The sequence below is a fragment of the Triticum urartu genome, chromosome 5A, assembly GCF_056163025.1.
Source record: "Triticum urartu cultivar PI428250 chromosome 5A, HENAU_Tu73, whole genome shotgun sequence".
NCBI lineage: Eukaryota > Viridiplantae > Streptophyta > Magnoliopsida > Poales > Poaceae > Triticum > Triticum urartu.
The window spans coordinates 245377925-245449095 of NC_141877.1; the positions used below are offsets into that span (position 1 = coordinate 245377925).

Below are 71171 nucleotides of genomic sequence, written 5' to 3' on the forward strand. Positions count from 1 at the left end.
TTGCTAAAATTTATCATGCAACTCCTGATTCGTCATGTTCTCCCAGTCAGTCTCGTCGGCTTGTGATCCTGCCATGGTTAGCAACAATAGAAAACACACAAGAATATGATCCTACAGAATACTAACAAGAGGTGGTGGTGGCGGGTGTCACAAATCCGTCAAGCAAATCTCAAATTCTTACCAGTTCTTACCCAGCAGCAGGCGGTGATCGGCAACCGTTGTAGTCAAAACTCTCAAAAGCTTGGATAGAGCGATTGCCAGGGAGAGTCAAACGCACGACGTAGAGGTATGTGGAGCTGGGAAGGCTTATAGTATGGTAGCAAAAAGGGTCAGCAATAATCAATTCAGAGATGCAAAGTTGAATAAACGCTCAACGACGGTACTGTGCTGGTCCTAGGCTAGACCGTGCTAGAGACGCGAGCCTAGAACACTAACAAAATCACGGCGCTGCACGTAAATAAGGGAAAAGCACACTCTGGAACTTTTTTTTTTCGCTTTTTTTTGCGCTCCTCTTTTTTTTTGCGCTCCTCTTTTTTTTTTGCGAAAAATCACTATAATGGCGAGTGTCTCAAAACTCTTCCCTCGTCAAACTGATAGGATGGGCACGAAAAAAAAATTTCCACTTTTTTTTTCGGAAATCAGGGCAGCGACGACGAAAAAGTGCGACAAAAAATCACTATGATGGCACGTGACTCAAAAGACTCAGAAAAGCCTAAAAATAGGATAGGGAAAAAATATTTTTGCCCGTGAAAATTTTGGCCTAAAAACTGCCCGGGGGTCTCCAGACTCTCTTTTTTTTGTCCGAGACCTACGCAGGCACGGAAACACGAATCGGAATTGAGATTGATCTCAAGAACAAACCTAATATGAGAAGAACTCGGATTGGTGGTGGATATATGGTAGTGGTATATGCCAGCGGTGGTGGTATATGGTAGCGGTGTTGGTATATGGATAGAGATTGATGGTGGTATATGGATACGGATTGGTAGTGGTATATGGATAAGGATTCAGAGCGGTGGCGGATAAGCAAAAGTGATAGATGGGCGATGATGATGGTGCGGCGGCGGCGTGACAACTTATGACCAGAACTCGAAACTCTAAAAGACTAGACTCTAAGACCAGCAACTTGACACGACGATGCAACCGCAAATTCAACAAAGCAAAAACCCTAAAAAGATTATGCAAAGGCTCAGATTGGTTCGGATATGATGAACTAACCCTAATTTTTTTGTGTGGCTTTTTCGTGGACTGTAGGTATGAAGAACAGACTCGATCTAATCTACGAAAAACTGTAAAATCTCACCGAGCAACCTAGAAATCTGATACCACTTGATAGAGGCAAAGGTGTCCCGATGTTTCGATGAGATGGTGGCTATCGTTTTCTGTGGGAGTCGACCTTGACGATCCGACTACGAACGTGCGAGACGTCGCGCCTTAGCAATCGCTAAACCAACTTCCGAGGGGTTATTGACCACGCCGGAGCACGATCAACCTGACCACGAGGGCCTGTTTCCTGCGAGCAAACGAAGAACAAGCAAGAAACTGAGATTGCAATCTGGATATTGCGAATATAAGATGAAAGCTTTATTGATCAAGGTGGGGTTCTGTGACGTCTTGGTCTGGTCGTTGGACACAAACGAAGTACGCGAAGTTGCAGCTATGGCGAACTTTTAATCTAAACAAAACCCAAAATCTAAACGACGCCCTAAGGGCTGTATATATGGAGGAAGAGAGGGGAATTTCGTGGCCCTTGAGGGTGGGGTCCGAATCCAACCCTAACTCTTGTTTCCCCACACATACGGACTCTAAAAATAGCCTATACTTAAGTATTTCGAAATTACATGGGCCTGGCCCATTAATAAGGTGACGCAGCACCTAGAATAGCCTATGGACGAATATTATGAAGTGGCATCTTGTATATTTCGTCCATGGCTTCATGCACTCCTTATGGCGGCTTCAAAGTCCTGAAATCATCAGTTGTAATTCCGTTCTTGATCCCCTTGCGCATGCCATCAACTTCATGCGTGTTCTTGCTCCAATGTTCATCCTTCTCCAAGCTAGGCCCTTCATTTGAAAGCAAAACAAATGTATCCAATTTAGGCAGCATCATAATCTCATGAACATTAGAATCATTACCAAGAAACGAAAGTACCTGGTAATTTAATTGGCGTGCGCGAGCTCTAGTAATTGGTCCAGTATATGTAACAGTAGGGGCTGTGGGTGTAACAATGGTATTGATGTCCTCATCATTATTACACATGAAGAACACGGTGGATAGGATTCTGATCATGAGACGCAATACATGGCTGCTGAAGATGCTGACAGGTATGAATGTTTGGTTACTCAACGTGTTTTGAGTGTGCAGGTTATACAAGCTGAGCAAAATCAAAGGCATAATTTGTTCCATACAAAGGGAGTTGTGAACGAACGTTCTTTTCGCGTCATCATAGATGGAGGGAGCTGCAATAACTTGGCTAGCATGTAGATGGTGGAGAAGCTATCTCTCACCACAAGACCACATCCACATCCTTACTACATCCAATGGTTCAACAACAACGGCAAGGTTAAGGTAACACGTACTGTTCGTGTGCATTTTAGTATCTCTACATATGCTGATATTGTTGATTGTGATGTGGTACCTATGCAAGCATGTTCCTTATTACTTGGTAGACCATGGCAATTTGATAAAAATTCTGTACACCATGGTAGAAACAATCAGTATACTCTTGTTCATAAGGATAAAAATATTACTTTGCTTCCTATGACGCCTGATTCCATTTTGAAAGATGATATTAATAGAGCTAATAAAGCAAAACAGGAGAAAAATAAGAGTGAAAATCAGATTGTGGCAAAAGAATTTGAGCAACAAATGAAGCCTAATAATAAACCATCTAGTGTTGTTTCTGAAATTAAATTGAAAAGTGCATGTTTACTTGCCACCAAATCTAATATTGATGATCTAGATTTTAGCAAATCTGTTCGCTATGTTTTTGTGTGCAAAGAGGCATTATTTTCATTCGAGGACGTGCCTTCCTCTTTACCTCCTGCTGTCACTAACATTTTGCAGGAGTTCGCTGACGTCTTTCCACAAGACGTGCCACCAGGATTACCACCTATTAGAGGAATTGAGGATCAAATTGACTTAATTCCCGGTGCATCATTACCCAACCGTGCACCATACCGTACCAATCCAGAGGAGACGAAGGAGATTATGCGTCAAGTACAAGAACTACTCGACAAAGGTTATATACGCGAATCCCTTAGTCCTTGTGTTGTTCCCATCATTTTAGTGCCGAAAAAGGATGGTATGTCGCGTATGTGTGTTGATTGTAGAGGCATTAATAATATTACTATTCGTTATCGTCATCCTATTCCTAGGCTAGATGATATGCTTGATGAATTGAGTGGCTCTACAATATTCTCCAAAGTTGATTTGTGTAGTGGATACCATCAAATTCTTATGAAATTGGGAGATGAATGGAAAACAACATTTAAAACTAAGTTTGGATTATATGAGTGGTTAGTCATGCCTTTTGGGTTAACTAATGCACCTAGTACTTTCATGAGATTAATGAACGAAGTTTTACGTGCTTTCATTGGACGATTTGTGGTAGTTTACTTTGATGACATATTGATTTATAGCAAATCTTTGTAGGAACATTTGGAACATTTACGTGCTGTTTTTATTGCTCTACGGGATGCACGTTTGTTTGGTAACCTTGGAAAGTGCACCTTTTGCACCGACCGAGTATCTTTTCTTGGCTATGTTGTTACTCCACATGGAATTGAAGCTATTGAGAGTTGGCTGCAGCCCAAAACGGTCACACAAGTGAGGAGTTTCCTTGGCCTCGCTGGATTCTATAGGCGTTTTGTGAGAGATTTCAGCACCATTGCTGCACCTCTCAACGAGCTTACAAAGAAGGATGTGCCTTTTGTTTGGGGTACCGCACAGGAAGAATCCTTCACGGTATTGAAAGATAAGTTGACACATGCTCCTTTACTCCAACTTCCTGATTTTAATAAGACTTTTGAGCTTGAATGTGATGCTAGTGGAATTGGATTAGGAGGTGTGTTATTACAAGCTGACAAACCTGTTGCATACTTTTTTGAAAAATTGAGTGGGCCTAGTTTGAACTATTCTACTTATGATAAAGAATTATATGCTCTTGTTCGGACCTTAGAAACATGGCAACATTATTTATGGCCAAAGGAATTTGTTATACATTCTGATCATGAATCTTTGAAACACATTAAAAGTCAAGCAAAACTGAACCATAGACATGCTAAATGGGTTGAATTCATTGAGACTTTCCCTTATGTCATTAAACACAAGACGGGTAAAGAAAATGTTGTTGCTGATGCATTGTCTCATCGTTATACTATGCTTTCACCACTTGACTTTAAAATATTTGGTTTGGAGACCATCAAAGATCAATATGTGCATGATGCTGAATTTAAAGATGTATTGCAGAATTGTAGGGAAGGGGGAATTTGGAACAAGTTCATTCTTAACGATGGATTTGTGTTTCGTGCTAACAAGCTATGCATTCCAGCTAGCTCCGTTCGTCTTTTGTTGTTGCAGGAGGCGCATGGAGGAGGATTAATGGGACACTTTGGCGTCAAGAAGACGGAGGATATACTTGCTACACATTTCTTTTGGCCAAAGATGAGACGGGATGTTGAGCGTTTTGTTGCTCGCTGCACTACATGTCAAAAAGCTAAGTCATGACTCAATCCTCATGGTTTATATATGTCTTTGCCTGTACCTAGTGTTCCTTGGCAGGATATATCTATGGACTTTGTTTTAGGTTTACCTCGATCAAAGAAAGGGAGGGATAGCATATTTGTTGTTGTGGATAGGTTCTCGAAAATGGCACACTTTATACCATGTCATAAAAGCGATGATGCTGTTAATGTTGCTGATTTGTTCTTTCGTGAAATTATTCGCTTGCATGGTGTGCCAAATACTATTGTTTCAGATGGTGATACTAAATTTCTTAGCCACTTTTGGAGATGTTTATGGGCTAAGTTGGGGACTAAACTGCTTTTTAGTACTACTTGTCACCCCAAACTGATGGACAAACTGAAGTAGTCAATAGAATATTGTCTACTATGCTTAGGGATGTTTTGAAGAATAACAAGAAAATGTGGGAAGAATGCTTGCCTCATATTGAATTTGCTTATAATCATTCATTGCATTCTACTACTAAGATGTGCCACTTTGAAATTGTGTATGGTTTCCTACCTCGTGCACCTATTGATTTGTTGCCTCTTCCATCTTCGGAGAAGGTTAATTTTGATGCTAAAGAACGTGTTGAATTGATTTTAAAAATGCATGAGTTAACTAAGGAAAACATTGAGCGTATGAATGCTAAATATAAACTTGCTGGAGATAAGGGTAGAAAACATGTTGTGTTTGCACCTGGAGATCTTATTTGGTTACATTTGCGTAAGGATAGATTTCCTAATTTGTGCAAATCAAAGCTAATGCCACGTGCTGATGGTCCTTTTAAGGTGTTAGAGAAAATAAATGATAATGCATATAAACTTGAGCTGCCTGCAGATTTTGGGGTTAGTCCCACTTTTAACATTGCAGATTTGAAGCCTTATTTGGGTGAGGACGATGAACTTTCGTCGAGGACGACTTCATTTCAAGAAGGGGAGGATGATGAGGACATCAATACCATTGTTACACCCACAGCCCCTGCTGCTATACATACTGGACCAATTACTAGAGCTCGTGCACGCCAATTGAATTATTAGGTACTTTCGTTTCTTGGTAACGATTCTAATGTTCATGAGAATATGATGCTTCCTAAATTGGATACATTTGTTTTGCTTACAAATGAAGGGCCTAGCTTGGACAAGAAAGATGAACCTTGGAGCAAGTTCAAGCATGGAGATGATGGCATGTGCAAGGGGATCAAGAACGGAGTTACAAGTGATGATTTCAGGACTTTGAAGCCACCATAAGGAGTGCATGAAGCCTTGGACGAAATATACAAGATGGCACTTCTTAAATTCGTCCAGAGGCTATTTTAGGTGCTGCGTCACCTTATTATTGGGCCGGGCCCATGTATTTTCGAAATACTTAAGTATAAGTAGTTTTTAGAGTATGTGTGTGTGGGAAAAAAGAGTTAGGGTTGGTTTCGAACCCCTCCTCCAAGGGCCACGAAATCCCCCCTCTTCCTCCATATATACAGCCCTTAGGGCATCGTTTAGACTTTGTGTTTTGTTTAGATTAAAAGTTTTCCATAGCTGCAACTTCGCGTACTTCGTTTGTGTCCAGCGACCAGACCAAGACGTCACAGAACCCCACCTTGATCAATAAAGCTTTCATCTTATATTCGCAATATCCAGATTGCAATCTTGGTTTCTTGCTTGTTCTTCGTTTGCTCGCAGGAAACAGGCCCTCGTGGTCAGGTTGATCGTGCTCCGGCGTGGTCAATAACCCCTTGGAGTTGGTTTAGAGATTGCTAAGGCGCGGCGTCCTCGCACGTTCGTAGTCGGATCGTTAAAGTCGACTTCCTCTAAAACGATAGCCACCATCTCATCGAAAGACGGGACACCTTTGCCTCTATCATGGGTACCGGAGGTGGGCCGAGGAGGGCACAACCCACCAGGGCGTGCCTGGGCTCCCTGGCGCGCCCAGGTGGGTTGTGCCCACCTGGTGGGCCCCCTCTGGTAGTTTTTCACTCCATTTCTTATTTATTCCATAAAAATTCCTCGTGAAGTTTTAGCTCATTTGCAGTTGTGCAAAATAGGTAGCCCGACGTAGCCTTTTCAGGTCCAGATTTCCAGCTGCCGGAATTCTCCCTCCTTGTGTGAACCTTGCATATTATGAGATAAAAGGCATTAGAATTACTCCAAAAAGCATTATTATGAATAAAAACATTATAAATAACAGTAGGTAAACATGATGCAAAATGGACGTATCAACTCCCCCAAGCTTAGAGCCCGCTTGTCCTCAAGCGAAAACCAAAATCAAAAAACATGGTCACATGCTTAGAGAGAGAGGTGTCGATAAAAACAAAATACGGACATAGAAGCATCATGTAAATTATTATAACAGCAACAAACTTTAACATAAAACTTTTATCATATAACCTTTATCATAGACTTCTCATGAATAAGTAACAAATCATCCCAATCATCGAAGTATAAAGCATAAACTCTATTGGAAACCAACAAACTATGTTCTCAGTCAACTTTGCAACTACAATTCATCATATTTTCAGTAAGGGTCACGTATCGGAGCCTTTAGGCAAGTCCACATACTCAACCTTCACTCATTGCTTGCAACGCTGCCTCCTCGTCGGGGACCCTCCTTCACGCTGCTCGGCCTCGTCTATCCAGGCAGCTAATCCACACCCAACCCCCATCCTCCTCCTCCTTCCACATCCCACGTGCCCCGACCGCCAGTGTGACACCTTCCACCCAAATCACCGACCCCTCCACCAAATAAGCGCCGCCCTAAGTCATGGTGCACGCAGTATAACCAGGAGCTCAAGGAGCATTTGGCAGTGGAGAAGCAAACCACGGCCGCACACGCGGATGAGATCGTGATGGCTACCATTCATGCCGACCCCCGGATCTTGGAGGAGCACCTCGCCGTCGAGGCCGCCGTCGATGCCTCGCGCGTCGACACCGTGACACGGTTGGCTACTTTAAACGACAGTTCATGGCGTTTTCTCGAGGCCACCCTCGGTGCCTTCGATGAAGACTACCAGGTGTTTTCTCAGCGTGCACGTGCTTACCTCAACTTGAGAGCCAGCAGGTTGGTGCCCGGAGCGGCTCAGGCAACTCACCACTATGACAAGGGCACCCACGATGCGGAGGCCTCGCCCTCTTCCATGTCCAAGGAGCCAATCATCATTGATATCTCCGACAATGAGGAGTAGCTTGTCTTATTAGCTCACTATAAGGACCCATGTTCAGTTTCGCTAGCTACTGCTTTCCTTAACAAATTCTAGTGAATTGTGCTATCTACTTTTACCATGCAATATATTGCTCTAGTGTATATGTTCTATATGTTGTGCAATGTGGTGCTCACTTATTAACTGTTTGGTTAATTAGTTGTCATGTTCAGTTAACTGTTTGGTTCAATTCTACAAATGTGATGTTCAATTCTTCAGGGTGCAATTTTGTATTGTCTTCCATGTGGGAAATAAATTGAATTTTTCTGTACAAAATACATGAGAAATAAATACAATTGCTATATTTCCAAGTTGTCAAGCATGCCCTAGCAAAGCAGCAGGAAGAACTTGAAGCTGTCAAGACAACCCTCGTAGAGCAGCAGCAATAACTTGAATCTGTCAAGAAGGCCCTGCCAGTGCACAAGGATGAACTTGAAGGTTTCGAACTAGCCCTCGTAGCCTACAATGAAGAAGTTGTAATGCCCTATTAGACTAAGTAAAGCTGTCATCAAGGCAATTCGAGAGCAGCAGGTTGCAGCTGATACTAACAAGTGTCATATTTTGTTGTGCGATACTTTGTCCCATGGTGCTTAATGATAATGTCGCCAATTGTGCGATACTTTGTCCTATAGAGAAAATAATGAAATTTGTTCCATTTTGGCAGCAAATTTAAGTATAAAACAAATTATCAGAGTCTACAAACTAAGACAGATATGGATACCATCACTAGCGTATGGACCCACATGTAAGCATCCACGTTGCCCACCTATGGTCCCACATGTAAGTAGCCACGTTAGCAATTTATGGCCCATTAGTCAGCGGTGTTGGCATGTCAAAACTAACGCCCAATTTATTACTGACGGGCACCGTCGGTGATAAAACCTCGACATGGCCCAGCTGTAAGGTACCACATCAGCAAATTATGGGCCCGTATGTCAGAAATGTTGACTGGTCAAACATGGTTGGTCGGTTGTTAGTTCGGATGTATTGTCACCAAAAACTACGATGAGGGATGATTGTTAGTATACGGTGACAGTTTTAGTGACATTTTTTGCCCATCGCAAAAGACCGGTTCAGCGATGTTTTTGGGTTCGACACCTGAGATACGATCTTGCAAGACGAAACAAGTGGTACTGTCAAGAATTTATTTTCCATGACGATGCTTTGGTGATGGTGGGGGCTATGGACGGAAAACGTCACGGGGGTATTTTCGGCGATGAAAAAGGGTTATATGTGACACAAGTGAAACGTCATAAAAATAGAGCAAATTTTGTAGTGGATAGGCTTCACCAAGACAATTGTGAAGAGCAAACATTTGATGATAAACACTTTCATGAAATGTAAGTTTCTTGGGGGATATGACATGACGATCATCAAGAAATCCATGGACGGAATAAATGGTAAGACCATTTGGACATTTTATCTTGCGTCCAACAAGATTTTTTAGGTCTACAGCACTGTCTTCGGAATCCAATGCATATTGGCTGGAGACTTGACCCTGCAAGAGAAATTAGTTCTTCTTAAACACCCACATCCGAAGGGGTGGCTTATAAGCAATGAGTCTAAGTGCAGCATCTGAGAATTTTGCCTTTGAAGCCCTAACAAATAGCTTCACAGGGGGGTAGAATACTCAAATGAATATCCAGAGAAATTCTTCGATTTGTGAACATATTGGTCCAAAGAATGATGCTCATATTCATGAGCTTGATCATTGTTACCCTCAAAACATAGGTGTTAGCACAACTATATGAGGTCCTCTATCTGTATGAAGACTTTGGGCCATATGAAGCCTTTGCTCTGGGTTTGTCTTCTTCCCTGGTGGTGTCATGATGACATTCATGGGAAGCTTTTCCAGAAGACTTTTAGGTACCCAGATCTTCTTCATAGGAGACCCATTCCTGCATTTAGTTCTAATAAACATGGCAAACACTTCACCATTCTGATTTTTTGAATAGTTTATAGTTCGAGTCAAATGACTAATCACTGACGATAGGGTTAACACAGTTATAGCCAGATAATGTGGATGGATCCACTGGTGGTCCCTTTGCAGCAACCCATGTAGTTTTGGGGTACTGCTCAAGCTTCTAGTAGGAGCCATCAACATTCATGTTTCTCTCGAAACCAGTGCCATCCTTTTTAGGATTCCTGTTCAAGCTCTGCTTCTTGAGGACATCGCTAAGGGTTTGATGCCCTTTGAGAGTTTTGTACATTCCCGTCTCTAGCAATGTCTTCAACCTGTCATTCTCATCAGTAATAGTGGCAGTTTCCTCAAATGAGGGGTTAGTGACCACAAATATAGTTGAAGATATTGCAGCTTCGAAAGCATTTGAACATTCAACGGAAGAATTAGTGTTATCATGCTCAAGGCATTTCAAGCAAGGTGGCACAAACTCATCCTGGGCGGGTACTAATCTGTTGAGCAAGTAGTGAATCATTTTCAGTTCGAAGATCATCATGAGACACTCTCAGTTTCTCTAGATCTTGCTTCCTTTGAAGGATCATAGGAAAGCTTCTCATGATCTGCAGAGAGGGTATCATGATGACTTAGAAGTTTGTCATACTTAACTTGAAGACTTTTTATGTCTTCAATTAAGGATTGACTTCGATTCATTTCCACGTCCAACAGATCATCGCTTTTGTCTAGCAGAATTTGAATCTTTTTCCATATCAATTTGTTGCTTAGTTGCAATTTTATCAATTATCTTATAGTTGGGTTTGGATTCACATTCAGAGTCATCTTCACTTGAGGTGTCAAAGTAGGCAGCGCAGGATGTTACCCTTGCGCCTCTTGCCGTGAGGCAATAGGCAGGAGTAGACTCGCCGTCGTCGTTGGCTTTAGTGTCAGTGATGTAGCCATTGTCTTCATTGCTGAAGATGGACTTGGCGACGAATGCAGAAGCTAGAGCCAAGCTTGCCGTGCCTAAATTAGACTCCTCCTCTGACTCCTCCACCACTTCTTCGGAAGAAGACTCCTCCTCTGAATCCATTTCCTTGCCGATTAATACACGAGATTTGTTGGAGGAACTCTTCTTGTGCGATAAAGAATTTGAGTATTTCTTCTTCTTCTTCTTCTTCTTCTTCTTTTTCTTCTTCTTTGATTCCTTTTCCCAGAGAGGACATTCAACCATGTAGTGGCATGGCTTCTTGCATTTGTGGCAAGTTCTCTTCTTGTAGTCATGAGTAGAAGTCGCTGCCTTCTTTGAGTCATACGTTGAAGACCTTCCGGAGCGATTTTTCTTGGAGAACTTCTTCACCAGCATTGCAATTTCTCTGCCAATGTCTTCAGGGCCACCGAAACCGTGGTCAGATTCTTCAGACGAAGAGACATCCTTTGCCTTCATAGCACGAGCACGTCCATAGCTAGGACCATAGATATCTCTCTTCTCAAATAGCTTGAATTCATGAGCATTGAGCCTCTCATGAATATCGGTGGGATCCAATTGCTTGAAATTAGGACACTCTTGTATCATTAGAGATAAGGTGTCAAACGAATTGTCAAGAGACCTCAATAGCTTCTTTACAACTTTATGCTTTGTGATGTTAGTGGCGCCAAGAGCATGAAGCTAATTGGTGATGTCAGTGAGACGATCAGAAGTGAGTCGAACATTTTCATTGTCGAGCCTCTTGAAGCGATTGAAGAGATTGCGAAGAACATCAATTCGAGAGTCCCTTTGAGATGAGACGCCTTCATTGACCTTGGAGAGCTAGTCCCAGACCAACTTCATGGATTCCAGAGCACTCACACGACTATAGTGCCCTTTGGTCAGATGACCATAGATGATGTTCTTGGCGGTTGAATCCAATTGAGCAAACCTCTTCACATCAGCAGTGATGACTCCTTCACCAATTTTGGGAACACCAGTCCTAACGACCTACCAGAGGAGGTTGTCGATGGCTTAAGGATGCATGCGCATCTTATTCTTCCAGTAGGGTAATCAGTGCCATCGAAGACGGGGCATGCACCGGAGACCTTAATTATCCCTGTAGTCAACATAGCTAAAACTCTAGGTGGTTAAACTGAACCACACAATAGGGTAATCAATTCCATCTTACTATGATACCAATTGAAAGTGCTAGTTATCGACTAGAGGGGGGAGGGGGTGAATAGACAATTTTATGATTGTCTTCGAAACATGCAATGTCTTTGAAGACGCGAAAGCAAAAAGTAACTAGGCAGGATAAGGCAAAATATAAACTACACTAGGCATCCTGGCATATCAACACGGTTGAAGTGAGAAGCGAAGATAGACAAAAAACTAGATAACACGTAACAGTATAAACAGTTAATGTGAAGACAAAGATGTAATCAAAGAGATTTTCTTCACACAATGTCTTCAAACAGAGTGAGCAAGCAAAGGCTTCACGAAACTAAACAATAAGTAAAGGGTTGGAGTGACAGTTGTACGTCTGGTTAGGAGGCTGGGATTGAACTCAGAAGACCTAGTCTTCACCTTATTCCCCTTGAGCTAAGATCATTGTAGACCTCGCCCAATCACTTGGTCAAGTCTTCAAGCTAGACTTCCAAACCTTCACAGACTTCGTTCACCGACAATCCACAATACCTCTTGGATGCTTAGAACACGATGCCTAACTGGCTGGAAGATCACAGTCTTCAAGTGTAACAAGTCTTCGGTTCACGAAGAATATAAAGGTGTAAGTGCCGCTCAATCACTTTTGGCTTTGGGTGTTTGGGTTTTTCCTAGTAGGAATTCTCTCTCAAAGGCTTGGAGGTGGGTTACTCTCAAACGACAAAAGTCGTGCAATAACCTGGAGTAGCCATCAAATTATGGTGGAGGGGGTGGGCTATTTATATCCAGGAGGCAACCCGACATGATATGACCGAACTGACCCTGGGTCAGTGGCTAACCGACATGTGTCCAATGGTCAGAGTTCAAACGCATGCGACAACTTGACTTGGGCTACAAGCAAAGATGACTCGACCAACTCTAGAAGAGGTTTTCTCTCATTGTCTTCACTAGAAGACATATGATTTTAGGTTGAGCATCATGTAAGTTTCTGACTTTGTTTGCCTCGACCCCACTTAATAGTACGGTGGTTCATTTGACTCAAGAAAGAAGAAAATGAAACTACTAAAAGACTATGTCTTTGCGCTCCATTGTCTTCAAGCGAAAGTCTTCACGTTCCACCATTATCTTCAATGTCTTCACACATTTTTAGGGATCATCTTTGATGTGTAAACTGAATCTCCAGGGACTTCTACCCGCGTTCTCCCGTGAATCTCACAAACACATTAGTCCCTTAAGCAAGTTTGACGTCAATACTCCGAAACTAACAAAAGGTGGCACTAGATGCACTTATATGATTTACAAAGATTTGGACAAAATATACAATATGCCACTACATAACTTCCGTCCAGAGCCATCTACATGTGTTGCCCCGTCTTATTTTTTGGCCAGAGCCATATATTTTGGAAATATCATGTCACAGGCAGTTTGAGTCCTTATGAGTGGGGGAAACCAACTTACGATAGATCTTGGCCTCACCTCTCAAGGATGAATGTAATCCGCCTTTATCCTCCCGCCCCGTAAATACAACCCTTAAGACATCGTTTAGATTTATGTTTAGTTTAGTTAGAAGTTAACATAGTTTCATCAATAATAATCATCTTTATTACTTCCTCTGATTCAAAATAAGTGTTTCGGCTTTGAACTAAGTTTAGTTCAACCTTAGTTCAAAACTGCGACACTTATTATGGATAGATGAGAGTAGCAAATATTTGCAATTCTTGGCTCTTGCTTGTTCGTAGATTGCTTGCAATATTCGACCTTCCTAATCAGCTTGATCATACTCTAGCGTGGGTTTAGCAATTGATAAGGCGCAACATCATCACACGTTTGTGGGATCATCAAGGGGCTTCATGAAAATCAATAGCTATCCTCTCACTAAAAAAATGGGGATACCTTTGCCCTATTAAGTGCCATCTTGCAGGCCTTGGGCCAAGGATGAGGTGGCCGTCTGGCCCGCCGGGGCAGTAGTGAGGAGGTAGCAGGGCCGTAATAGAAAAGCCCCTTTCTGCAGATAATGGGCCAAGTAGTCAAGACTCAAGAGAAAGCATAATTTGCTGGGCTGTTAGCTAATCCGCTCCCCGCTGCATCTCGAGGGAGCAACTAGTTAACGAGCGCTCCTTCGGGAGCCTCGCAACGATCAGTCGCTCTTAGCCATTCGTCATGTGTCGCGCTCTGGACGCTCCCTTTGGATTTTGTTTTTTTATTTTTCCACACGCGTTTTTGGCTTTTTAAACGGTTTTTTCCGGGTTTTTTTCAACGTTTTGGTTTTCCCCCGGTCTTCCTTAGCTTTTCGATAAAAAAATCTGAATTTTTTTTGTGCGAAAAAACGCATTTTTTATTATTTTCCTTTCGCGAAAGTCACGGTTTTTCTTCCGCGAGAGGCACGGTTGTGCTTTACCGAGAGTCACGGCCGTACCTTTCAGAAACGAAAAAAAACACGTTTTCTATTTTTTTCTTTTGCGAGTCACAGTTTTGCTTCCGCAAGAGGCACAGTTGTGCTTTTGCGAGAGTCACGGCCGTGCCTCTCGGAAAAAAAAACAAAACACGTTTTCTGTTTTTTTTCTTTCGTGAGAGTCACGGTTTTGCTTCCGCGAGAGGCACGGTTGTGCTTTCGCGAAAATCACGGCCGTGTCTCTAGAAAAGGGAAAACAAAACGCGTTTTCTGTTTCTTTTTCTTTCGTGAGAGTCACGGTTTTGCTTTCGCGAGAGACACAGTTGTACTTTCACGAGAGTCATGGCTGTGCCTCTAGGAAAGGGAAAAAATACACGTTTTCTGTTTTTTTTCTTTCGCGAGAGTTACGGTTTTGCTTTCGCGAGAGGCACGGTTGTGCCTTTGCGAGAGTCACGGTCGTGCCTCTCGGAAACGAAAAAAAAACGTGTTTTCTGTTTTTTTGCTTCCACGAGAGTCACGGTTTTGTTTTCACGAGAGGCACGGTTGTGATTTCACGAGAGGCACGGGCGTGCCTCTTTCGGAAGGGGAAAAAAACCGTGCTCCCGGTTCGGTTTATTCGCCTGGTTTTTTTTGTCCGGTTTTTTCGTGAAAAAAAGTTTGTTAAAACTTATCAACATGAGATTTAGTTTTGAAAATCTGAACGCAAGGAATTCAACGGTGAAAACGGTTCGAGATTTGGACGCACGGTTTAAGATAAAACGATTTCGGCATCTCGACCTCTTCGCTCACACACGGACACAGCGCATGGCTTCGCGCGTGGGCCTCCTCCTCGCTCCCTCCTCCCTCGCCCGAAACCCACCTCGTGCTCGCCTCCCTTATCCCCTGCCTTCCCACCACCTTGGCCGCCCCACCTACCGCCGATTCGCCTCCTCCGCGCCGCTGCGCTCCTCCCTCTGGTGGCCCCGCCAAGCGCCACCCCTCTTTGCCGCCCGCGCCATGTCAGGGTCCGCCGGTAGCCCCCCGTACGCCGCCGAGCTTGCAGCCGCCAAGAAGGCCGTCGCCCTTGCCGCCCGCCTATGCCAGGTGCCCCTTTTCGTATCTCACATCCGCTCCTTGCTGTGTTGAGGTCCGTGGGGGGCGCCGCTCGGCGGAAACCGTGTTGCCGCTACGCGCTACTGCCGCCGGCTGCTCAGCCCTTGCGACGAAAGAGGGGTGGGGAGCGTTGCTGATTCATGGGTAGCATGCACGAGTGTCACACCCCGATCTGGATCGAGGGGCGTCCAGAGTAGGCAGAAAGGGGAAAGGGGAAAGGGGGACGAGGATGGCGTGAGGAAGGGGGGTGAGCGAGAGAGAAAGTGAGGTGAGGGAATTTAGTTCACTAAACAACAGCCTGTTCAATACATCACCCGACGTGGGTTAAGTACCCATCGACCTGGCCCTTGGTCACACACGCGCCTACAGCTGGCTCACGCACACACGCGCCTACAGCTGGCTCACGCACACACGCTACACTTGGCTATGTCAACTGGCGGTCACTCGGTGGTGCCGTGCACAACCGTAGTGACATTCTCCCCTCCTTGAGAATGAACCCCCTCCTTCATGGCTTCGTTCTCCCAAATAGTTGCTTGAGGATAGCGCCGGCGAAGTACGTCGTAGTCCTCCCAGGTAGTAGAAGACGGTGGAACCGTGTCCCAAGCCACTTGAAGCTGAATCACCGGTGCATTGCCCTTCTTCGTCATCCTTCTGTCCAAGATTTCCATTGGCAATGTTTCTTCAGTCGACAGATCGGTAATGACAGGTAGTTCAGAAAACACTGGGCTGTAGTTGGGTGTGAAAGGTTTCAACTGCGAGGCGTGAAACACTGGGTGGATTTTGCTGTCAGCAGGAAGATCCAACTTGTACGCCGAGGGTCCGATGTTGGCGATGACGGAGAAAGGGCCAAAGAACTTGAATGCCAGCTTCGGACAGGGACAACTTGCTACCAATTTTTGCACATATGGCTGAAGCTTCAGAAGAACTTGATCCCCGACTTGAAACACCTGCTCGGTCCGGTTCCTGTCAGCAAACTTCTTGTGCTTGCTCTGCGCCCGTGTCAGGTGAGCGCGCAAGTTCTCTTGATGCAGCGACCAATCCCACTGCTTGCCGTCCGGCAAGGTTGGTTGGGATGCCGGCCAGGTGGCCATGCTCCCCTCGTTGGCTTCTACCCCATACAACGCCTTGAAGGGAGAGCAGCCCAGTGAGGAGTGAAATGAGGAATTGTACCAGAATTCAGCAGAGGGAAGCCATCGTCGCCATTGCCGGGGGGTGTCGTGAACAGCGCAACGCAAGTACATTTCCATGCACTGGTTGACGCGTTCACTTTGTCCATTTGTCTGGGGGTGGTAGGCGGTGGAGTAGAGGAGCTTGGTGCCCGCGCTGGCCAGCAGCTCGCGCCAGAGCGCGCTTGTGAAGACCTTGTCGAGTTCGCTGACAATAGATGCTGGGATGCTGTGGAGCTTGACGACGTTGTCCCAGAACACGCGCGCCAGCTGTGTTGCCGTGAACGGGTGCCGCAGGGGCACGAAGTGGGCAAATTTTGTGAAGCGGTCGACCACCACCATGATTGCATCATACCCCTCTGACTTGGGTAATCCTTCAACAAAATCCATGGTCAGGTCTTGCCAAGGTGCTGTTGGGATTGGCAGTGGTGCCAATTTGCCCGCTGGCTTGCACAGTTCATGCTTGGCTTGCCGGCAGACTTGGCATTGCCGCACGAAGTCGTCGACATCCTGTTTCATACCCCCTCCACTCGAATGCTTTCTTGATGCGGTGGTAGGTGGCCGCGGCGCCGGAGTGGCCGCCCACGGCGCTGTCATGCATTTGCACTGATTAACTTGGTGCGCAGAGCTATGTTGGCGCCAATCCACAGCCGCCCCTGGCGACGGATGAGCCTGCGGTACAACTCATACTCCTTGTCATCTAGGCTGTGCAACGCGAGTTGTTGTAGTCGCTCCTGCGCGTCCGGATCGGTGGCGTAGGAATTAGCCACCTCCTGGATCCACGCGGGCTGACACAGCGACAACGCGTTGGCGCTGAAGTGGCCGCCCACGCGGGAGAGCGCGTCGGCTGCGCCGTTGTCGATGCCGCGCTTGTACTGAAACTTGAACTGCAGGCCGACGAGTTTCGACATCGCGCGGCGCTGGACGTCGGTCACCAGCTGCTGATCGCCCAACGTGCACAAGCTTTTGTGGTCGGTGACGATGGTGAACGGCCCGCGTTGCAGATAAGAGCGCCACTTGTCCACGGCCATCATTACCGCCAGAAATTCCTTCCTCATAAGTTGAAAGCTTCTGGTTCTTCACTCCCAGCGCCTTGCTGTAGTAGGCAATGGGGTGGCCGTCTTGCACCAGCACCACACCAATGCCCGTGTCGCACGCGTCCGTCTCAATTGAGAAGGGCTTGTCGAAGTCGGGGAAGGCGAGCACCGGCGTGGTCACCATCGCCGCCTTGAGCGTGCCGAACGCGCGTTGCGCGGACTCGGGCCACTTGAAGCCTTTCTTGGTGAGCTGCTGCGCGAGTGGCTTGGCGATGATCCCGTAGTGCGGCAGGAACTTGCGGTAGTAGCCGGTGAGCCCAAGGAACGCGCGAAGCTCAGTGGCGTTGGTCGGAGTAGGCCACTGTGCCATGGCGCCGGTCTTCTCGGAGTCTGTTGAGACGCCTTGACATGGCCGAGATAGTCAATGTGGTCTTGTGCAAATGAACACTTCGACATCTTGGCGTAGAGCTGGTGCTCGCGGAGCAAGCTCAGGACGAGGTGAAGGTGCTCTAGGTGCTCTTCCAATGTCTCACTGAAAACAAGAATGTCGTCAATGAAGATGATGACAAACTTACGTGTATACTTGGCGACGATGCATTCATCAAGCACTGGAAGGTTGCAGGGGCATTCGTCAGGCCGAACGACATGACGCGGAACTGGAAGTGGCCATGGTGGGTTTTGAATGCAGTCTTGTGTTCGTCCTCCTCGCGCATGCGAATCTGATGATAGCCTACGCGCAAGTCAAGCTTGGAGAAGAATGCCGCGCCGGCCAGTTCATCAAGTAGTTCGTCCATGATCGGCAAAGGAAATTTGTTCTTCACAGTGACGTTGTTGAGACGTCTGTAATCCACGCAGAAGTGCCACGTCCCGTCCTTCTTCTTCACCAGCAGCACGGGTGCAGCGTACGGGCTGACGGAGTGGGTGATCACCCCGACGTCGAGCATCTCTTTCACTTGCCGCTCGATTTTGTCCTTCTGCAGTGGCGAGTAACGATACGGCCTGGTGTTGGTGGGTTGAGCTCCTTCCTCCCAGGTGACCGCGTGATCGTACTGCCTATGAGGGGGTAGGCCCGTAGGCGTGGCGAAGACATCGGCAAACTCGTCCAAGAGATCGCTGATTGGTGTCAGGGACGGCTTGCGCGAACGAGGCGGTGGTGGCTGCATCTCCACCATGGTCATCGCCAAATGTCGTTGCCGGTGATGAGCTTGCACAATTCAGCCGGTTGGATGGCGGCAAGAGTAGTTGTGGACTTGGGTCAAACACCTTGCAACGTGACCCTCTCGCCGTCATGGACAAAGGAGATGCACTGGTCCTGCCAGTGGCACGTCATCGGGCTATGCTTGGCGAGCCAGTCCATGCCGAGGATGCCGTCGTACGCGCCGGTGTCGAGCTTGTACATGGGCGTGGAGAACGTGTGCCCTTGCATCCACCACTTCAGCTCTGGAACTTGCCACGAACAGGTGAGGCGATCGCCGTTTGCCACCTGCATGTCCAGCGTTGCGATCTCCTGCGTGGTAGCGCCGATGCGTTCCATGAAGGATTTGTTGACGAAGTTGTGGGTGCTTCTGGAGTCCAACAGCAACAACATGACCTGGTTGCCCACAAGTGCTCGGAGGCGGATGGTACTTGGCGCCTCGGAGCCGTCCAGTGCGTGCGCGGAGATGGTGCAGCACTCCGGTGGAGGAATTGCCGGGTCTGGGGCGTCGAGTAAGTCAAGCGCGTGCACGGCGTCGTCGGTGAGCACTTCCCCGTACGCGCCGACTTGAATTGTGAGTAGCTGGGCCTGCGGATTGCAGCGGTGCTCCCGGCTGTACCGATCGCCGCACTTGAAGCAGAGCCCATTGGCGCGGCGAAATTCCTTGAGTTGGCGCTCGCGCTCGTAGTCGTCGGGCTGTTGTCGTGGCGCGGCGCCCGGGCGCGCTGGAGGAGGGCGGCCTTGCGGTTGTGGTCGTGGCCGCGTGCGTGGCGCGTTCAACTCCTCCTGGATGCGCGTGAGGATTGACGCGCGCGTGATGCTTGTGGGGGCTTGAAGACGCACGGCCGCGCACAGTTCATCCTTGAGTCCCAACAGGAACTGCGTGATGAAGAACTTGGCGGAGAGCGAGGGATTGAGCGCCAGTAAATGGTACATGTGGCTGTCGAACACCTGGCGGTACTCGCTGACGGTGCCGCTCTGTCGGAGTTGAAGAAGCTTGTGCATCTCCAGCTCGAACTCGTTGGCGCTGAACTCCTCGATTATTGCTGCGCAGAACGCCTCCCATTCCAGGCCATCATGTGTTTGACAAAATGCTTGCAGCCAGTGAGCGGCCTGGCCCTCGATGTACAACGTCGCCATGGTCACCCAGCTGGACGCCGGCACGCGGTAGAGGTCGAAGTAGGCGCGGCAGCGATCTAACCAGAGGTACGGGGCAGTGCCGTCGAAACGCGGGAACTCGTGCTTGGGTGGCTTGATGTAGTTGTTGTGGTGTTGGTGGTGGTGTGGTTCGTTCTGCTGCTGGAGCAGAACTTGGAGCAGAGGCGGACGCTGATCTGCGAGGCGGGGAGACGACGGCGGTCCCTGTTGTTGTTGGTGCGCCGGTGGAGGACGAAGAGGAGGCGGCGGGGGTGGAGGTGGTGACGGGTTGAGGACGGTGGCCGATCCCGATCCGCGCGGTGACGGCGATCTCTCGAGCGCCTTGCGCGTCTCGTCAACGTCGGCTTGGGTGAGATCCACCTGTTTAGACAACGCCAGCAGATCTTGCGAAACCTGCGCGTTGAAGGCGGCCTGCACTTCGAGTCGCTTGTCGTTGTCGATCTTCTGCTCGTCGAGGCGGGCGAGGACTGTCTCCATGAGGGCCTTGAGCGTGCTGGTGTTGTCGTCCATGGTGGACAGCAGCTGCCGCGTCTGAACCGAAGGTTTGGACGGCGCCGTTGCTCCTCTCCGAGCCGATCCAACCCCGCCGGGGATTTTGGGCGAAGCCGGAGCAGATCGCACCCGCGACGGTGGATGTTACAGATCAAGGCCAAGAGGATTCGTGGGGCAGCGGAGAAAATTTTTGCGGCAGGATTCGGTGGCTCTGATGACCAAATGTCACACCTCGATCTGGATCAAGGGGCGTCCAGAGTAGGCAGAAAGGGGAAAGGGGGACGAGGATGGCGTGAGGAAGGGGGTGAGCGAGAGAGAAAGTGAGGTGAGGGAATTTAGTTTACTAAACAACAGCCTGTTCAATACATCACCCGACGTGGGTTAAGTACCCATCGACCTGGCCCTTGGTCACACACGCGCCTACAGCTGGCTCACGCACACATGCTACACTTGGCTATGCCAACTGGCGGTCACTCGGTGGTGCCGTGCACAACTGTAGTGACAACGAGCGACCATTTTATTCCATTTCTTTGCATCGCGAATTACACTTTCAAGACGATATCGTATATCAACTCTTACAATACGAGCAGTGTAATCTCTGTGAGGGTACATCATCTCTTACAGTATAGTACTCGTAAAAATCTTCTACTGTATATTCGAAGCCTGTTAGCGTAGGTAGTCTTAATTATGATAATCACCTTTCCTTACTATCTGGAGCTAGAGATCTTTGAGTTTGTTGATTGCATTGCTTGCTTCGCTCTTCAGATTCTTGATGCATTCCTGCAGCTGGAATTTATTGCTTTTGCTCCATGTCTTCCTTCTTCAGACTGTACAGCAGGAAATTCTGCAATCAGATATTCAGTCCAAGGCGGATAAAAGTCCTGTGACAGTAGCTGACTATGGTACATGCCCACTTTGTAACTCTTTACCTCTAAGTGCTTGTGTTTGCTGCTTAATGCTTAATAATTAGTGCCCGTACTTAACCATAATTCAAGTTACTCCAGAAGTCCTCTATCATTTCTTGCTTTAACTTATATGGAGATGTTAAGATTTCTTAATGATAAGGTTTCTTACACCGAGATGATAAGATTTCTTAAAGACCATTCAGAATTGTATGCTCGTCAATCGGTTAAGACTAATACATGAAACTTGTTCTTCCTCTCAACTTCCTCACTTGTTAATTTTCTTTTCGTACATGTAGGATCTCAAGTATTGGTAAGTCTTGCGTTAAATATGGAAGTAACTTCTGGTTCATTTTCTATGGTGGCCGAAGAGGTAATTCACTTGTGTTGCTATTGAGTTATTCTGTGTTTAATAGTACATAAGTATTTTACGGTTAAGTGGTTGTATGTACATAGGACTCAGAAGACTTGAGAAAGGATAGCGCTGAAGAAATTCTGGAACATATTACTGATCTTGTAAATGAAACTCTCGCTGAGAATGGTTCATACAACATTACTTTATCTAAGGAAGGTATCCTCTCTGCAATTGATACTGGGAAGTCTGAAGGAGGTCCATCTGGCCGACATTGGGTTCTGGATCCAATTGATGGGACTAAAGGGTGAGCTATGGTAACTGCAACCTGCAGGTGTCACAATCTGCTAATGCGAGAAATGCATTTTTTTCCCCACCATATACTCTACTAGTTATTACAAGTGCGTTCTTGCTCACCAAAACCAGTATTGCTGATTTGCTGTCCGTGTTCCTAATCATTAGTTATTCAAGGTAGCAGGCACCACTGCCTTCTTTCAAATGACTTGAGTTCCTGACCTATGGTTCTTAAGTTCTTCACACAGAATGAATTATTTTACCAATTATCTTATTTAATAATTTATCAGTGTTTCTTAGATCTGATTTATGCCTCGCTCAAGTATATTGGTGCATCTCATATGGCATGGACAAACATGCGATGATGTGCCATTTTTGTATAACTGGTTTAGTGAAGCATGCTACTGTATGGATATGTTAAGCAAAATATCAATTCTCTCTTGGCATTTATGCTGATATTACGTTGATGAACATTTTGCCCTTCCTATATTAAATAGAAAAGGTCAATAAGGTAGTGTTTTATCTATTACATTGTCTTTTCAATTAAGAAACCATAAGCATGATAGGCGTTACACATAAAGCAGAAGAATTTCATGAAGTTAAACTCATGCAAGCAATATTACAGCAAAGGGAAAACTAAATGTAGATTCAAGGGTGGATTCTTGAGGTTAGGGTTTAGGTACTTGTGCATTTTGAGAAAATTTTCAAATTAATCATGGATGTGCATCTTGTAAAAAAAATTCACCTGCGAAAATTCATGCAAATATATGATAAAAAGTCAAGAAAGAAAAGTGTTGCAATTATACTATTCAAAAAATAAGTTTCTTTCTTTTTCTTTTTGCGCAGGGTATGCTTTTTAATAATGTTCCATGTTTTTGTAGGTCCTCATATTATGACATGATGCACATCTATGATTTGTTTTTGAAAATTTAAGCTGCAGAAGTGGGTAAACCTAAAATCAAGCACACACCCTTCATGTACAACAAATTGATAATTTGACTCTACAATTGAAGGGTTGCCCTTGATCTTCCATGGCACAAACAATTTGGTAGAAATGACATTACCATCTGACGCAATGAGATGGAATGATCATCTTACACAATGACAAGCAGTAGAAGTGCCAATATTACTTCAAAATTTTTGTGAACCAGTTCTTAGTAAACTGTATTCTGTTCCCTTTTCTGAGATAGCTCGTGAAGTGCTAAAAACTGATCAGCTAACTGGCTAGATTGAATGCCCTTTCTTTCATGTCCCATATTTTAGCTAAAACATTCTAACCTGATCAATCGTGGACAGTACTTACCATTGTTTGAAAAGAAAGACATTCTGGCCATTTGATGATGGATTTTTCCTGCTGAAAAACAATGATATGCAATGCAGCACCTCTTGTTACTATCTTTGTCTATAATACATTTTGACCATTTTTGTGTTGTTTTAATAACTTGATTCAGTTTCTTGAGAGGAGGCCAATATGCAATCGCACTGGCACTGCTTGATGAGGGCAAAGTTGTTTTGGGCGTGTTGGGATGTCCAAATCTTCCTTTGACATCAATAAGCAACCTCAATGGTAGCTCATCAGGAGATCAAACGGGGGCCCTCTTTTCAGCTACAATTGGTTGTGGTGCTGAAGTAGAGTCATTAGAGGGCTCTCCACCACAAAAGGTTATTACCATTTTCTAGCTCTTTTATTTTGATTTGAAATAGTTAAGCCTATTTCTACCTATGTGAGATATTTTGTTTTTATTATTGACTCGCTTCTGGTTAACTTTCATTATAGATTAGTGTTTGTACCATCGACAATCCAGTGAATGCCTCGTTTTTTGAATCCTATGAAGGAGCACACACAATGCATGATTTAACTGGCTCTATAGCGGAGGTTTGATCTTGACTAGTCTTTGCTTAGGCTATATCCGTTTTAGTAGAAACTAATTCCGTGTTTGAGTGCTACCAGAAACTTGGTGTCCAAGCTCCTCCAGTCAGAATAGATAGCCAAGCAAAATATGGTGCTCTGGCCTGTGGCGATGGTGCCATTTACTTGCGTTTTCCACACAAGGGTTATAAGGAAAAGATATGGGATCATGCAGCTGGCGCAATTGTCGTCACAGGTAATACATTTCTCTTTATTTTTGTAATACATTTCTCTTTATTTATTTTTAAACAAGGAACTCGGCTGAAGGATACATATTTCCTTATTTTCCCTTTTCGTGTGTTCCCCAGAAGCTGGAGGTGTAGTAACAGATGCCTCAGGAAACGATCTCGATTTCTCGAAAGGGAGATTTCTTGATGTTGACACAGGCATCATTGCCACAAATAAGCAGTTGATGCCATCACTGCTGAAGTCTGTCCAGGAGGCCATCAAGGAGAAAAGCCAGGCCCCTTCCCCATTGTAGAAGCTTTTTTGGTTTGAACCTTCCCTGTTGTAGTTGGATTGATCCAAAACAATGATCGCAATGCCACACCTTATTCACACTGTTTTATGTGTAAATGACCTTTTTGTTGGGACAAATGCAATCCTTGTTGTATCACATTTGTACATCTAAGGAGTGGTGACAGCCATGTCTTAAATAAAAGAGGCATTTGCCTGCAGTTATAAATATCTTAGCATAGCTTTGTTCAACATAAATGTCAGCAACAACTATTCTTTGTGTGAGCAGCTTGGAGTGGCGCCGGACCGGGCATACACATTGGACCTAGGCGAGCTGGGAATGCCAACTTTTGACATGACACATCTTGAGGAAGAGTTCACAGAGGAGGAGATCTGGGAGGCGGTCCGTGCGCAAGACCTCAACAAAGCGCCGGGTCCGGATTCTCGGCCCGGTTCTATGTTGCATGCTGGCCGATCATTAAGGTCGATGTGTTGGCAGCTTTCCAGGCATTTGGGGACATGGACTTCCGTGGAATGGCTTCCATCAATCAGGCATTCATCACTCTTCTGCCAAAATCTGCTACTGCGATTGAGGTCTGGGATTACAGACCGATCAGCCTAATTCATAGCTTTCCCAAGCTGGCTGCTAAGGGTCACCGGAGATATGCCACGCTTGGTCGGTGCACCCTAGAATGCCTTCATAAGAGGGAGATGCTTGCATGATAACTACATGATGGTACAAGGCATGGCAAAGAAACTTCACACTTCCTTGACGCCTTCGGTTATGCTTAAGCTAGACATTATGAAAGCATTTGACACTGTGGACTGGGCGTTCCTGATGGAGGTTCTGAAGCAACTTGGGTTCGGCCCAAAATGCATCGCTTGGGTTACCGGCCTCCTTGCATCCTCCTTAACAAGGATCATGCTGAATGGAATACCAGGCGAAGTCATATATAGCCGGCAAGGTCTACGGCAGGGAGATCCTATGTCCCCCTGCCTTTTGTCATGGTCATGGAGGCCCTTCACCACCTGCTTCAACGCGCGGCCTCAGAGGGGTTGTTGACTCCCCTTGCACTAAACGGGCTACAGCACAGGACATCGATATATGCGGATGATGTGGTCACCTTTCTAAGGCCTGACCGTGGGAGCCTCAGGGCATGCGCCGCACTGCTCACAGATTTTGGTATGGCTTCGGGCCTACGGACGAACATGGTCAAGTGTTCTGCGCACCCGATTTGTTGTTCGGAGGAGCAAGTGTAGTGGATAGCTGAGGAGCTAGGTTGCCAGGCGATCGGATGGCCTTGCCGGTACCTCGGGCTGCCTTTGGGCTTGCGCAAGGTATCGGCATCGCAATTACAGTATGTGGTGGATAGAATGGCCGATCGCCTTCCCGCATGGCAAGCGAGACTGCTCTTCCGGGCTGGGCGTCTGGAGCTAGTAAAGACCACGCTAGCGTCCATGCCCATACATGCGATGGTGGCGCTGGACCTGCCAGTGAAAACCATCGAAGCTGCAAATAAGATATGTCGCGGTTTTCTGTGGAAGGGACGCCGAGACGTGAATGCCGGTCATTGTCTAGTGACATGGGATTAGGTGTGCACGCCAAAGGAGTATGGCGGCCTCGGCATTCCGAATTTGCGCATTCTCAACGCCGCACTCCGAGCAAGATGGCCTTGGTTAATGCGAACGGAGCACGACCGGCCATGGAATGAGTTCAACATTTAAGTGTCACCGGACTCCTTGAGCATATACAAGGCGGCGATGAAGTGCATGATAGGAAATGGAGAGGTGCCTTTGTTCTGGACAGATTGATGGCTATGGGATGGAAGAATCCAAGACCTCATGCCAAACCTATTCGCTGCAGTCAAAAGAAGAGCGCGGAAGAGAACAGTGAGACAAGCCATAACCGAAGGTTAGTGGCTAGATGTGTCGCCTAACATGAGCCCCCAAGCTCTCACCGAGTTCCTATAGCCTGTGGACAGAACCCAACATATTCAGCTCGTAGATGGCATGGAAGATAGATTGGTCTGGGCTTGGGAACCAAATGGGTGCTTCTCGGCGAGATCGGCCTACCAGGCGTTCTTTGCTGGGAGAGTGGAGGCCGTTGGGGCCGTGCAAATCTGGAGGTCAAGAGCGCCGATGACCTGCAAATTCTTCGCGTGGCTGGCGGCTCGGGAGAGGTGTTGGATGGCTGACAGGCTTGCGTGTCGGCACCTACCGCATCCTCCGGCTTGCCCCTTTTGTGATCAGGAGCCAGAGACAATCAACCACATCCTTCTCGGCTGCGTCTTTGCTAGAGAAGTGTGGCTCTCCATTCTCGACCACTGGGACAAACTAACTTGGTTGCCAACTGAGGATGACAATCTGGTGGAATGGTGGACCTCCATTAACCCGCAGCCAAAGCTTAGGAAGGAGACATGGACCGTCATTGCGTTGGTGGCTTGGATGTTGTGGAAACATAGGAATAATGTAGTGTTCAATGGAGCGACAACCTCCACAAGTGAGCTCCTCAGGAAGATTGATCTACAAGGACAAGACTGGAGGGCAGCAGGGCTACTGCGAGAGGCGGGATCGCTCCCGATTAGAGTAGATGAGTGGGTTAGTAGTGAGTAATCGGCATGTCAAAAATTGGCTTTCATAGCCGTGGCTAAGTTGTAAAACTGTCTGCCTTTCTAGGCATCTTCTATCTATGATCTCGTTACGTCAGCTTTGATGTATCCTTGAAAAAAAAACAGCCAATCTCCTGTATTATTCTTTCGGAGATTTTTGATGGGCACTTTATTCCCCCTTGATAAATTACATACAATTCAAGCTATAATCACTATTAACTCTTATGGTACCAACTAAATCATCATTCATGGGTACTTGCAGACTCAACATTGCAGAGCTATGGCTAATAGGACTAAACAGGCACATCAGCTGGATACTCTGCAGAATGCTTTTTGATGGTATCCAGCAGCGACCGCTCTTGCTCACGAAGGTTGGAAGGCATTTGATCATAAACATCAGTGAAGAGCTCCGCAAGCCCGTGTTTTGGCATCCTCTCGGCCACCTGAATGGCTTGCAGGAGCTACACAGAAATGAGCTAACAGTTTCAGTTGGTCATGTATGAAAACTAAATGCATTACAGAGATCCAGATCCACCTTTCTGCAACACCAATATTACATTACCTCTTGCCGCACATTGTTCCTGAGTTCAGACTCTTGAGTGTCGCACCACCATCCATTCCCCTGAACCCATTTTCTGTACCTGGAGACGGGATCCCTCGCTGTTCGCCAATGCTCCATCTCATCAGCCGGCCTGTACTTGGTTGAATCGTCGGATGTCGAGTGATGGCCGACTCGGTAGGTCATCGCCTGAAAGCTTTCTACTCAGTAAAGTACTCTCAGCAAATGGTATATTCTGAAATTTTGTTAAACCATACTATTGTGCACCTCGATTAAAATAGGCCTTCCTTCAGTTATAGCCATTTCCCGGGCGGTGTGGACTGTACTGTACACAGCAAGAGTATCGTTGCCGTCTACCCTGATACTACGTATTCCGTAGGCCTGACCGCGGGTAACAACTCCATCACCTGCAAGAGTAGTTGGGTTTTATACAGTGCCGTGCCAATATTCCCTTGTATGATTGAGCAGAGGCACAATTCATACTTCTGAACTGTTCGGCGGTTGGGGTGCTGATTGCCCAGCCATTGTTGCGGCAGAAGAAGATCACTGGCGCTTCCGTGACAGCAGCGAAGTTGAGCGCGGCATGGAAGTCTCCCTGACGTTTTTCAGCTGTTAGAGAGATCTGGTTACAAGTTGTAAGTAAGCAACCAATGATTGTTCATCTACCTCGCTCGTGCCACCATCGCCGAAATACGTGATGGCACATGCCTTCTTCTTGTCCATCTTGAGAGAATAGGCAGCGCCAACAGCTTGAGGGAGCTGAGTGCTGATCAATTGCCAACAAGGATAAATCTCAGCTTCACTTGCACAACATTTTTCTTTTTTCTTTTCTTTTTTCAGAAAGGAAGGAGGAAGTATTTCATTTTTTTTCTTTTCCGAAAAGGAAGGAGAAGGAAGTATTTCATACTTACGCGATAGGCGATGAGACTGTGAAATAATTCAGACGGTTTGATCCGTAATGTATTGGCATCTGCCTGCCTTTACCGTAATCCAGCTTGTTCCCAAACAACTGGTTTGCAAATTCTTGCAGTGTGAAGCCACGCCATAGAAGAACACCGGGCTCCCTGTACTTCATTTGGCTCCAAAATTTCCGGCCAAGAAAAGAAAAGTAAGTAAAATCAATACTATTCAGCACTAACATTCTTTTTTGGAGCAGATGATATGCACCTGAGGTAGTACAATGTCTTGAGCACTAAGCGCAGCAGCAGAGGCTATGTTGATTGCTTCTTCACCATTGGAAGTTAGATAGAAGGAAATTCTTCCCTGCCTCTGAGCTTCGTAGAAGATTGTGTCCATAATCTGGAGGGTGACCATGTTACTGTACATTTTCAGAGCCAACTCCTTACTGACCTGACAAGAATGAGAGACATGCTTCAGAACAAAATTATTCAGTCGTGGAGCAATGGCAATGGCAATGGCGGTACTACACCTCTTGGAATCTACTGCTGTATATAGTCCCACCATCATCGTCAAGAACACGGTAACAATTAATCCTTTCCATTTGCGACTCTGGCAGGAAATTCATTTCACCAACAAAGGAAAGCTTTCCTCCAGGGAAATCTACAAACTGCGTCGGTAACAATCAAAATTAAGTAAGTTGTGCATGGGGAAAACCATTGGTGGCCCCAGAAGAATGAATGTATAAAATCTCCTCGAAATAAATTTGGAAGCACAACCGGGTTAGTCTAACTGACCTTGGAGGCAAGGCAATGGACTATTTTATTCTTGACAACGATTGACCATGGCAATATCAACATTGTTTTACTTTACCAGCAGAGACTCGTAATAATTTGTCTCATCAGTTGACACGGAGTGACATCACAGGAATTATAAATAAATAAAACACGCAAGAGAAAAGAAGCCGTGTGAGCTTACTAAACCTGAAGTGAAGTCCCACCAGCCTATTGACTCAATGACACGTCCTTCCTTATCTGCTTACTTTACTACTACTTGTCAATTCTATCCACAATTGTCATGTGTTAAAGTTGTCTCGTTTCTTAGGAATATTAGAAGCATATATAGTAATCACGTGTATACAGGATGCTCTTTCCAAGTGAGAATCACGATGATATCCACACTAAATTTTCTTTAATCAAGGAGAAAGATCACATGATCCTAGGCGCAGCATCCTGAATGTTTGTTTTCTGAGGAAGGGGTTTACCTTCCCTGTTGCATATATATAATGTATTTTTTTGCGGGAAATATAATGTAATTTTCAAAACCAGAGCATCCTAAATATTCGTGGTACTACGTATCACTACTAGTTTATCCTGACAATTCTACACACATGTCTAGAAGCGGCCGTCCTACTGTATGTACCACAACATACGAGTGCACAGATACCTGCAGATCGCCTGCGGCAAGTCCATTCTCCGGCTCCTCGATGGCAGCGGCGGCGGCGCTATCTCCTGCGAAGCGCCGGACGGAGCAGAACCCCCTGCTTTGGTCCCCTGATGGCACCCCGAGAACCGGCACCGTCGACCAGCTCAAGGGCCACGGCCCTGGTCCACGGCTGCGCAGCTCGCCAGCGAGCCTCCTGGCGGCCCGGCGCGCCAGCCACGCGGCCATGTATATGTACGTGACTATCTAGGTACACGCACTATCTCGTACGATGCGAGCTTCCGGCGCGATCAGCTGCAAGAATTCTGCGCAATCGACTCAATTCAATGGTGGTGGCTGGAATTTATAGGTGGCAGAGTGGGAGTTGGATAGAGACGAGAAAAGGAAACAAGAGAAGAAGCAGCGAGCGAAGCAAAGAGGGAGAAAGCGTGAGTTGGAAAGATAAGTGTGTGTGCAGCGAGGAGCGCGAGGAGTTTGGAGGTAGGAGAAGACGGGCACGGCTCACTGGTGTCCGGAGAGTGACGACTGATTGATTGCAGCTGCAGGGGTTGAAGGATGGCGCGTGGGGCAGGAGGCTGCACGTGGAAGCTGTGGCCCGGTGCCGGGGTGGGTGGGTGGGTGCTGAAGGGTGGGAGCTGAGGCCGGTGACAGGGCATGCTCAGCCCATTTTGCTCCATGGACGGTAGTACCAGGAGGATTGCATGCATCGATAATTCTGCTCCCTCCGTTTCTTGTAGCAGGACTGGATGTATCTAAAACTAAAATACATCTAGATACATCTATATCTAGGACAAGTAATTCGGAACGGAGGGAGTAACACATAGGGACTCTAGCCAACTTGCCTCCAGATGCTTTCTGAATTGAGCCGTCCGTGACCGTCTGATCTGCCTTCTAGCACATCTGAGCCGTTGGATTTTCGCTTGCGGTTAATTGTTTTTCACCATGGGATTCATTTTTCTGCCCAATGACCAGTGGGCTCGTCTCACGCGCGTATTGGTTGGGTGAGTGACGTCCAGGTGAGAGAGAATTTGGGACTGTTTGGTTCTAGGACTAGCATTGCCACACTTTGCCATACATTTTTGCCAAGCTTATCTAAGGTTATTTCATTAAAATAAGAGCCATAAGTTGGCAAGCCTAAGGGAATTTTGCCACACGTTTTAAGTGTATGTCATGTGAGGCCCAAATATGGCTTATCTAAAGTGTGGCTTGAACCAAATATTTATCTAAATTGGTCAAACTTGCCTAACATTAGGTGTGACAATCTTTGACAAAGTTAACCAAACAGCCCCGTCTCATCACTCCTCCCGTCCCGTGCGCCGCGCACGCACCCAAACCAAGTAACCAACCCAATCTAGTCCTGCCACGCACTGTGCACAACCAGTCCCCTCCTTCCGCACGAATCCTACCAGAGAGAGGAAGATGGGAGGGAGAGAGAGAGGAGGAAGATGGGAGGAGGGAGAAAGAGAGAGGGAGAGGAGAGGGAGGTCTGGCGGCGGACGGGAAAGGGTGACCAGCCAGCGTTGGCCTGTGCCCCTCCTCTCGTAGGAACCCTAGCGGAGAGAGAAGATGAGAGGGAGAGAGAGAAGGAAGGAGAGAAGGGAGAAAGAGAGAGGAAAAAGGAGAGGGAGGTGCGACGGCTGACGGGAGAGAGGATCACCGGCCGGCGTCGGTCTGCGCCGGCCAGGATGGGCGCGACCTGGAGGTTGGCGGCGGCTCGATCCGCTCCTGGATCGGGAACTGCGACGGGGCTGGGTCTCGGGCGCGATTCACGGGAGGCTGCACTCCGCCTCTTCCTCGTGGTGCGGCGGACGGCGGCTCTTGCGGCCGTGCGGCCGACGGCGGCCTCAGCGGGTGGGCGATGACACCTACAGCTGGTGTTCTACCCATGGATTCCCGTACAGCCCGAGGCGCTCTGGTCGGCAATTAGAAACTCCTCTATTTATATATTTTGGGCCTGTTAACGGATGAATCTTGATTTGAAATGTTTGTTGCGAATTCGTTCATTTGCTCATCATGTGATTTCTTTTGCTAGGACAAATTAGGCCTGAGCCAATGGGGGAGAAGACGGAGTATATGGATGAGCAGCTGGAGCACACGTTCATTTGATGTTTGCGCGCAAGATGGAGAAGTTCGCTAGAAGGAAGAAGAGTTGGGCGGCGAGGAGGAGAAGAAGGCGGTCTGCGAGCTGCTTGCACGCGCAGCAGCAGGAGTCCGCCCGTGAGGTGCTCCTCTGGATACTCCCTTCCGGCGCCGGGCTTACGTGTTCAACACCGCCCTCACTGTCCCCTTCTTCCATTGGCTCATCGGTCGGTCAGAGGTCAGAGATCTAATACTCCGCACCGCCTCCCGTCAATTTTGGGGATACATGCAAGGTTTATCATCACCCCATGGATCATGTGTTGTTCATTAACCAGGTTATCGAGGTGGAGGTCAACGGGGTGAGACAGAGAAGTGGAGTGCTCATAAAGAAACGCAGGTATGTATGAATATGATGGATGCTTCCATTGCCAACTGATGAATGCATGTCTCCTTTCGCGCAGCTGCTGCCTGGATTCGCCGTCGTGGCCGCCGCCTCCAGTCGCTTCCACCTGGACATCCTTCGCCAACAAGGTAATTTCGTTCCGGTCCCAGCTGTCCTCCTATCCTCCGCGCTTGATTGCTATGAGTTCTTGTTGTGTGTGTGCTTGCTGGCTTAGTGATGTGTGTGTCCGGGAACCCATTGTGTTCTTTTTTATGGATTGCTGCTGCGTGCATGATTGTTGTGGCTGGCTTGGTGGTAGCATCATACATACTGTTCTGGTTGGTTAGCTTGACGCTCTAAAGCTAGGCTTTTAATTCTCTGGGTGTAAGTAATGTATTGCTATACCAGATAAAATATACACATGCATTGCAAACATGATTCTGCTTATACGCGGAAGTATATTTTTCAAATCTATCTCTTCAATTCTTAGGACCATTCTTTACTGAAAGTCTAGAACTATGTAATTTGGTAATCGTGTCAAAGTTCGCCTGGTTGTGCCGTATTACATTGTGATTTGTGAATGCTATGTCGTTGGGGAATCAGCGAGCTTGGTTATATTTCTGGGGCCATCATGTTAACTGGTGCTGGTAGCGCTCGCTTGCTAGCTATGAGTTCTTGTTCTGTGTTTGCTTACTGGCTTAGTTATGTGTGTTTGTCCGGGCACCTATTGTGGTTTGTTTTTTGCTAGCTTGCTGCTGCGTGCATGATTGTTGTAACCGGGTGCTGGCTGTTTGGTGCTGGGCTGCTGATGGCATGAGACCCGCTTCAAAAAAAGGAATGAAAGGAAGCATTTGTTCATAGAACAAATATATTGTAAAAATTTCCATGGAAAGCCTGCATATTTAGCTCGGAAAAGGGGTCTAAAGAGGCTTAGATTCTTGTTATGTATTGATTTTGTAAAATATCTGCAGCTATATATTGCTCAATCAAAGAAAGATTTTACTCAACCTTCAGTGTAATGTATTTCTAATTGTTCAGAACTACTTCAAGTTTTGTTGTGATTTTGCAAGATTCTGAAATTATTGTATTTCGGAATTGTTATACTGATTCCTCGATGCTCTGTTCATGGCTTTGTTCTTATTTTATCCTTAGTTATTTGATTTTTCCTTTCCTACAAGAAGATGCTGAGTCATGTAATATGTTCAAAGAAGAGAGAATCTGCATTTTCTGAATGCTTTCTTCTTTCTTCATTGTTACTTCAAGTTAGCGAATCCAGTTAAGTTGTACTGAGAAGATTCATACGCATGCTTTCTCCATCTACACATCTTATTCAGTCACGAGGCCATTAAGATCTTTTGCCTTTTAGAAAAAGGGAGATGCCATTTAGACCTTACTCTGTTCAACTTGATCTTTAACTTGCTACTACTGTTTCTAAGCATTTTCCCAAGCATTGTTTTATTTGCATCAGAGAATGAGCTCACCTTATTCAGTGGATGTGACAAGTAAAAAATTAGAAACTGAGCAATTAGTTCCACTCTTAAATTTTGTACAGCAGTCCAAATTATCCAATAAATCATTTGTTAGCAGGGTCTAATTATAGAAGTGGAATCAGTTGTTCCAAATTACCCAGTCCAAATTGTGGATGTTAAAAATCTGTTTTGTGTTAGTCAAATTGTTGAAAGCCGGAGCTGGGTCGAGGAGCCGGCCTCCGCCTTCGCCATTGCCTGAGAGAAGCAACACCAGCATTGGGCGTTCCATGTGGAGAGTGCGTGAGTTAGTGTTTTTGTTCTATCCTTTCCATCTCATGACTTTGTGGAGGTGGCAGCACAACCTGCTGGTTGTTGTAATGCCTACCTCAAAGAGAATTAATTGCTTACAAAATTATTTTTCTACTTGACTGTTTTGCAGATGATGAGGTATGGCATGGAATGGTTGGGTTTTGAGTGGTAGGTGATCCCTATGCCGGCGGTGATAGCAGCCATCATTGGTACATTTCAGTAATATGTAAGTCCATTTCAGGCCCTGTTTGTTTGGGCTTTTGCTTCTGCTTTTGCAGCTTTTCTATTTTAGCCAAAAAGCCATAAAAGCTAGGTGCTTTTAGAGCTTTTATGGCTTTTGGAGCTGAATATTGTTATATTGATTCATCAAAAGCCAAAAAAGCTCCAAAAGCACCTATTTAGGAGCTTTTATGGCTTTTTGGCCAAAGTGGAAAAGCTGCAAAAGCAGAAGCAAAAGCCCAAACAAACAGGGCCTCAGTAATATGTCTTGTTTTACTTCCTCCGCGGTGACTCTGGATGTATTCTCGGCTTTACAGTCAGTAAAAAGAAGGCATGCAAAACATTATGTTTTTGCCTTGGTTGAATGTCTCATTTAATTGTCGCTTATTTATTTCAAGTTACTGAATTCGCATCAAACTTTCCTTGTGCTTTCCATTAATAAATAAGAAATTAATACGCAATGTTTTTAATATGTGAGGAGGCGAGAGAAGAAGAAAAGAGGGGTTGTCAGGTTGGACCTTGGTACGTCTCTGACCAGAGATGGTTGGATCCGTCCGACGCTCTTCCAAACAGTGCATTCTAGATTCAATGGGTAGTACATGGAGCTTATTTACTTTGCCGCTCTTATGGCTTTATCTGTACTTGACATATCAAGAGCTGGTGGTAGGTTCTACCGGATCGATTTTAGCTCCTCTTTCTTAGGTTCTGCCGACTCATGTTCTTATTTTATCCTTAGTTTTCCCTTTCCAATTTTGCAGGGGGGTGTACTCTCTCCCTCAAGGTAAGCGTGAATGCAACGGACATTGATTGTGGCTGTTTAGATAAAAAATTGAGTGCAAATTGAGTTTTAACAGTGAGACTTATTCCATTTGTTTATCCTTTTGGCCTTTTAATCAAGAACAATGTTCAGAGCTTACATGGTTGTCTAAATTTAGTTTTGTAAAAGAGCAATATTGATATCATGCAATGATCGGTGCAAATTAGGATAGTCATAGAGTTCTTCCTCAGTTGTCATTGAGCAAAGATTGAATCTGTGTGATTTGTTCTAATACCAAGTAAATCTTGGTCTGCATTGTGTTAGTTTTCATACTGAGTTTTTTTTGGCTATTTTCGTTTGAATTGGGAGTTGATGTGAAAAAGAGTGTGTGTTGACATGCATGTAACCAAATCATGTATTAATGTGAGGTACTACATATACTTGCATATCTCTTTTCAGAAGCACGACCCTCTTGATCCAACTAGGAACATCAAAACTAAAATGGGATATCATTGACTGGACTTCAGATGGCCATGCTGTGAGTTCACCATTACTAAATAGTATCTGAATCTTCTTTGTATAATTAAGACACACTTTCTACATAGAGCTGCTATAGTGATACCATGTGATCACTTAACATGAGTGCGACTAGCCTATTTTCTCTATTTAAAAGTAGAGTTGTGTTTATCATAAAATTTATATACCATGGACTTGTTGCTTTCTGTTTATATAATAGGGCAGTTCGTCTTCTATCATCTGTTTTCTTCATTACATGTCTCTTAGATTGTTGGAGAGGCCTTTACGAATAAGTTGATTAACTACATTTATGTGTTAATATATTTGCCTGATGGGTTTCCCTATTATGGCTCATGGTCATAGATGTAGTCTGCCTTTGCTATTGTTGTTTCTCCAAATAGTATCTACATCCCACTATATTGTATGTGTTGTGAATGTACGGCTGTTAAATCTGTTTGTTTGCTTCTGCTGGTATGTTGTGTGATCATTGTAACAATCAGATGCATGGAAATTTGGAGCAGTTAATCCCAATAGCGAGACATGAGTTATGCTCAAGGTAATTGACCTTTGCATAATAAGATATATGGAGCTCTTTTGAATGCAGCATTTTAGCTGAATTGATGGAAATGTCAGTATTCTACTTTCGTTCACAGATTTCAAGAGATTTTCCATGCAAAAAAATAATGTATCAAGGCCAGTTTTGTCGTGTATTTCTTGGTGAATGTGTAGCAAGCTCTTCGTGTGCTCATTTTCTCCTCTGCTAAAAAGAATTTTCCCAATGAAAGAAGTACACGCTTAATGATTTGTGTTATGTGTTAATGATAGGGAGTATCAACAAGAACTTAATGCAGGATGCAGCCAGATTGGGTCCATTCTCGATGGGGTGGAACTGGAGCTTCCAGGGGATGGTTCTGATCCAGTTCCATTAAGGGTGTATTTTTTTTGGAGCTTGGCCTGGTGTGGTTTTGTCCATGCCTATGAACAGGCTGCCCTCCATGCCATAAGATTTTTATAGGGCTTATATGGGTTTGTAGTTCGAGATTATAATTATGACTGTATGATGGTCTATAGGAGCTTCCTTCGTTTTTCCATGACAGTTTCAGTTTCAGCCGTCCGGTCTGTTGGGTGCCTGCAGAGGGAGGGTGCCTGTAGAGGGGATTGTTCTCTGTGAACGTGGAAATTAATCCAGATATTGTCTCTACTGTCCCATTTCGATTGGGCTCTGTTGTACTCACATTTACTATTAAACATGGATATTATAACATTGAATAAAGGGGGTATTAAATGTAAAAAAGGCATGCATATATTTTTCACTACTGTGTACTTTTTAAAAACTTTTTTTAACATTATCAACGCCACACGATTTTGAGTGGGACTTTATTTTTTTGGCCAAAGGGAATTAGATTTATAATGATGCGTGATTGCCCATGTCTAAACTAACTAAAGCATATATTTTGTTTTAAATGTGATATCAAATTCAAATGTGTATATACGTCTCATTGTACATAAAAATCCACCCTATTTCCTATTAGAAGGAATTAAACATGCAAAAAAAAAAATCATCACGAACATGGATTTAGCGTGCCTGTGCCATTTGGCGCAACGGGTCCACTAGTTCTTATTAATCATGCACTAGGCACATATATAGGTACAGGGGTTGCGAGATCTCAACCGTATCCGCTATATAGGGAAAGGATCGAGAGATATCGCTAAGCTAGGAAGTAAATATAAGAGATCCTAGCCGCCAAATATACATGTAATGACAACCGTACTCAACACCCCCCGCAGTCGAAGCGTCGCCGGAGATGTAAAGACTGAACCGAAAACCCTCGAAATTCGAGGTAGGCAGTCCTTTCATCATGACATCGGCGAACTGCTGATCGGTGGGTACATGTAAGACTCGAACACGACGAAGTGCAACGTGCTCCCGGACAAAGTGAATGTCAAGCTCAATATGCTTCGTCCGGCGATGATGAACAGGGTTGGCGGAGAGGTAGATCGCGGAGACGTTGTCACAATAGACAATTGTGGCATTGGGAACCTCACATAGCAACTCCTGAAGCAGCTGTCGTAGCCAGGAGCACTTCGCGACGACGTTGGCCACATCCCTGTACTTGGCCTCGGCGCTCGATCGTGAAACCGTGGGTTGTCGTTTAGACGACTACGAGATCAGAAAGGGCTCGAGGTAGATGAGGGAGTCCTGGATTAGGGGGTCCCCGGGCGTCCGGGCTATGTGATGTGGGCCGGACTGGTGGGCCGTGAAGATACAAGATAGAAGGCTTCCTCCCGTGTCCGGATGGGACTCTCCTTGACGTGGAAGACAAGCTTGGCGTTCAGATATGAAGATTTCTTTCTCTGTAAACCGACTCTATACAAACCCTAGCCCCCTTCGGTATCTATATAAACAGGAGTGTTTAAACCGTAGAGATAGTCATAATCATACATGCTAGACATATAGGGTTTAGCCATTACGATCTCGTGGTAGATCAACTCTTGTAACCCCTATATTCATCAAAGTCAATCAAGCAGGACGTAGGGTTTTACCTCCATCAAGAGGGCCTGAACCTGGGTAAACATCGTGTCCCCTGCCTTCTGTTACCATCGATCCTTAGACGCACAGTTCGGGACCTGAAGGAAATATGCCCTAGAGGCAATAATAAAGTTATTATTTATTTCCTTATTTCATGATAAATGTTTATTATTCATGCTAGAATTGTATTAACCGGAAACATAATACATATGTGAATACATAGACAAACAGAGTGTCACTAGTATGCCTCTACTTGACTAGCTCGTTAATCAAAAATGGTTATGTTTCCTAACCATATACATGAGTTGTCATTTGATTAACGGGATCACATCATTAGGAGAATGATGTGATTGACTTGACCCATTCCGTTAGCTTAGCACTTGATCGTTTAGTATGTTGCTATTGCTTTCTTCATGACTTATACATGTTCCTATGACTATGAGATTATGCAACTCCCGTTTACCAGAGGAACACTTTGTGTGCTACCAAACGTCACAATGTAACTGGGTGATTATAAAGGTGCTCTACAGGTGTCTCCGAAGGTACTTGTTGGGTTGGTGTATTTCGAGATTAGGATTTGTCACTCCGATTGTCGGAGAGGTATCTATGGGCCCTCTCGGTAATGCACATCACTATAAGCCTTGCAAGCATTGTGACTAATGAGTTAGTTGCGAGATGGTGTATTACGAAACGAGTAAAGAGACTTGCCGGTAACGAGATTGAACTAGGTATTGAGATACCGACGATCGAATCTCGGGCAAATAACATACCGATGACAAAGGGAACAACGTATGTTGTTATGCGGTCTGACCGATAAAAGATCTTCGTAGAATATGTGGGAGCCAATATGAACATCCAGGTTCCGCTATTGGTTATTGATCGGAGACATGTCTCGGTCATGTCTACATAGTTCTCGAACCCGTAGGGTCCGCACGCTTAACGTTTTGATGACAGTTATATTATGAGTTTATATGTTTTGATGTACCGAAGGTTGTTCAGAGTCCCGGATGTGATCACGGACATGACGAGGAGTCTCGAAATGGTCGAGACATGAAGATTGATATATTGGAAGCCTATGTTTAGATATCGGAAGTGTTCCGGGTGAAATCGGGATTTTACCGGAACCCCCCGAGAGCTTAATGGGCCTACATGGGCCTTAGTGGAAATAGAGGGAAGCAAGGGGAGTGTGGGGCGCGCCCCCCAAGGCCCAAACCGAATTGGTTTAGGGTAAGGGGGGCCGGCCCCCTCTTTCCTTCTTCCCCTCTCTCTTTCCTTCTCCCGAATCCTATTCCAACTAAGAAAGGGGGGGAGTCCTACTCCCGGTGGGAGTAGGACTCCTCCTGGCGCGCTCTCTCCCTGGCCGGCCGCACCCCCCTTGCTCCTTTATATACGGGGGCAGGGGGGCACCCCATAGACACAACAATTGATCGTTTGATCTTTTAGCCGTGTGCGGTGCCCCCTCCACCATAGTCCACCTCGATAATACTGTAGCGGTGCTTAGGCGAAGCCTTGCGTCGGTAGAACATCATCGTCGTCACCACGCCGCCGTACTGACGAAACTCTCCCTCAACACTCGGCTGGATCGGAGTTCGAGGGACGTCATCAGGCTGAACGTGTGCTGAACTTGGAGGTGCCGTACGTTCGGTACTTGATCGGTCGGATCGTGAGGACGTATGACTACATCAACCGCGTTGTGCTAACGTTTCCGCTTTCGGTCTACGAGGGTACGTGGACAACACTCTCCCATCTCGTTGCTATGCATCACCATGATCTTGTGTGTGCGTAGGAATGTTTTTTGAAATTACTACGTTCCCCAACAGTTGCTTCCGAGCCAGGTTTTATGTGTAGATGTCATATGCACGAGTAGAACACAAGTGAGTTGTGGGCGATATAGGTCATACTGCTTACCAGCATGTCACACTTTGGTTCGGCGGTATTGTTGGATGAAGCAGCCCGGACCGACATTACGCGTACGCTTATGCGAGACTGGTTTTACCATCGTGCTATGCACACAGGTGACTAGCGGGTGTCAGTTTCTCCAACTTTAGTTGAACCGAGTGTGGCTACGCCCGGTCCTTGAGAAGGTTTAAACATCACTAACTTGACAAACTATCGTTGTGGTTTTGATGCGTAGGTAAGAACGGTTCTTGCTCAACCCGTAGTAGCCACGTAAAACTTGCAACAACAAAGTAGAGGACGTCTAACTTGTTTTTGCAGGGCATGTTGTGATGTGATATGGTCAAGACGTGATGAGATATAAGTTGTTGTATAAGATGATTATGTTTTGTTGAAATTATCGGCAACTGGCAGAAGCCTTATGGTTGTCTCTTTATTGCATAAGATGCAAGCGCCAAATAATTGCTTTACTTTATCGCTATGCGATAACAATAATTGCAAGAGCAATAGTTGGTGAGACGACCATGTGATGACACATTGATATAGATCAAGATGATGGAGATCATGGTGTCACGCCGGTGACGATGGAAATCATGACGATGCTTTGGAGATGGAGATCAAAGGCACAAGATGATGATGGCCATATCATGTCACATATTATGATTGCATGTGATGTTTATCTTTTATACATCTTATTTTGCTTAGTTCGATGGTAGCTTTATAAGATGATCTCTCACTAATTATCAAGGTACAAGTGTTCTCCCTGAGTATGCACCGTTGCGAAGGTTCTTCGTGCTGAGACACCACGTGATGATCGGGTGTGATAGGCTCTACGCTCAAATACAACGGGTGCAAAACAATTGCACACGCGGAATACTCAGGTTAAACTTGATGAGCCTAGCATATAACAGATATGGCCTCAGAACACTGAGACCGAAAGGTCGAGCGTGAATCATATAGTAGATATGATCAACATAGTGATGTTCACCATTGAAACTACTCCATCTCACGTGATGATCGGACATGGTTTAGTTGATATGGATCACGTGATCACTTAGAGGATTAGAGGGATGTCTATCTAAGTGGGAGTTCTTAAGTAATATGATTAATTGAACTTAAATTTATCATGAACTTAGTCCTGGTAGTATTAGCATATCTATGTTGTAGATCAATAGCTCGCGTTTAGCTCCCCTGTTTTATTTTTGATATGTTCCTAGAGAAAACTAAGTTGAAAGATGTTAGTAACAATGATGCGGATTGGATCCGTGATCTGAGGTTTATCCTCATTGCTGCATAGAAGAATTATGTTCTTGATGCACCGCTAGGTGACAAACCTATTGCAGGAGCAGATGCAGATGTTATGAACGTTTGGCTAGCTCAATATGATGACTACTTGATAGTTTAGTGCACCATGCTTAAACGGCTTAGAATCGGGACTTCAAATACGTTTTGAACGTCATGGACCATATGAGATGTTCCAGGAGTTGAAGTTAATATTTCAAGCAAATACCCGAGTTGAGAGATATGAAGTCTCCAACAAGTTCTATAGCTAAAAGATGGAGGAGAATAGCTCAAGCAGTGAGCATGTGCTCAGATTGTCTGGGTACTACAATCGCTTGAATCAAGTGGGAGTTAATCTTCCAGATAAAATAGTGATTGACAGAATTCTCTAGTCACCATCACCAAGTTAGTAGAACTTCGTGATGAACTATAATATGCAAGGGATAATGGAAACGATTCCCAAGCTCTTCGTGATGCTGAAATCGACGAAGGTAGAAATCAAGAAAAGCATCAAGTGTTGATGGTAAACAAAACCACTAGTTTTAAGTAAAGGGACAAAGGGGGAACTTCCAAAAGAACGACAAGCAAGTTGCTGCTCAAGTGAAAAAAAAACCCAAGTCTGGACCTAAGTCTGAAACTGAGTGCTTCTACTGCAAAGGGACTGGTCACTGGAAGCGGAACTACCCCAAGTAATTGGCGGATAAGAAGGATGGCAAAGTGAACATAGGTATATTTGATATACATGTTATTGATGTGTACTTTACTAGTGTTTATAGCAACCCCTCAGTATTTGATACTAGTTCAGTTGCTAAGAATAGTAACTCGAAACGGGAGTTGCAGAATGAACATAGACTAGTTAAGGGTGAAGTGACGATGTGTATGGGGAATGGTTCCAAGACTGATATGATCATCATCGCACACTCCCTATACTTTCGGAATTAGTGTTAAACCTAAAATAAATGTTATTTAGTGTTTGCGTTAAGCATGAATATGATTGGATCATATTTATTGCAATACGGTTAATCATGTAAGTTAGAGAATAATTGTTGTTCTGTTTACATGAATAAAACCTTTTATGGTCATACACCCAATGAAAATGGTTTGTTGGATCTCGATCATGGTGATACACATTTTCATAATATTAAAGCCAAAAGATGCAAAGTTAATAATGATAGTGCAACTTATTTGTGGCACTGCTGTTTAGGTTATATTGGTGTAAAGCGTATGAAGAAAATCCATGCTGATGGGCTTTTGAAATCACTTGATTATGAATCAGTTGATGCCTGCAAACCATGCCTCATGGGCAAGATGACTAAGACTCCGTTCTCCGGAACAATGGAGCGAGCAACAGATTTATTGGAAATCATACATACTGATGTATGTGGTCCGATGAATATTGAGGCTCGCGACGGGTATCATTATTTTCTGATCTTCACATATGATTTGAGCAGATATGAGTATATCTACTTGATGAAACACAAGTCTGAAACATTTGAAAAGTTCAAAGAATTTCCGAGTGAAGTGGAGAATCATCGTAACAAAATTAAAAGTTTCTACGATATGATCGCAGAAGTAAAATATTTGAGTTACGAGTTTGGTCTTCAGTTAAAACAATGTGAAATAGTTTCACTACTCATGCCACCTGGAACACCACAGTGTAATGGTGTGTCCAAACGTCATAACTGTACTTTATTAGATATAGTGCGATCTATGATGTCTCTTACCGATCTACCACTATCGTTTTGGGGTTATGCATTAGAGACAGCTACATTCACGTTAAATAGGTGTAACACCCCGGATGTGATTTACCTAATATGTAATCCAACTCTTGCCGTTTTCGGCGCTAAGTTATTTTATTTTCTCGGGTTCGGGTTTTTGTCTCCGTGTGTTGTTGTCGTTGTCATGCATCTCATATCATGTCATCATGTGCATTGCATTTGCATACGTGTTCGTCTCATGCATCCGAGCATTTTCCCCGTTGTCCGTTTTGCATTCCGGCGCTTCGTTCTCCTCCGGTGGTCATTTCTACCTTTCTTTCATGTGTGGGGATTAAACATTTCCGGATTGGACCGAGACTTGCCAAGCGTCCTTGGTTTACTACCGGTAGACCGCCTGTCAAGTTTCGTACCATTTGGACTTCGTTTGATGCTCCAACGGTTAACCGAGGAACCGAAAAGGCCTCGTGTGTGTTGCAGCCCAACACCCCTCCATTTTGGCCCAAAACCCACCAAAAACCTCTCCATCATCTAGAGCGTTCGATCACGATCGCGTGGCCGAAAACCGCACCTCATTTGGACTCTCCTAGCTCCCTCTATGCCTATAAATATACCTCCTCCGAAATTCTCGGTTCCCCTCTCCCGAAACCCTAAAAAATCGCCCCGCCGCCACCGGACGTGTCCGCCGGCGCCAGACAACGTCCGCCGCCACCGCCGCCCAACCGAGATCCGCCACGTGGCGCCGCTGTCCTCCTCCCGCCGCCGGCCCGGGCGAGCCCGAACCGGGCCCCGCGCGGCCCGTTCTCCGCCGCCGCTCCAGCCTGGCTCCCTCCATCGCCTCCGCGCCAGATCCAGGGAGAGGAGCTCCCAACTACGGCGAACCTCGTCGCCGGCACCCCGCGCGCCGCCCCATGCCGCGGTCGCCGCCCTCCACCGTCCCGTCGCCGGCCTCCTCCGCCCGCGCCGGATCCGGCTCCCCAACTCCGGTCTCCCCCGGCCACGTCTCCGGCGAGCACAGCTCCGGCCGCCGCCTCGGTTCACGCGCCCGATCTAGTTCCAGATCTGAGATTCGGTTGAACTTTGACCTAATTTTCAGTAACTTTTTGCATTGTTTATCGTGCCGTAACTTCCATCCGTAGCTCCGTTTTGGACGTGTAGCATATCAAAATGTTCGCCTCAGAGAGCACATCATTTCATCTAATTGCATCATTTTCATTTGAGTTCATCTTGATGCCCAAAATGTTGTTGGAAGAGTGCTATTTGAGTTAATTGTCAGATCTGCTGCTCCAAATAGCTATTTGTCATTTTTGCCATGATTATTGTGTGCATGATATGCCCCTGAGCTCTACATGTGTTTTGTTATATGCTTTGCCATCTTTCCAGAGGTGCTATCCATGTATTTTTGTGATGTGTGTGGTGACTAGCACAAGCTTGCAAAGTGATGCATTCGTTAATGCTGATTTCAGGGACTTAGCAATTTCACTAAGTCCTTGATCTGTTTTTATCAATATGCCATATGTTCGTGTTGTTTCCTAGTGATCCGTGCCTCTTTTGAGGATGATCAGTAAGGATGATTTGTTAATCTTGTAGTGCTCTATCCATCCATGTCTTTGTTTGTAATTATGGAGCACCCTAGCTTGAGTCAATCGAGCTCTACTTTTGCTATTTCGTGAATCTGGGCAGATTGTCTACTTGTTAGCGATTTTGCCGAGGATGTTGTAGTTGATCCGTGCGTGCTATGTTGTTGTTCTTGCCATGTCTAGCTTATATAATGTGTATTCTTGATGGGTGTATGCTTAGATTGTCATGCCTTGCTCTGTAGTGAGTGCATCGAGCTCGTAAACATGCCTACTCGCTAAGATATTTGCATGCTCCAGTTTTTCACTAAGTCTGTGATCTGATTATGTTTTTGCCATGTTCACATGCTTGCAATTGTATTGTATGATCCCTTTTGGCTCAAGGTCACTAAGGGACTTTTGTTAAGCTCTTTGAGTAGCTCCATGCCATGCCTTGCTTTGCCATTTTAAGTTCCTGTAGCATATAGTTTTCTTGCTCCAAAGTGTGCTACCTGATCTGAAATTCCAGACAAGTGTTAATTTCACTAAGTCTGAAATCTGTTTACCAATTGCACTTTTGCCATGCTTGTTTGAACCTGTTAATGGATTAATTGGCCGTAGCTCAGTGTTCATCTTTTGTCAAGCATTATGAAGGGATCCCTATCATGTATTTTGTTGCCATGTTTGAGTACTGTAGCTTAATTATCTTGATGCATTTAGATGGCTACTTGCTGTTTATCGCAGACCGGTGCCATATTTGTTCTGCTTGCCATTTCCAAACCGTGCATCCGATTCCGGTGTTCTTTATATTGATTTCAACCGAAATCACCTCACCTTTCCAGTGGCACACTTGGATTTCCAAGTTGAGGCCAGGATCATCCATCTCTTGTCAAATCTTGCATATGCATCACATATCGCATCCCGCATAGCATACCATGTTTGCATGATGTTGTCCGAGCATTTGCACGTGGTTGATTGTGTTCCTTTTGCTTATTTGTCTTGTTTGAGTAGAGCCGGGAGATGAGTTCGCTAACGAGGAGCCCGTTGAGTTTGCTTTCGAGGATCCAGTCAACTCTGACAACTTTGCAGGCAAGATGATCATACCCTCGAAATCACTTCTATCTTTGCTTTGCTAGATGCTCGCTCTTTTGCTATGCCTATGCTACGATGCCTACCACTTGCTTATCATGCCTCCCAAATTGCCATGTCAAACCTCTAACCCACCATATGTCCTAACAAACCGTTGATTGGCTATGTTACCGCTTTGCTCAGCCCCTCTTATAGCGTTGCTAGTTGTAGGTGAAGATTGGAGATCGTTCCTTGTTGGAACATTATTTTCTTGTTGGGGTATCATTATATTATCTTGTTATCTTAATGCATCTATATACTTGGTAAAGGGTGGAAGGCTCAGCCTTTTGCCTAGTGTTTTGTTCCACTCTTGCCGCCCGAGTATCCGTCATATCGGTGTTATGTTCCCGGATTTTGCGTTCCTTACACGGTTGGGTGATAATGGGAACCCATTGACAAATTGCCTTGAATAAAACTCTTCTAGCAATGCCCAACCTTGGTTTTACCATTTGCCACCTAGCCTCTTTTTCCCTTGGGTTTCCGGAGCCCGAGGGTCATCTTATTTAAACCCCCCCGGGCCAGTGCTCCTCTGAGTGTTGGTCCAACCTAGAGCCCCTTGCAGCGCCACCTCGGGGAAACTCGAGGGCTGGTTTTAGTTGTACGGATTGCTTATCCGAGTGTGCCCTGAGAACGAGATATGTGCAGCTCCTATCGGGATTTGTCGGCACATTAGGGCGGTGTTGCTGGATTTGTTTTAACTTGTCGAATTGTCTTGTAGAACCGGGATACCGAGTCTGATCGGAATGTCTCAGGAGAAGGTATATCCTTCGTTGACCGTGAGAGCTTGCATGGGCTAAGTTGGGACTCCCCTGCAGGGTTTTGAACTTTCAAAAGCCGTGCCCGCGGTTATGGGCAGATGGAAATTTGTTAATGTCCGGTTGTAGATAACTTGAACCTTAACTTAATTAAAATGAATCAACTGTGTGCGTTACCGTGATGGTCTCTTCTCGGCGGAGTCCGGGAAGTGAACACGGTGTTGGAGTAATGCTTGCCGTAGGTTGTTCTCTAGTTCTTCGTTCGTGCTTTGCCTTCTCTTCTCGCTCTCTTTTGCGAACAGGTTAGCCACCATATATGCTAGTCGCTTGCTGCAGCTCCACATATTTTACCTTGCCTTACCTATAAGCTTAAATAGTCTTGATCGCGAGGATGCGAGATTGCTGAGTCCCCGTGGCTCACAGATTACTTCCAAACCAGATGCAGGGCCTGATGACTCCGTTTCAGATGATGCGCTTGAGCTCAAGTGGGAGTTCGACGAAGTCTCACGCTATTACTATGTGTCTTTCCCTGATGATCAGTAGTGGTGCCTAGTTGGGGCGATCGGGACCGTGTCGCATGTTGGGTTGATCTTTTATTTTGGCACCGTAGTCGGGCCATGAGTGATTGGATGATGTAATGCTATTTATGTACTTTGTTTGACGTGGCGAGTGTAAGCAAACTATGTTCCTTTCCCTTTATTATCTATATTACATGGGATGTTGTGAAGATTACCTTACTTGCGACATTGCTTTCAATGCGGTTATGCCTCTAAGTCGTGCTTCGACACGTAGGAGATATAGCCGCATTGAGGGCGTTACAATAGGGCACCATCTAAATCCGTGGAGATGACACCGTATGAACTGTGGTTTGGCGAGAAACCTAAGCTGTCGTTTCTTAAAGTTTGGGACTGCGATGCTTATGTGAAAAAGTTTCAACATGATAAGCTCAAACCCAAATCGGAGAAGTAAATCTTCATAGGATACCCAAAAGAAACTGTTGGGTACACCTTCTATCACAGATCCGAAGGCAAGATATTCGTTGCTGAGAATGGATCCTTTCTAGAGAAGGAGTTTCTCTCGAAAGAAGTGAGTGGGAGGAAAGTGGAACTTGATAAGGTAATTGTACCTTCTCCCGAATTGAAAAATAGTTCATCATAGAAATCAGTTCCAGTGATGTCTACACTAACAAGAGAGGAAGTTAATGATGATGATCATGAAACTTCATATCAAGTTAATACAGAACTTCGTAGATCAACCAGAGTGAGATCCGCACCAGAGTGGTATGGTAATCCTGTTCTGGAGGTCATGTTACTTGACCATGACGAACCTACGAACTATGAGGAAGCGATGATGAGCCCAGATTCCGCAAAATGGTTTAAGGCCATGAAATCTGAGATGGGATCCATGTATAAGAACAAAGTATGGACTTTGATTGACTTGCCTGATGATTGGTGAGCCATTGAGATTAAATGGATCTTCAAGAGGAAGACAGACGCTGATAGTAGTGTTACTATCTACAAAGCTAGAATTGTCGCAAAAGGTTTTCGACAAGTTCAAGTGTTGACTAAGATGAGAGTTTCTCACCCGTATCTATGCTTAAGTCTGTCCGAATCATGTTGGCAATTGCCGCATTTTATGAAAGGGAAAATTTTATTTTTGCCACTCTAGATTTTGCCAATTTTCCTTATGCCACTCTAGATTTTGACATTTCACTTTTGCCACTTTTAGTTTTTGACAATTATCTGAATTGCCATTCCGGTGGCAAAAGCAAAAATTTCGGAGTGGCGATTGTGATACATTTCAAAAGCTAAGAGTGGCAAAAATGAAATAAAATTATACTGCTTTTGCCACGGAATGGCAATTGTGATAATTGTCAAAAGCTAAGAGTGGCAAAAGTGAAATGTCAAAATCTAGAGTGGCATAAGGAAAATTGGCAAAATCTAGAGTGGCAAAAAAAAAATTTCCCTTTATGAAATCTGGCACATGGATAAACAAAACTACATTACTTAATGGATTTATTAAAGAAGAGTTGTATATGATGCAACCAGAAGGTTTTGTCAATCCTAAAGGTGCTAATAAAATATGCAAGCTCCAGCGATCCATCTATGGACTGGTGCAAGCATCTCGGAGTTGGAATATACGCTTTGATGAGTTGATCAAAGCATATAGTTTTATATAGACTTACGGTGAAGCCTGTATTTACAAGAAAGTGAGTGGGAGCACTACAACATTTCTGATAAGTATATGTGAGTGACATATTGTTGATCAGAAATAATGTAGAATTTTCTGGAAAGCATAAAGGAGTATTTGAGAGGAGTTTTTCAAAGAAAGACCTCGGTGAAGCTGCTTACATATTGAGCATCAAGATCTATAGAGATAGATCAAGACGCTTGACAGTTTTTTCAATGAGTACATACCTTGACAAGATTTTGAAGTAGTTCAAAATGGAACAGTCAAAGAAAGAGTTCTTGCCTGTGTTACAAGGTTTGAAATTGAGTAAGACTCAAAGCCCGACCGCGGTAGAAGATAGAAAGAGAATGAAAGTCATTGCCTATGCCTCAGCCATAGGTTCTATAAAGTATGCCATGCTGTGTACCAGATCTATTGTATACCCTACATTGTGTTTAGCAAGGGAGTAAAATAGTGATCTAGGAGTAGATCACTGGACAGTGGTCAAAATAAAATTATCCTTACTGGCATAAGGATATATTTCTCGATTATGGAGGTGACAAAAGGTTCGTCGTAAAGGGTTACGTCGATGCAAATTTTGACACTGATCCAGATGACTGTAAGTCTCAATCTGGATGCATATTGAAAGTGGGAGTAATTAGCTAGAGTAGCTCCGTGCAGAGCATTGTTGACATAGAAATTTGTAAAATACATACGGATCTGAATGTGGCAGACCCGTTGACTAAACTTCTCTCACAAGCAAATCATGATCACACCTAAGTACTCTTTGGGTATTAATCACATAGCGGTGTGAACTAGATTATTGACTCTAGTAAACCCTTTGGGTGTTGGTCACATGACGATGTGAACTATGGGTGTTAATCACATGGTGATGTGAACTATTGATGTTAAATCACATGGCGATGTGATCTAGATTATTGACTCTAGTGCAAGTGGCAGACTGAAGGAAATATGCCCTAGAGGCAATAATAAAGTTATTATTTATTTCCTTATTTCATGATAAATGTTTATTATTCATGCTAGAATTGTATTAACCGGAAACATAATACCGTGTGAATACATAGACAAACAGAGTGTCACTAGTATGCCTCTACTTGACTAGCTCGTTAATCAAAGATGGTTATGTTTCCTAACCATAGACATGATTTTTCATTTGATTAACGGGATCACATCATTAGGAGAATGATGTGATTGACTTGACCAATTCCGTTAGCTTAGCACTTGATCGTTTAGTATGTTGCTATTGCTTTCTTCATGACTTATACATGTTCCTATGACTATGAGATTATGCAACTCCCGTTTACCGGAGGAACACTTTGTGTGCTACTGCTACCTCTTGAGCACTGCGTTGGATTTCCCCGAAGAGGAGAGGATGATGCAGCAAAGTAGCGTAAGTATTTCCCTCAGTTTTTGAGAACCAAGGTATCAATCCAGTAGGAGGCTACGCGCAAGTCCCTCGTGCCTACGAAAAAACAATAGCTCAACGCAACCAACGCGCTTAGGGGTTGTCAATCCCTTCATGGTCACTTACGAAAGTGAGATCTGATAGAGATGACAAATAATATTTTTGGTATTTTTGGTATAGAGATGTAAAGTAAAAAGTAAAAGCAAAAAATAATAAAGTGATGGAGATTGATATGATGAGAAAGAGACCCGGGGGCCATAGGTTTCACTAGTGGCTTCTCTCAAGAGCATAAGTATTCTACGGCGGGTGAACAAATTACTGTTGAGCAATTGACAGAATTGAGCATAGTTACGAGAATATCTAGGTATGATCATGTATATAGGCATCACGTCCGAGACAAGTAGACCGACTCCTGCCTGCATCTACTACTATTACTCCACTCGTCGACCGCTATCCAGCATGCATCTAGAGTATTAAGTTAAAAACAGAGTAACGCCTTAAGCAAGATGACATGACGTAGAGGGATAGTTTCATGCAATATGATAAAAACCCCATCTTGTTATCCTCGATGGCAACGATACAATACGTGCCTTGCTGCCCCTTCTGTCACTGGGAAAGGACACCGCAAGATCGAACCCAAAGCTAAGCACTTCTCCCATGGCAAGAACAACCAATCTAGTAGGCCAAACCAAACTGATAATTCGAAGAGACTTGCAAAGATAACCAATCATACATAAAAGAATTCAGAGAAGATTCAAATATTATTCATAGATAGACTTGATCATAAACCCACAATTCATCGGTCTCAACAAACACACCACAAAAAGAAGATTACATCGAATAGATCTCCACGAGAGAGGGGGAGAACATTGTATTGAGATCCAAAAAGAGAGAAGAAGCCATCTAGCTACTAACTATGGACCCGTAGGTCTGAAGTAAACTACTCACACTTCATCGAAGGGGCTTGGATGATGATGTAGAAGCCCTCCGTGATCGATGCCCCCTCCGGCGGAGCTCCGGAACAGGCCCCAAGATGGGATCTCGTGGATACAGAAAGTTGCAGCGGTGGAATTAGGTTTTTGGCTCCGTACCCGATCGTTTGGGGGTATGTAGGTATATATAGGAGGAAGAAGTATGTCGGTGGAGCTTCGAGGGGCCCACAAGGCAGGGGGCGCGCCCTAGGGGGGGCGCCCTCCACCCTCGTGGCCGCCTCGCGGATTTCTTGACGGAGGTTCCAAGTCTCCTGGATCTTATCTGATGAGAAAATCACGTTTCCGAAGGTTTCATTCCGCTTGGACTCCGTTTGATATTCTGTTTCTCCGAAACACTGAAATAGGCAAAAAACATCAATTTTGGGTTGGGCCTCCGATTAATAGGTTAGTCCCAAAAATAATATAAAAGTGGAAAATAAAGCCCAATATAGTCCAAAACAGTAGATAATATAGCATGGAGCAATCAAAAATTATAGATACTTTGGAGACGTATCAAGCATCCCCAAGCTTAATTCCTGCTCGTCCTCGAGTAGGTAAATGATAAAAACAGAATTTTTGATGCGGAGTGCTACTTGGCATAATTTTAATGTAATTCTTCTTAATTGTGGTATGAATATTCAGATCCGAAAGATTCAAGACAAAAGTTCATATTGACATAAAAATGATAATACTTCAAGCATACTAACTAAGCAATTATGTTTTCTCAAAATAACATGGCCAAAGAAAGTTCATCCCTACAAAATCATATAGTTTAGTCAAGTTTCATTTTTGTCACGCAAGAATGCTCTCATCATGCACAACCCCGATGACAAGCTAAGCAATTGTTTCATACTTTAGTAATCTCAAACCTATAAACTTTCACGCAATATATGAGCGCGAGCCATGGACATAGCACTATGGGTGGAATAGAATATAATGAGGGGGTTATGTGGAGAAGACAAAAAAGGAGAAAGTCTCACATCAACAAGGCTAATCAATGGGCTATGGAGATGCCCACCGATTGATGTTAATGCAAGGAGTAGGGATTGCCATGTAACGGATGCACTAGAGCTATAAATGTCTGAAAGCTCAACAAAAGAAACTAGTGGGTGTGCATCCAACTTGCTTGCTCATGAAGAGCTAGGGCACTTGAGGAGGCCCATTGTTGGAATATACAAGCCAAGTTCTATAATGAAAAATTCCCACTAGTATATGAAAGTGATAACATGAGAGACTCTCTACTATGAAGATCATGGTGCTACTTTGAAGCACAAGTGTGGTAAAAGGATAGTAACATTGTCCCTTCTCTTTTTTTCTCTCATTTTTTTGGGCCTTCTCTTTTTTATGGCCTTTCTTTTTTGGGCCTTCTCTTTTTTATGGCCTTTCTTTTTTTATTCCTCACTTGGGATAATGCTCTAATAATGATGATCATCACACTTCTATTTATTTACAACTCAATGATTACAACTCGATACTAGAACAAAGATGACTCTATATGAATGCCTCCGGCGGTGTACCGGGATATGCAATGAACCAAGAGTGACATGTATGAAAGAATTATGAACGGTGGCTTTGCCACAAATACTATGTCAATTAGATGATCATGCTAAGCAATATGACAATGATGAATGTGTCATGATGAACGAAATGATGAAAAGTTGCATGGCAATATATCTCGGAATGGCTATGGAAATGCCATAATAGGTAGGTATGGTGGCTGTTTTGAGGAAGATATAAGGAGGTTTATGTGTGAAAGAGTGTATCATATCACGGGGTTTGGATGCACCGGCGAAGTTTGCGCCAACTCTCAATGTGAGAAAGGGCAATGCACGGTACCGAAGAGGCTAGCAAGGATGGAAGGGTGAGAGTGCGTATAATCCATGGACTCAACATTAGTCATAAAGAACTCACATACTTATTGCAAAAATCTACAAGTCATCAAAAACCTCGGCACTGCGCGCATGCTCCTAGGGGGATAGATTGGTAGGAAAAGACCATCGCTCGTCCCCGACCGCCACTCATAAGGAAGACAATCAAATAACACCTCATGTTTCAAATTTGTTGCATAACATTTACCACACGTGCATGCTACGGGACTTGCAAACCTCTACACAAGTATTTCTCAATTTCACAACTACTCAACTAGCATGACTTTGATATTATTACCTCCATATCTCAAAACAATCATCAAGCATCAAACTTTTCTTAGCATTCAACACACTCATACGAAAGTTTTATTATTAATCTCGCATACCAAGCATATTAGGATTTTAAGCAAATTACCATGCTATTAAGACTCTCAAAATAATCTAAGTGAAGCATGAGATATCAATAGTTTCTATAAAACAAATCCACCACCGTGCTCTAAAAGATATAAGTGAAGCACTAGAGCAAAATTATATAACTCAAAAGATATAAGTGAAGCATATAGAGTATTCTATTAAATTCCAAATCATGTATGGCTCTCTCAAAAGGTGTGTACAGCAAGGATGATTATGGTAGACTAACAAGCAAAGACTCAAATCATAAAAGACGCTCCAAGCAAAACACATATCATGTGGTGAATAAAAATATGCTCCAAGTAAAGTTACCGATAGAAGTAGACGAAAGAGGGGATGCCTTCCGGGGCATCCCCAAGCTTTGGCTTTTAGGTGTCCTTAGATTATCTTGGGGGTGCCATGGGCATCCCCAAGCTTAGGCTCTTGCCACTCCTTGTTCCATAGTCCATCAAATCTTTACCCAAAACTTGAAAACTTCACAACACAAAACTTAAAGTAGAAAATCTCGTGAGCTCCGTTAGCGAAAGAAAACAAAAGACCACTTCAAGGTACTGTAATGAACTCATTATTTATTTATATGGGTGTTATTCCTACTGTATTCCAACTTATCTATGGTTCATATACTATTTTACTAGCCATAGATTCATCAAAATAAGCAAACAACACACGAAAAACAGAATCTGTCAAAAACAGAACAGTCTGTAGTAATCTGTAGCTAGCGCAAGATCTGGAACCCCAAAAATTCTAAAATAAATTTCTGGACGTGAGTAATTTATCTATTAATCATCTGAAAAAAGAATTAACTAAATAGCACTTTCCAAATAAAAATTACAGCAGTTCTCGTGAGCGCTAAAGTTTCTGTTTTTTACAGCAAGTTCAACAAGACTTTCCCCAAGTCTTCCCAACGGTTCTACTTGGCACAAACACTAATTAAACACAAAAAACACAACCAAAACAGAGGCTAAATAATTTATTTATTACTAAGCAGGAGCAAAAAGCAAGAAATAAAAATAAAATTGGGTTGCCTCCCAACAAGCGCTATCATTTAACGCCCCTAGCTAGGCATAACAAGCAAGAATAGATCTAGGTATTGCCATCTTTGGTTTTCAACTTTTTAGCAGAATCAAGCTCGAATCCGGGAGTTTCTTTACGTTTCCCTTCATATTCTGAAATTTTTAGATCTAACGAATCGAACCGCTTATTGCAAAGGGTAATCAACATGTTCATGCGGTGAATATTTCCACTAATGTTCTTAAGAGGTTCAAGAGATTTCTGCAAGATTTTAGTAACTTCACAATTTTTTTCAAAAACTTGTGTCTCTTCCTGGGTAGGATGAGGCCCCTTTTGTTGAGGTAGTGTTCCAACTATACCTTCTATAATTTCAAGCGCAATATGGGGATCGATTTCAATAAAATTGCCTTTGGCAACGCAATCCAATTGTTGTCTATGAGACATATTCAATCCAACATAAAAATTGCAAAGCAAAATTCTCACGTTTATTTCAGAGGTACAATTACGATAAGACTCCATTATTCTCAACCAGGAATCTTTTAAGTTTTCTCCTAGTCTTTGTTTAAAGTTAAAGATCTCGAACTTAGGGGTCAACGGAGAAGATATGAGACTAGCCATGACGACAAGCGAGCAAACAAAAGGCAAACGGGCAAAAAGAGGCAAATAGAGAAAGAGAGGGAGGATAGAGAGAGAGAGGGCGAATAAAACGGCAAGGGTGAAGTGGGGGAGAGGAAAACGAGAGGCAAATGGCAAATAATGTAATGCGGGAGATAGGGATTGTGATGGGTACTTGATATGTTGACTTTTGCGCAGACTCCACGGCAACAGCGCCATAAATTCTTCTTGCTACCTCTTGAGCACTGCATTGGATTTCCCCAAAGAGGAGAGGATGATGCAGCAAAGTAGCGTAAGTATTTCCCTCAGTTTTTGAGAACCAAGGTATCAATCCAGTAGGAGACTACGCGCGAGTCCCTCGTACCTACACAAAAACAATAGCTCAACGCAACCAACACGCTTAGGGGTTGTCAATCCCTTCACGGTCACTTACGAAAGTGAGATCTGATAGAGATGATAAATAATATTTTTGGTATTTTTGGTATAGAGATGCAAAGTAAAAAGTAAAAGCAAAGTAAAAGCAAAACAATAATAAAGTGATGGAGATTGATATGATGAGAAAGAGACCCGGGGGCCATAGGTTTCACTAGTGGCTTCTCTCAAGAGCATAAGTATTCTACGGTGGGTGAACAAATTACTGTTGAGCAATTGACAGAATTGAGCATAGTTATGAGAATATCTAGGCATGATCATGTATATAGGCATCACGTGCGAGACAATTAGACCGACTCCTGCCTGCATCTACTACTATTACTCCACTCATCGACCGCTATCCAACATGCATCTAGAGTATTAAGTTAAAAACAACGTAACGCCTTAAGCAAGATGACATGATGTAGAGGGATAGTTTCATGCAATATGATAAAAACCCCATCTTGTTATCCTTGTTGGCGACGATACAATACGTGCCTTGCTGCCCCTTCTGTCACTGGGAAAGGACACCGCAAGATCGAACCCAAAGCTAAGCACTTCTCCCATGGCAAGAACAACCAATCTAGTAGGCCAAACCAAACTGATAATTCGAAGAGACTTGCAAAGATAACCAATCATACATAAAAGAATTCAGAGAAGATTCAAATATTATTCATAGATAGACTTGATCATAAACCCACAATTCATCGGTCTCAACAAACACACCACAAAAAGAAGATTACATCGAATAGATCTCCACGAGAGAGGGGGAGAACATTGTATTGAGATCCAAAAAGAGAGAAGAAGCCATCTAGCTACTAACTATGGACCCGTAGGTCTGAAGTAAACCCTCCGTGATGATGATGTAGAAGCCCTCCGTGATCGATGCCCCCTTCGGCGGAGCTCCGGAACAGGCCCCAAGATGGGATCTCATGGATACAGAAAGTTGCGGCGGTGGAATTAGGTTTTTGGCTCCGTCCCTGATGAGGACATCAATACCATTGTTACACCCACAGCCCCTACTGTTACATATACTGGACCAATTACTAGAGCTCGCGCACGCCAATTAAATTACCAGGTACTTTCGTTTCTTGGTAATGATTCTAATGTTCATGAGATTATGATGCTGCCTAAATTGGATACATTTGTTTTGCTTTCAAATGAAGGGCCTAGCTTGGAGAAGGATGAACATTGGAGCAAGAACACGCATGAAGTTGATGGCATGCGCAAGGGGATCAAGAACGGAGTTACAAGTGATGATTTCAGAACTTTGAAGCCGCCATAAGGAGTGCATGAAGCCATGGACGAAATATACAAGATGCCACTTCATAATATTCGTCCATAGGCTATTCTAGGTGCTGCGTCACCTTATTAATGGGCCAGGCCCATGTAATTTCGAAATACTTAAGTATAGGCTATTTTTAGAGTCCGTATGTGTGGGGAAACAAGAGTTAGGGTTGGTTTCGGACCCCACCCTCAAGGGCCACGAAATTCCCCTCTCTTCCTCCATATATACAGCCCTTAGGGCGTCGTTTAGACTTTGGGTTTTGTTTAGATTAAAAGTTCGCCATAGCTGCAACTTCGCGTACTTCGTTTGTGTCCAACGACCAGACCAAGACGTCACAGAACCCCACCTTGATCAATAAAGCTTTCATCTTATATTCGCAATATCTAGATTGCAATCTCAGTTTCTTGCTTGTTCTTCGTTTGCTCGCAGGAAACAGGCCCTCGTGGTCAGGTTGATCGTGCTCCGGCGTGGTCAATAACCCCTCGGAAGTTGGTTTAGCGATTGCAAAGGCGCGACGTCTCGCACGTTCGTAGTCGGATCGTCAAGGTCGACTCCTATAGAAAACGATAGCCACCATCTCATCGAAACATCGGGACACCTTTGCCTCTATCAAGTGGTATCAGATTTCCAGGTTGCTCGGTGAGATTTTACAGTTTTTCGTAGATTAGATCGAGTCTGTTCTTCATACCTACAGTCCACGAAAAAGCCACAAAAAAAATTAGGGTTAGTTCATCATATCCGAACCAATCTGAGCCTTTGCATAATCTTTTTAGGGTTTTTGCTTTGTTGAATTTGCGGTTGCATCGTCGTGTCAAGTTGCTGGTCTTAGAGTCTAGTCTTTTAGAGTTTCGAGTTTTGGTCATAAGTTGTCACGCCGCCGCCGCACCATCATCATCGCCCATCTACCACTTTTGCTTATCCGCCACCGCTCTGAATCCTTATCCATATACCACTACCAATCCGTATCCATATACCACCATCAATCTCTATCCATATACCACCACCGCTACCATATACCACCACCGCTGCCATATACCACAACCATATATCCACCACCAATCCGAGTTCTTCTCATATTAGGTTTGTTCTTGAGATCAATCTCAATTCCGATTCGTGTTTCCTTGCCTGCGTAGGTCTCCGAAAAAAAAGAGTCTGGAGACCCCCGGGCAGTTTTTAGGCCAAAATTTTCACGGGCAAAAATATTTTTCCCTATCCTATTTTTAGGCTTTTCTGAGTCTTTTGAGCCACGTGCCATCATAGTGATTTTTTGTCGCACTTTTTCGTCGTCGCTGCCCTGATTTCCGAAAAAAAGTGAATTTTTTTTTTCGTGCCCATCCTATCAGTTTGACGAGGGAAGAGTTTTGAGACACTCGCCATTATAGTAATTTTTTGCAAAAAAAAGAGGAGCGCAAAAAAAAAGAGGCGCAAAAAAAAAGCGAAAAAAGAAAAGTTCCAGAGTGTGCTTTTCCCTTATTTACGTGCAGCGCCGTGATTTTGTTAGTGTTCTAGGCTCGCGTCTCTAGCACGGTCTAGCCTAGGACCAGCACAGTACCGTCGTTGAGCGTTTATTCAACTTTGCATCTCTGAATTGATTATTGCTGACCCTTTTTGCTACCATACTATAAGCCTTCCCAGCTCCACATACCTCTACGTCGTGCGTTTGACTCTCCCTGGCAATCGCTCTATCCAAGCTTTTGAGAGTTTTTGACTACAACGGTTGCCGATCACCGCCTGCTGCTGGGTAAGAACTGGTAAGAATTTGAGATTTGCTTGACGGATTTGTGACACCCGCCACCACCACCACCACTTGTTAGTAGTCTGTAGGATCATATTCTTGTGTGTTTCTATTGCTGCTAACCATGCCAGGATCACAAGCCGACGAGACTGACTGGGAGAACTTGACGAACAAGGAGCTTCATGATACGTTTCAGCAAATGATGAATGGACAGGTGCAAGATGTGATAAACAGATTTGAAGAGGCCATGGAGAAGATAGATGGCATGGAGAAGACGTTTGAAACAAAGCTCGATAACATGTTTAATGAATTGCTCGCGCGTCTTCCACCACCACCACCGGCTGCACCTAACGCACCTCTACAACAACAACAACGACGACTACCTACACATCGTGAAACAGCCCTCCGCCGAGTGAGCCGTCTCCCTCTTGCACCTGGCCAAACTGTTGGTGCTGCTGTTGCTACTTCTGTGGCTCCTGCTGCTGATGCGGAGGAGGATGATTTTGCTGGCGATTACGAGGATGAGGTTGATCAAAATCAGAACTACGTGCCACCACCAGCACAGCAACCATCAGGTCGTCCACATGCAAATAATGGCAATGGTAGGGCTCACCCTCAGGTACGAGATCATGACCATCTCCCTAAACTAAAATTGAATATTCCACCATTTGAGGGTAGATATGTTCCTGATATATATCTTACTTGGGAGTTAGAAACTGAACAACGATTTACATGTTTACAATATCCCGAGGAGAGACGTGTTCCTGCTGCTGTTTGTGCATTCACTAGTTTTGCATGTGTTTGGTGGTCTGAGCATTGTAGATTATATCCCATTCCTGCTACTTGGGCTGCTTTGAAAACTGCTATGCGTACTCGTTGGGTTCCACCATATTATCAACGTGAATTACTTCAAAAATTGCAGCGCTTAAGACAGGGAAAAAATTCTGTAGAAGAATATTATCAGGAATTACAAACTGGCATGATTAGATGTGGTATTGTTGAGGAGAATGAAGCTATGCTTGCACGTTTTATGGGTGGATTAAATAGAGAGATTCAGACGATTCTAGAGTATAAGGAGTATACTAATATCACTCGTTTATTCCATCTTGCTTGTAAAGCTGAACGTGAAGTGCAGGATCGACAGGCATTGGCGCGGACTAACTTTTCTGCAGGTCGACCTTCTTCATGGACACCACGTGCATCATCTACTTCCACACGTTCTGCTACACCGGCGCCTCCGTCGGCTGCCACCTCCAACCGTGATACAATAAAGCAGGCACAATCACCACTATCTGCCAAGAGCACACCTTCTGGGCCTGCAAAGAGCTCTTCTTCATCCATGGCATCAACAGGGCAAACACATGATATTATTTGTCGACGTTGCAAGGGTGGAGGTCATTATGCGAGAGAATGCCCATCTAAGCGTGTGATGATTGTTACTGAGGATGGTGGGTATGAGTCCGCTAGTGACTATGATGAGGAGACTTTGGCTCTTATTACACGTGACGAACACGGTGGAGACGATTCTGATCATGAGACGCAATACATGGCTCCTGAAGATGCTGACAGGTATGAATGTTTAGTTGCTCAACGTGTTTTGAGTGTGCAGGTTACACAAGCTGAGCAAAATCAGAGGCATAATTTGTTCCATACAAAGGGAGGTGTGAAGGAACGTTCTGTTCGCGTGATCATAGATGGAGGGAGTTGCAACAACTTGGCTAGCATCGAGATGGTGGAGAAGCTATCTCTCACCACAAGACCACATCCACATCCTTACTACATCCAATGGTTCAACAACAGCGGCAAGGTTAAGGTAACACGTACTGTTCATGTGCATTTTAGTATCTCTACATATGCTGATTATGTTGATTGTGATGTGGTACCGATGCAAGCATGTTCCTTGTTACTTGGTAGACCATGGCAATTTGATAAAAATTCTATTCACCATGGTAGAAACAATCAGTATACTCTTGTTCATAAGGATAAAAATATTACTTTGCTTCCTACGACTCCTGATTCCATTTTGAAAGATGATATTAATAGAGCTAATAAAGCAAAACAGGAGAAAACTAAGAGTGAAAATCAGATTGTGGCAAAAGAATTTGAGCAACAAATGCAGCCTAATAATAATAAACAATCTAGTGTTGCTTCTGAAATTAAATTGAAAAGTGCATGTTTACTTGCCACCAAATCTGATATTGATGATCTAGATTTTAGCAAATCTGTTTGCTATGCTTTTGTGTGCAAAGAGGCATTATTTTCATTCGAGGACGTGCCTTCCTCTTTGCCTCCTGCTGTCACTAACATTTTGCAGGAGTTCGCCGACGTCTTTCCACAAGACGTGCCACCGGGATTACCACCTATTCGCGGGATTGAGCATCAAATTGACTTAATTCCCGGTGCATCATTACCGAACCGGGCACCATACCGTACCAATCCAGAGGAGAAGAAGGAGATTATGCGTCAAGTACAAGAACTGCTCGACAAAGGTTATATACGCGAATCCCTTAGTCCTTGTGCTGTTCCTATCATTTTAGTGCCGAAAAAGGATGGTACGTCGCGTATGTGCGTTGATTGTAGAGGCATTAATAATATTACTATTCGTTATCGTCATCCTATTCCTAGGCTAGATGATATGCTTGATGAATTGAGTGGCTCTACAATATTCTCCAAAGTTGATTTGCGTAGTGGTTACCATCAAATTCGTATGAAATTGGGAGATGAATGGAAAACAGCATTTAAAACTAAGTTTGGATTATATGAGTGGTTAGTCATGCCTTTTGGGTTAACTAATGCACCTAGTACTTTCATGAGGTTAATGAACGAAGTTTTACGTGCTTTCATTGGACGATTTGTGGTAGTTTACTTTGATGACATATTGATTTATAGCAAATCTTTGGAGGAACATTTGGAACATTTACGTGCTGTTTTTATTGCTCTACGTGATGCACGTTTGTTTGGTAACCTTGGAAAGTGCACCTTTTGCACCGACCGAGTATCTTCTCTTGGCTATGTTGTTACTCCACAGGGAATTGAAGTTGATAAAGCCAAGATTGAAGCTATTGAGAGTTGGCCGCAGCCCAAAACGGTCACACAAGTGAGGAGTTTCCTTGGCCTCGCTGGTTTCTATAGGCGTTTTGTGAGAGATTTCAGCACCATTGCTGCACCTCTCAACGAGCTTACAAAGAAGGATGTACCTTTTGTTTGGGGTACCGCACAGGAAGAAGCCTTCACGGTATTGAAAGATAAGTTGACACATGCTCCTTTACTCCAACTTCCTAATTTCAATAAGACTTTTGAGCTTGAATGTGATGCTAGTGGAATTGGATTAGGAGGTGTGTTATTACAAGATGGAAAACCTGTTGCATACTTTTCTGAAAAATTGAGTGGGACTAGTCTGAACTATTCTACTTATGATAAAGAATTATATGCTCTTGTTCGGACCTTAGAAACATGGCAACATTATTTATGGCCCAAGGAATTTGTTATACATTCTGATCATGAATCTTTGAAACACATTAAAAGTCAAGCAAAACTGAACCGTCGACATGCTAAATGGGTTGAATTCATTGAGACTTTCCCTTATGTGATTAAACACAAGAAGGGTAAAGAAAATGTTATTGCTGATGCCTTGTCTCGTCGTTATACTATGCTTTCACAACTTGACTTTAAAATATTTGGTTTGGAGACCATCAAGGATCAATATGTTAATGATGCTGAATTTAAAGATGTATTGCAGAATTGTAAGGAAGGGAGAACTTGGAACAAGTTCGTTCTTAATGATGGATTTGTGTTTCGTGCTAACAAGCTATGCATTCCAGCTAGCTCCGTTCGTCTTTTGTTGTTGCAGGAGGCGCATGGAGGAGGATTAATGGGACACTTTGGCGTCAAGAAGACGGAGGATATACTTGCTACACATTTCTTTTGGCCAAAGATGAGACGGGATGTTGAGCGTTTTGTTGCTCGCTGCACTACATGTCAAAGAGCTAAGTCACGACTCAATCCTCATGGTTTATATATGCCTTTGCCTGTACCTAGTGTTCCTTGGGAGGATATATCTATGGACTTTGTTTTAGGTTTACCTAGAACAAAGAAGGGGAGGGATAGCATATTTGTTGTCGTGGATAGGTTCTCGAAAATGGCACACTTTATACCATGTCATAAAAGCGATGATGCTGTTAATGTTGCTGATTTGTTCTTTCATGAAATTATTCGCTTACATGGTGTGCCAAATACTATTGTTTCAGATCGTGATACTAAATTTCTTAGCCACTTTTGGAGATGTTTATGGGCTAAGTTGGGGACTAAGCTGCTTTTTAGTACTACTTGTCACCCCCAAACTGATGGACAAACTGAAGTAGTCAATAGAACATTGTCTACTATGCTTAGGGCTGTTTTGAAGAATAACAAGAAAATGTGGGAAGAATGCTTGCCTCATATTGAATTTGCTTATAATCGTTCATTGCATTCTACTACTAAGATGTGCCCTTTTGAAATTGTGTATGGTTTCCTACCTCGTGCACCTATTGATTTGTTGCCTCTTCCATCTTCGGAGAAGGTTAATTTTGATGCTAAAGAACGTTCTGAATTGATTTTAAAAATGCATGAGTTAACTAAGGAAAACATTGAGCGTATGAATGCTAAATATAAACTTGCTGGAGATAAGGGTAGAAAACATGTTGTGTTTGCACCTGGAGATCTTGTTTGGTTACATTTGCGTAAAGATAGATTTCCTAATCTGCGCAAATCAAAGCTAATGCCACGTGCTGATGGTCCTTTTAAGGTGTTAGAGAAAATAAATGATAATGCATATAAACTTGAGCTACCTGCAGATTTTGGGGTTAGTCCCACTTTTAATATTGCAGATTTGAAGCCCTATTTGGGTGAGGAAGATGAGCTTCCGTCGAGGACGACTTCATTTCAAGAAGGGGAGGATGATGAGGACATCAATACCATTGTAACACCCACAGCCCCTACTGTTACATATACTGGACCAATTACTAGAGCTCGCGCACGCCAATTAAATTACCAGGTACTTTCGTTTCTTGGTAATGATTCTAATGTTCATGAGATTATGATGCTGCCTAAATTGGATACATTTGTTTTGCTTACAAATGAAGGGCCTAGCTTGGAGAAGGATGAACATTGGAGTAAGAACACGCATGAAGTTGATGGCATGCGCAAGGGGATCAAGAACGGAGTTACAAGTGATGATTTCAGGACTTTGAAGCCGCCATAAGGAGTGCATGAAGCCATGGACGAAATATACAAGATGCCACTTCATAATATTCGTCCATAGGCTATTCTAGGTGCTGCGTCACCTTATTAATGGGCCAGGCCCATGTAATTTCGAAATACTTAAGTATAGGCTATTTTTAGAGTCCGTATGTGTGGGGAAACAAGAGTTAGGGTTGGTTTCGGACCCCACCCTCAAGGGCCACGAAATTCCCCTCTCTTCCTCCATATATACAGCCCTTAGGGCGTCGTTTAGACTTTGGGTTTTGTTTAGATTAAAAGTTCGCCATAGCTACAACTTCGCGTACTTCGTTTGTGTCCAACGACCAGACCAAGACGTCACAGAACCCCACCTTGATCAATAAAGCTTTCATCTTATATTCGCAATATCTAGATTGCAATCTCAGTTTCTTGCTTGTTATTCGTTTGCTCGCAGGAAACAGGCCCTCGTGGTCAGGTTGATCGTGCTCCGGCGTGGTCAATAACCCCTCGGAAGTTGGTTTAGCGATTGCAAAGGCGCGACGTCTCGCACGTTCGTAGTCGGATCGTCAAGGTCGACTCCTACAGAAAACGATAGCCACCATCTCATCGAAACATCGGGACACCTTTGCCTCTATCAGTCCCCGATCGTTTGGGGGTACATAGGTATATATAGGAGGAAGAAGTACGTCGGTGGAGCTTTGAGGGGCCCATGAGGCAGGGGGCGCGCCCTAGGGGGGGGCGCCCTCCACCCTCGTGGCCGCCTCGTTGCTTTCTTGACGGAGGGTCCAAGTCTCCTGGATCTTATCTGATGAGAAAATCATGTTTCCGAAGGTTTCATTCCGTTTGGACTCCGTTTAATATTCTGTTTCTCCGAAACACCGAAATAGGCAAAAAACAGCAATTCTGGGATGGGCCTCCGGTTAATAGGTTAGTCCCAAAAATAATATAAAAGTGGAAAATAAAGCCCAATATAGTCCAAAACAGTAGATAATATAGCATGGAGCAATCAAAAATTATAGATACGTTGGAGACGTATCAGCTACCAAACATCACAACGTAACTGGGTGATTATAAAGGTGCTCTACAGGTGTCTTCGAAGGTACTTGTTGGGTTGGCGTATTTCGAGATTAGGATTTGTCACTCCGATTGTCGGAGAGGTATCTCTGGGCCCTCTCGGTAATGCACATCACTATAAGCCTTGCAAGCATTGTGACTAATGAGTTAGTTGCGAGATGGTGTATTACGAAACAAGTAAAGAGACTTGCCGGTAACGAGATTGAACTAGGTACTGAGATACCGACGATCGAATCTCGGGCAAGTAGCATACCGATGACAAAGGGAACAACGTATGTTGTTATGCGGTCTGACCGGTAAAAGATCTTCGTAGAATATGTGGGAGCCAATATGAACATCCAGGTTCCGCTATTGGTTATTGACCGGAGACATGTCTCGGTCATGTCTACATAGTTCTCGAACCCATAGGGTCCGCACGCTTAACGTTTCAATGACAGTTATATTATGAGTTTATATGTTTTGATGTACCGAAGGTTGTTCAGAGTCCCGGATGTGATCACGGACATGACGAGGAGTCTCGAAATGGTCGAGACATGAAGATTGATATATTGGAAGCCTATGTTTGGATATCGGAAGTGTTCCGGGTGAAATCGGGATTTTACCGGAGTACCGGGAGGTTACCGGAACCCCCGGTGATAGAGGCTAAGGTGTCCCGATGTTTCGATGAGATGGTGGCTATCGTTTTCTGTGGGAGTCGACCTTGACGATCCGACTACGAACGTGCGAGACGTCGCGCCTTAGCAATCGCTAAACCAACATCCGAGGGTTATTGACCACGCCGGAGCACGATCAACCTGACCACGAGGGTCTGTTTCCTGCGAGCAAACGAAGAACAAGCAAGAAACTGAGATTGCAATCGGGATATTGCGAATATAAGATGAAAGCTTTATTGATCAAGGTGGGGTTCTGTGACGTCTTGGTTTGGTCGTTGGACACAAACGAAGTACGCGAAGTTGCAGCTATGGCGAACTTTTAATCTAAACAAAACCCAAAGTCTAAACGACGCCCTAAGGGCTGTATATATGGAGGAAGAGGGGGGAATTTCGTGGCCCTTGAGGGTGGGGTCCGAAACCAACCCTAACTCTTGTTTCCCCACACATACGGACTCTAAAAATAGCCTATACTTAAGTATTTCGAAATTACATGGGCCTGGCCCATTAATAAGGTGACGCAGCACCTAGAATAGCCTATGGACGAATATTATGAAGTGGCATCTTGTATATTTCGTCCAAGGCTTCATACACTCCTTATGGCGGCTTCAAATTCCTGAAATCATCACTTGTAACTCCGTTCTTGATCCCCTTGCGCATGCCATCAACTCCATGCGTGTTCTTGCTCCAATGTTCATCCTTCTCCAAGCTAGGCCCTTCATTTGTAAGCAAAACAAATGTATCCAATTTAGGCAGCATCATAATCTCATGAACATTAAAATCATTACCAAGAAACGAAAGTACCTGGTAATTTAATTGGCGTGCGCGAGCTCTAGTAATTGATCCAGTATATGTAACAGTAGGGGCTGTGGGTGTAACAATGGTATTGATGTCCTCATCACCCGGGAGCTTAATGGGCCTACATGGGCCTTAGTGGAAATAGAGGGAAGCAAGGAGAGTGTGGGGCGCGCCCCGCAAGGCCCAAACCGAATTGGTTTAGGGCAAGGGGGGCCGTCCCCCTCTTTCCTTCTTCCCCTCTCTCTTTCCTTCTCCCGGATCCTATTCCAACTAGGAAGGGGGGGGGAGTCCTACTCCCGGTGGGAGTAGGACTCCTCCTGGCGCGCCCTCTCCCTGGCCGGCCGCACCCCCCCTCGCTCCTTTATATACGGGGGCAGGGGGGCACCCCATAGACACAACAATTGATCGTTTGATCTTTTAGCCGTGTGCGGTGCCCCCCTGCACCATAGTCCACCTTGATAATACTGTAGCGGTGCTTAGGCGAAGCCCTGCGTCGGTAGAACATCATCATCGTCACCACGCCGCCGTGCTGACGAAACTCTCCCTCAACACTCAGCTGGATCGGAGTTCGAGGGACGTCATCGGGCTGAACGTGTGTTGAACTCGGAGGTGCCGTACGTTCGGTACTTGATCGGTCGGATCGTGAGGACGTACGACTACATCAACCGCGTTGTGCTAACGCTTCCACTTTCGGTCTACGTGGGTACGTGGACAACACTCTCCCTTCTCATTGCTATGCAACACCATGATCTTGCGTGTGCGTAGGAATTTTTTTTGAAATTACTACGTTCCCCAACAGGACCCCCTACCCGAGATCTACCGGTTTTGACACCGACATTGGTGCTTTCATTGAGAGTTCCTTTGTGCTGTCGACAAAGGATTCGATGGCTCATTCAATCATCTGCAATGATACTCTTTCAGGGGAAATATTTTCCCTGGGCCAGATTTTCGTATTCGGCGGCTTTTCGCCTGCGTGCCAACTCGATTGGCCACCTCGAGCAGATCGACAGCTACGCCCCTGGTCATCAGATCATTTTCGGAAACCTAAACTATGTCGCCAATATCCGAGGGGATTTGATCTTCGAAGGGTTCGCGGCCCCGATCACCGCTCCGGCCTTAGATCCGGAGTAGGCTGTCGGGTTCGAAGACGGGAGTTTAGAGCCCGCCAGTTCTTCTGCAATTACGGAACTTGTTACCGAAGATCCGGAGGAGACGGCGTCGTCGGCTAACCCGAAGACAAACCGAACTCCCCTTGTCACTCAAGCATCGGACACTCAGCTGGACTCTAAGTCCGAACTCTCGAGCTCTGTGTTAAGCGGGCGCCGCCAGGAGGCTCCAACTACGGACAGCCCCACAGACTCTCGCTTCTCTGTCCCACCCTCGCCTTTAAACGAGGCTCTGGACTTAATGCGATCACTCACCATTACGGAAGGATTGCTGTAACACCCCGGATGTAACTTGCCATATTTGTAACTCCGACTCTTGCCATTTCTGGCTTTAAGTTATGAGATTTCCCTTCGTGGTTGGGTTTTTGTCTTCGTTTTGCATTTTGTTCATGTCATGTATTCCATATCATGTCATCATGTGCATCTCATTTGCATACGTGTTCGTCTCATGCATCCGAGCATTTTCCCCGTTGTCCGTTTCGCATTCCAACACTCCCACATGCACCGGCGCACCCCTCTAGTCTCTTTTCATGAGCGGGTGTTAAACATTCTCCGAATGGATCGAGATTTTCCAAGTGGCCTTGGTACACCACCGGTAGACCGCCTTTCAAATTTTGTCCCATTTGGAGTTCGTTTGATGCTCCAACGGTTAATCGGGTAATCGTGAAGGCCTCTTGTGTGTTGCAGCCCAACACCCCTCCAAAACGGCCAAATAACCCATCTAAACCATCTCCATGTCCTCCGTCGTCGGATCACGATCGTGTGGGCGAAAACTACACCTCATTTGGACACTCCTACCTCCTCCTACCTATAAATATGTGCCCCTCCCCGGTTTTTCGCGCAGTCCAACCCTAGATCCAACCCTCCGCGCCGCCGGACACGTCCTCCGTCGGCCGGACGCGTGCGCCGCCCCCCTCAGCCAACCGGCGTCCGACACGTGGCATCTCCGCCACCACCCGTCGCCGCGGCCCGGCGAGCCCGGATCGGGCCCGCCCGGCCCATCGCCGCCTCCCGCGCCTCCGCGCCGTGCGCCTCGCCGCCCGGCGCCCCACGCCGCCGCCTCGCGCGCCCCACGCTGCCGCCTCACGCGCCTCCCGCCGGCAGCCAGCTCCAGCGCCACCGCTCCGGGACCCCGCCGCCCTTCACCGCCCGATGCGCCGTCGCCTTCCGCTGCCCTCCTCCGGCCTCGTCCCCCTCGAACCTCGACGGCGTCTTCTCCGTCCAGCTCCGGCCACCATGGAGAACTCCGGCGAGATCTCGGATCCGGCCTCGGTTCGCATGCCCACGAAGAACCCTAGATCTGGGCGAGGTGAAATTCCACTAAGTCCTTTCCCTGTGACATTTTATGCCCCCTGTTCATTGCATCATATCTCCATGACCATAGCTCCGTTTCATGCATATGATATATCAAAATGTTCATTGTGAGATGCTATTCATTTCATTACATTGTGGCATGCTTGTTTGAGTTCATCTTGATGCCCTAATCATTGATCCAAGAGTGCTATAAAATGTTAGGTGCTGCTACTTATCAGATCATGAGGTTTTGTCATTTTTGTTGCATTTGATGTGTGCATCATATGGGCATGAGCTCTACATGTGTTTTGAACTATGTCATGCCATCTTTACTGAGGTGCTTTTCTTGCATTTTTGTGATCAATGTGGTTACTAGCACAAGCATGCAAACTAGGCTTCGTGATATTGCTGTTTTCAGTGACTTAGAAATTTGCCAAGTAATTTTCCTGCTGTTATTTTGATGCCATGTAAACATGATGCTACAGTGAAATCCATGCTTGTTTTGAGTTACTTAATTAAGGATGTTTTGAACATGTGGTTATGCTCTATCCATCCATGCCCCTGTTTGCAATTATGGAGTGCCCTAGCATGTCTTGTTCTTGCTCTACTTTTGCTTTAAAATGTTCTGGGCAGATTGTGTACATATTAATCAATTTTGCCATGGTTATTGCTAGTGATCCATGCATGCTATGAACTTGCTCTTGCCATGGTTAGCTTCATGAACATGTCATCTTTCTGTTACCATGCTTGTTTTGTCATGCAATGCTTTGTGGTTAGTGGTTTGAGCTCGCAAAGTTGCTATCATGATGCTATTTATGACATGCTCTATTTTTCTGCTAAGTCTGAAACTGTTAATAAAACTTGCTATGTTTACATAGGTGCCATCATATCTTCTGTGCTTCTGTGCCTTTTGGCTCATGACCAGTAAGGGACTTTTGATCTATGCATTTAGTAGATTCATGCAATGCCTTGTATTGCTATGATATGTTCCTGTAGCATGTTGTTTGCTTGCTCTAAACATTGCTTCCTGATGTTTTTTTGACATGTTAGTAATTTCTCTAAGTCTGTGATGCTGATATCTTTTGCACTTTTGCCATGCTTGTTTGAACCTGCTCTTGTGTGATTTAGCCATAGCTCAGTGTTCATGTTTTGTCAAGCATCTTGTGATGAGGACATCAATACCATTGTTACACTCACAGCCCCTGCTGCTATACATACTGGACCAATTACTAGAGCTAGCGCACGCCAATTGAATTATCAGGTACTTTCGTTTCTTGGTAACGATTCTAATGTTCATGAGAATATGATGCTGCCTAAATTGGATACAATTGTTTTGCTTACAAATGAAGGGCCTAGCTTGGACAAGAAAGATGAACCTTGGAGCAAGTTCAAGCATGGAGATGATGGCATGCGCAAGGGGAACAAGAACAGAGTTACAAGTGATGATTCCAGGACTCTGAAGCCACCATAATGAGTTCATGAAGCATGGGACGAAATATACAAGATGCCACTTCATAAATTTCGTCCAGAGGCTATTCTAGGTGTTGCGTCACCTTATTATTGGGCCAGGCCCATGTATTTTCGAAGTACTTAAGTATAGGCTGTTTTTAGAGTCCGCATGTGTGGGGAAACAAGAGTTAGGGTTGGTTTCGGACCCCTCCACCAAGGGCCACGAAATTCCCCCCTCTCCTCCATATATACAGCCCTTAGGGCATCGTTTAGACTTTGGGGTTTTGTTTAGATTAAAAGTTCGCCATAGCTGCAACTTCGCGTACTTCGTTTGTGTCCAACGACCAGACCAAGACGTCACAGAACCCCACCTTGATCAATAAAGCTTTCATTTTATATTCACAATATCCAGATTGCAATCTCAGTTTCTTGCTTGTTCTTCGTTTGCTCGCAGGAAACAAACCCTCGTGGTCAGGTTGATCGTGCTCCGGCGTGGTCAATAACCCCTCGGAAGTTGGTTTAGCGATTGCTAAGGCACGACGTCTCGCACGTTCGTAGTCGGATCGTCAAGGTCGACTCGCACAGAAACGATAGCCACCATCTCATCGAAACATCGGGACACCTTCGCCTCTATCAAGTGGTATCAGATTTCCAGGTTGCTCGGTGAGATTTTACAGTTTTTCGTAGTTTAGATCGAGTCTTTTCTTCGTACCTATAGTCCACGAAAAAGCCAAAAAAATTTAGAGTTAGTTCATCCTATCCGAACCAATCTGAGCCTTTGCATAATCTTTTCTGTATTTGCTTTGTTGAATTTGCGGTTGCATCGTCGTGTCAAGTTGCTGGTTTTAGCGTCTAGTCCTTTAGAGTTTCGAGTTCTGTTCACAGATTGTCACGTCGCCGCTGCCATATATCACCACCGCATCATCATCATCGTTGCTGCCATACACCACCACCACACCAACTTCATCGTCGCTGCCATATTTACCACCACATATTCACCACCAATCCGAGTCCATATACGCCACCACATATCCGCCGCCATCACGCCAATCCGAGTCCACCTGCAACATATATCCGCCACCAGTCCGATTTCCACCAGATTCATCGCCGCCATCACTCCGAGATTCCAC

At 44.8% G+C, this 71171-nt stretch overlaps 3 protein-coding genes across 29 annotated transcripts; 2 read left to right on the plus strand and 1 right to left on the minus strand.

Annotated features, from left to right (window-relative positions):
* The first annotated feature begins 15107 nt into the window (after nt 1-15107).
* On the plus strand, nt 15108-24620 carry LOC125530096 (3'(2'),5'-bisphosphate nucleotidase). Of its 2 annotated transcripts, XM_087525831.1 has the most exons (9): nt 15444-16134; nt 16222-16432; nt 21303-21378; nt 21678-21751; nt 21835-22037; nt 23476-23686; nt 23802-23900; nt 23976-24129; nt 24242-24620. In XM_087525831.1, exons 1-9 carry the CDS (start codon nt 15920-15922, stop codon nt 24412-24414), a joined length of 1416 nt encoding a protein of 471 aa, XP_087381957.1. In that variant the 5' UTR covers nt 15444-15919; the 3' UTR covers nt 24415-24620. The 2 variants fall into 2 exon arrangements, with proteins under 2 accessions (XP_087381958.1, XP_087381957.1); XM_087525832.1 differs by lacking the exons at nt 15444-16134; nt 16222-16432 and adding an exon at nt 15108-15419.
* Nucleotides 24621-27109: 2489 nt separating this feature from the next.
* On the minus strand, nt 27110-30421 carry LOC147970931 (2-oxoisovalerate dehydrogenase subunit alpha 2, mitochondrial-like). 2 transcript variants are annotated; one of them, XM_087525833.1, is made up of 9 exons: nt 29901-30419; nt 28987-29124; nt 28725-28907; nt 28469-28626; nt 28224-28323; nt 28041-28152; nt 27825-27964; nt 27561-27746; nt 27110-27459 (listed from the first exon to the last, which is right to left on the minus strand). In XM_087525833.1, exons 1-9 carry the CDS (start codon nt 30123-30125, stop codon nt 27292-27294), a joined length of 1410 nt encoding a protein of 469 aa, XP_087381959.1. In that variant the 5' UTR covers nt 30126-30419; the 3' UTR covers nt 27110-27291. The 2 variants fall into 2 exon arrangements, with proteins under 2 accessions (XP_087381959.1, XP_087381961.1); XM_087525835.1 differs by lacking the exon at nt 28987-29124 and having other exon boundaries at nt 29901-30421.
* Nucleotides 30422-31194: 773 nt separating this feature from the next.
* On the plus strand, nt 31195-36837 carry LOC125532223 (uncharacterized). Of its 25 annotated transcripts, XM_087525838.1 has the most exons (10): nt 31199-31812; nt 31930-32214; nt 32312-32373; nt 32438-32507; nt 34026-34123; nt 34267-34362; nt 34837-35136; nt 35572-35650; nt 36129-36184; nt 36454-36837. In XM_087525838.1, exons 7-10 carry the CDS (start codon nt 34955-34957, stop codon nt 36641-36643), a joined length of 507 nt encoding a protein of 168 aa, XP_087381964.1. In that variant the 5' UTR covers nt 31199-31812; nt 31930-32214; nt 32312-32373; nt 32438-32507; nt 34026-34123; nt 34267-34362; nt 34837-34954; the 3' UTR covers nt 36644-36837. The 25 variants fall into 25 exon arrangements, 6 of the variants coding, with proteins under 6 accessions (XP_087381965.1, XP_087381966.1, XP_087381963.1 ...); XM_087525840.1 differs by having other exon boundaries at nt 31197-31812; nt 32312-34123; nt 34837-35018; nt 35114-35136; XM_087525837.1 differs by having other exon boundaries at nt 31197-31812; nt 32438-34123.
* Nucleotides 36838-71171: the final 34334 nt, after the last annotated feature.

Bases quoted from the DNA above. Each gene is read 5' to 3' on its own strand.
- LOC125530096 (XM_087525831.1), top strand. From the start codon at position 15,920: ATGAACCCCCTCCTTCATGGCTTCGTTCTCCCAAATAGTTGCTTGAGG. The intron at 21,752-21,834 runs GTAATTCACTTG...GTATGTACATAG, and splicing joins TTTCTATGGTGGCCGAAGAG to GACTCAGAAGACTTGAGAAA. The intron at 22,038-23,475 runs GTGAGCTATGGT...AACTTGATTCAG, and splicing joins CCAATTGATGGGACTAAAGG to TTTCTTGAGAGGAGGCCAAT.
- LOC147970931 (XM_087525833.1), bottom strand. From the start codon at position 30,125: ATGGCCGCGTGGCTGGCGCGCCGGGCCGCCAGGAGGCTCGCTGGCGAG. The intron at 28,324-28,468 runs GTAAGTATGAAA...GCAATTGATCAG, and splicing joins ACAGTCTCATCGCCTATCGC to CACTCAGCTCCCTCAAGCTG. The intron at 27,965-28,040 runs GTATGAATTGTG...CTACTCTTGCAG, and splicing joins AACCGCCGAACAGTTCAGAA to GTGATGGAGTTGTTACCCGC.
- LOC125532223 (XM_087525839.1), top strand. From the start codon at position 34,955: ATGGAGCTTATTTACTTTGCCGCTCTTATGGCTTTATCTGTACTTGAC. The intron at 35,137-35,571 runs GTAAGCGTGAAT...ATCTCTTTTCAG, and splicing joins GGTGTACTCTCTCCCTCAAG to AAGCACGACCCTCTTGATCC. The intron at 36,185-36,453 runs GTAATTGACCTT...TGTTAATGATAG, and splicing joins AGACATGAGTTATGCTCAAG to GGAGTATCAACAAGAACTTA.